At 36.5% G+C, this 72,089-nt stretch overlaps 1 protein-coding gene across 3 annotated transcripts; it reads right to left on the bottom strand.

Annotated features, from left to right (window-relative positions):
• Positions 1-12,308: 12,308 nt before the first annotated feature.
• Positions 12,309-62,568, bottom strand: LOC149847043 (phosphoglycerate/bisphosphoglycerate mutase family protein). Of its 3 annotated transcripts, none has more exons than XM_089996763.1 (9): positions 62,039-62,568; positions 59,117-59,222; positions 58,762-58,978; positions 58,545-58,663; positions 44,169-44,267; positions 34,502-34,549; positions 34,318-34,416; positions 13,152-13,253; positions 12,309-12,771 (listed from the first exon to the last, which is right to left on the bottom strand). In XM_089996763.1, exons 1-9 carry the CDS (start codon positions 62,470-62,472, stop codon positions 12,397-12,399), a joined length of 1,599 nt encoding a protein of 532 aa, XP_089852889.1. In that variant the 5' UTR covers positions 62,473-62,568; the 3' UTR covers positions 12,309-12,396. The 3 variants fall into 3 exon arrangements, with proteins under 3 accessions (XP_089852889.1, XP_089852890.1, XP_089852891.1); XM_089996764.1 differs by having other exon boundaries at positions 34,381-34,416; positions 62,039-62,558; XM_089996765.1 differs by lacking the exons at positions 12,309-12,771; positions 13,152-13,253 and adding an exon at positions 14,012-17,104 and having other exon boundaries at positions 62,039-62,566.
• Between the last annotated feature and the right edge of the window lie 9,521 nt (positions 62,569-72,089).

Raw genomic sequence — 72,089 nt, 5'->3', positions numbered from 1 at the left:
ACATATGCAAAAATGTTTCCAACTAAAATACTTACCATGTCGATAATGTTCTGACTTTGTTACATGCAAGCCTACCTAAGTTTCATAATATTTGGATGGAATTTATTCCAAGTTTTGGAAAAGAGATACCTAAGGTCCTGGAGGAGTATATGAGCTATAAACACCTATCTAAAAGGGTTGAGAGCAATTTCTCGAGTAGATACCTCAATGGTTGTTGACATACTCCGTTCTCCCTTTGCTCATTAGGTGTAACACCTAGAAAACAGTTTCTCAAAAATGAGTTGGTCAAATTTGAGGTGTCCATAAATGACTCTCTTTGTCATGATGGGAGATAGGCTCACAATGACAAAGTAATCACCTTAGCTTTTGTTTGGTATAGCATTCTTTCCATTTTTGGCATGCAAGACATGTTAGTAGCAAGGTTGTTAAATGCGATGAGGCGAAGCGAGGCGTTGAGCATGTTATGAAGCGAGGCATAAGCCTCGAGGCGTTGAAGCGTAAGCTTCATGATCAAAATAATAAAATATATAATATTAATAAAATAGCACTGGTAAATGGTTTTTTAATATACATATACATATATGAGTTTGTTACATACATATATGAGTTTGTTTGATGGTTGATTTAGTAAATATAAGGTTTATGAAGGACTTGAAAAATAAATAGCTCCCAATTTTTTAAAATTATAACCTTGAATTTGTTTCCATCAAAAACGGCCTAAACAAAAAAAAAATCTTAGTGATGCATATAAATATTTTTTTCTTGGACATATCAAATGCATACATGCAATAGAACTATCATGAAACTATAGTTTTTCAGCAATGCACTTTTGCGCACATCTCTTACTTATATACAGCCAGGTATATGTAAATTTAAGTTAGTTATACTAATGCAAGATTTTTAGTGGTTTACCACCACGCAATTAATCGGAAGCTATTAATGCTATTGAAACTTGCATCAAACATTTAGCTGAAATCATAGTGAGGGCAATCCAAACAGTGATATATTTGAAATTATTTTAGATAATTATGTATTCAAAGCAATTCCAGAACGCTTCAGGTACTGAGGGTACGCTTCAGGTACCAGTTCCTTGAGCGTGCGCCTCGCCTGTGAGGCGTACGCTTCAAGTACTGAGGCGTACGCCTCTCACAACACTGGTTAGTAGCATCGGCTAGGCAAGTACTAGAGAAACAACGCAAGATTTGGATCTCATTTTGTAGTACAGGTTTGGATTTGGAAACATGGGCCAAGGGACATGTTCTTAGTTCTTACTATAACAGATTGGGACAAGTGCACCATTGGATCCAGGCTCTGAACTGAACCAATTAAAAGGGGTTGATTGTCTTTAAAAAAAAAAGGTAGATTGGCCAAGGTAGGTCAGTCTTAGGGGAGCCCAAGAGATGTCTTGGCAGTTGTTCCCCCTAGGTGGACTAAGTGGACGTTTCCTTGCACTTTTCCAAAGTGAGAAGAAATCACATGAGATAAGAAATCTCTCGAGAGTCCAATCACATGATTTAAGTTCTTCATTTTCTCATGTTTGCAAAACTGGGATAAAAATAATCTCTATGCACTTTGTTTTTCTCTGCAAAAATAACAAGAGATGCTTTCCCTCACGTCAATAATTATTGGATTATACTTTCTCGCATCAATGATGATTTAAGGTGGACCCCTGCAGGGGGACTGCCTTGATTAATCTCCCTCTTACTTTTTAGATTTATTCCATCTCAAACAAGAGATCGTGCATGCCTTTCTTGGTCTGCAGATCTACAAAAATATGAATGAACCTCCATCCGATTTACTTAACCAGGTACATGATGTTGTTTGCTCTACCACTTCAAATATTGCTGGTAGCCTGGTGCTTTAAATGTTCTTGCTCAGGCGGTTTGGAAGGAGATCAGTCAAATATTTGGAACGTAAGGCACCTCACACTATTTTTGTAGCTCAACTTATTTGGTGGAATTCATTCATTGAATCACACTAGCCTTTTGATTAAAAAGTGCTAGGTTTATGCTTTATCATATAATCAAGAATATGGTCACTTGTTTTTTAAGGACCCTGGTGGGTTACCCTGATTTTCTATTAAAAAAGTGATAAGAAATTACAGATAGATCGACCATAGCGGGTTGTTAGGGAACGACACAAGCATGGAAAAAGCAAAAAGGAGAAAACAACCATACATGAGTTTAACAAAAACGGTCTGCATCCACGATAGCACTGAACTTCTTCTGTTATTGACTGGGATATGCAGGAGGATGCCTCTTTAAATAGGAGGAGTCTCTGAATTTTACATGGAGTCTACTAGTGTTGCTAGATACAATGAGTCTAGGATAAAATTATAGAACTATCCTCTAAAAAATTTACCTTGAGGCTAATGCCCCTGAACCCCCACCATACAAACAGAGAGGCCCATCCCTCTGCAACCCTTGACCAACTTACTACAAAGTTGGAACTGCAAAAATTTAGGATTTATATCAAGGTAGGAAACAAGCTCCACACTCCAACAATCTTCCACTTGGAGACTGATTCCCTTTTAGCAATCATACCTTATGACTTCTCTCCTCATGCAATCTAGGATCTTAGTAAAACCCCTCCAACTACTATCCATGAAGGCCAACTAAGGTTGTGCACAACCTCAGTTTCTCTCCAGTAATTGTCTTGGTCAACATGTATGTTGAATTTTTGATCCATAAATATTTTTGAGTGACAGTACCCCATCAACCAATAGATCACGAATAAAGTGATACTTCATTTGAATGTGCTTCATTCTAGCATGAAATGTTGAATTCTTTGCCAGATGAATCTCACTTTGATTATTACAGAAAATGATATTACTACTCTGCTTTTTGCCAAACTCTTCCAAAAAATTCTTCAACCAGATCATCTTTTGTTGACTTCAGTAACAATAACATATTCAACTTCAGTGGTGGAGAGAGCCACAATCTTTTGCAACTGAGAAACCCAGCTTATAGGAGTGTCACCTAAAGTGTAGATATAACTTGCGGTGATTTTACGATTGTCAACATCACTACTTAAATTTGCATCAACAATGCCTTTTAAAATCATGTCACCTTTGTCAAAATAAAGTACCATGTTTGTACCTCTCAAGTATTGAAAATCTACTTCACAGCTTACCAATGTCGTTTTTCTGGATATGCCATGTACCATATCACGATTTTCACTACTTGAGCTATGTATGGCCTGGTACAAACCATAGCAAACATGAAGATGCCAACTGCTGAAACATATGAAACTTTAGACATATACTTATAGTCCTGAGTAGGTTCGGATGCTCTAGACGATCTTCTCAGTTTCATCATAGGTGTGCTAGTTCTGAATGTGGCATAATATTTTCAGGACTTTCCTGAACTCTCCTTGCCACATCATGCTCAAAGATCTCCTCCAATTCAATCTGCTCACTCTTTCATGCATTGTCAGATTCTACAACAGATTTGTCTTTATACAAGGCACTTTTATTGAAGATAACATATATCCTTCTTATGATCTTTTTGTTATGATCATCCCAGAATCAATATCCAAATTCGTTATTACCATATCCAATAAAAAAATACTTCTTGGACTTTGGATCTAAATTATCCCTGCCATCAAAATCTATAGGAACATATGAAATACAACTGAAAACTTTCTAAGTATGATAGGTTTACCTCTTTGTTTGTCCACGCCTCCTCTGGTAGTTCAAAGTCCAAAGGAACAGAAAGCCCTTGGTTGATCAAGTAAATTGTTGTGCTCATTGTTTCAGCCCAAAATATTTTGTGTAATCTAGCATGTATCCTCATGCTTTTGGCTCATTCATTTAGGGTTATGTTTATGTGTTCAGCAACTACATTCTGTTATGGTGTTTTTGGAACTATCTTTTCTATATGAACCTCACTTACTGTACAAAACTCTTTGAATTCTTTGTTGTTATACTCGTCCCCATCATCAAACCTCAAACATTTTATTTTTATCCTAAACTCATTTTCAACTTAACTTTTTCACTTCTTAAAAGTAGAGAATACATTAGATTTATTTTTGAGCAAATAAATTCATACCTTTTGAGTAGAGTTATCAATGAAGGTAACGTAGCAGCGTGAGCCTCCAAGAGATGGTATAGAAGGACCCCCATACATCTGTATACATAAGCTCTAGTTTTTATGTCTTCGTTGTCCTACCAATCTTCAAAAAACTAACCCTTTTCTGTTTTCCAAAAATATAGTCATCACAAAAACCAACATCCACAGACTTCAAGCCAGATAGTTTCTATAATGCCCCAAAAGATTTAACTCAAAAAGTACAATTTTTTTTTATAAACACAGCGAAAGTAACTTATTAAGAATTCAGTTAAATATTCTGAGCGAGTTACAGGTAATTAAAAGCAACTTTCATTCTATAGAGCAAAATGTCTTAAACATCATTTTGATTAATACCTGCCAAGCAAAATCTTAAGCAGTGAATAAAATTATTTAAAATATAGTTTCACAGGACATAAGTAAAAATATATGGTTTCATGGCGCCACCTGCAGTGATGCCTGCATCTGCTTTATGTTGATCACTTTATATCTAAAAATTGTTAAATATAGGAGTCATACTACAACCAACTTAAGCAAGAAATATAGTAGCAATATGAGTGTCCAGAGTGTCAAGTGTATATAACATACGTGCAAAGCAAAACACTAGGGTATAACATTAAAAAAACATTCAAGTCATATAAAATTCACCCAATATAACATCTAGTTATACGACAAAAAAATGCATCATTTATAGCTATGCGTCATAGAATAGAACATAATCATGTTACAACAATCACAATATTAGGGCATGTATCTCAAAACATAAAAAGAAAATTGACCAATATTATTTTTAGGTTCTTCTTTTTTTACTTTTCCTATGGGTACACACAGGCTAAGACATCGTAGCAAACCAAGACCACACAAGAATTTATTATGCTTTATTCACACACATTATCTCACATCTATCATCCATGAATCATTCATTATTCATACATTCATCAGTTATATGCATTCATGCACACAAGCATTCAAACATACAAAGAAGAGTGATAAAAAAGCATAGCATAGCATATCATGGCAAAAATCATGTACATTCATCAAGTTCATCATGTATAGCATGGTATGTACAAGAAAGGAAATAAAACTATGGAGGAGATCGTCTCTGGGATCCCTGACTATCCTTGGCTCCTTCCTCAGATCTGTTGATATTATGTGGGTCCCTGCTCAATACCCTCTAAACCAATCTGCATTCAACCCTCATCAAAGGCTAGGTCTCATGCTTTTTTAGTCTCCTCCAAAGCAGCCCTCAGTGTTGTCACTTTCGACCTCAGCTTAACCACAATACACTAAATCTCTTCTAGTGCAGATTGGATCCCCTCTAAAAAAAGGTGGTCCGTTCAAACAAGGTGTCCTCCAAACTTCAGATTCATGCTTCATACATCTCTCTCTCCTTCTATAGGAAAGTCAAAAGAAAATCAACTCAGAATCCAGATTTCAAGTATTGAGATAAGAAGCATAAATAAGGGGTTGCAAAGGTAGTGCCTCAAACTCTCATCGAGAAGGCTGTGGATCCATAACCAAAGTAAACTGTTGGGGTCATCGCTTGTAATACTTGTAAATTTTTATGGTTATTTAATTAAATAAAGGCAATTTTTTGTCTCAGTTCAGATTTAATTTTAATTAAATAAAAACTAAAAGTGAATGAGAATCTGAAATATAAATTTGAATGAATTTAAAAGTCGTATTGAATTTAACTTGAAATTAAATTCTATGAGAAATTGGAATTTGAGTAGAATTTAGAATTTATTTAATAAGAATTCGATAGGTCCAAAATCCACTTGAGAATTCGATATGGGTACTGTATAATTCAAATTGAATTGTGTCCAATCCCTCTTACTATGATGAGACCTACCAAAAAAATTTCAATCCTATCTACTAAAAAACATTACCTAAACTAAAGATCACATTTCCAAAAAAAAATGAACCTAAGTCACTAAAGGTAAATCAAAGACCAAGAATGGGCAAGTGGAGGGTCGCCCCTCCCAAGTGGGCCCCTCCTACCTAAACGAGAGACAACCCTAGGTGGACTTGACTCTTTGGGAGTTATGAGAGAATGAGGAAGGGTGGATCGACTCCCCCTCCTCTCTAACGAAAAAAAAAACAGAGGCACTTACCTTGTGCAGGAGGAGGCACCAAGTTGGGAAGGATGGTGGGTCCCTCTCTCCCTTTCCATAGTTAATGAGGCCCTACTTAGTAAGGAGACATACACCTCTCTCTCTCTCTCTCTCTCTCTCTCTCTCTCTCTCTCTCTCTCTCTCTCTCTCTCCTTCCTCCACACGACTAGGGAGAAACCTCCATTAAAGGAGCTCGAAGCTGGCCAGTGGAGCGTGCACAACAAGGGGCCCGAGCACCATCACGAAGTAGATCGACCCACCCATGCTCAGATTTTTTGATTCTATCGATCTTTTCGAGCTTGGATCATTGACCCTCGTATGTGAGCAATGAGGCCTGCATACATGATCATATGCATATCAATCCATTGAAACGGTGAGACCGATAGCATATTGCACATGAGCCAGATCACGCTAATATGCGTGTAGAATAAGCAAATAAAAGAAGTAAATAAATAATAAAAATTAGTTTATTGTATAAGGGGCATGCTTATATTTAATTCCATGAATTAAATTGAATATGAGCATGCATTAGCTTGTTTTTTATTTCCTCCACTTAGATTCTGAAAATTTAAGTATGAATAATGTTAGATCTGAGTTAATTTCTGTCATGAATTAGAATCCATTTGAAGATGCTTTGTTCATACATTGAATCATGCGTGATTTGATTTGGTGTTCCTTCGTAATTAGACTCTGAAAAGAAAATTATATATTTAGTCTGATTCATGAAGTGTGTTTCTTTTGGTTTATGTTATGAGTATAATGAAAAAAATATATGTGTTCGTGCATTCGCAAATGGGAACGGGTAGGAGTTTGTCTTTATTTGGTTCCATTTGTTTTTCACCTTGTGGCAATGTAACAGGTTGGGGTCTGTCCGACCCTGGCCTATAATGTTTGCGGTTAAGTGCTGCCGTGACGCTGCAGGTTGGGGTCTGCTCGACCCCAGCCTGTCTACTTTTTCTGAACGAACAGCTAGTTCATGCATGACTAGCTGGACGGTTTCAGCAGGGGGTCTGCCTAACCCCAGTCTTGGCGCACTGCACTCTGCTGGGTGCAGCATGCAGGGGTTTGCCCGATCCCAGCCTACTATTCCTTTGGGGTGCACCACAGCGTGCTGCACCCTGTTGGGTGCGACAGTCAGCCCGACCTCAAGCTTTCCTCCTTTCCTTTTTTGGGTGACCAGCAGGCCATGCCACCCTTCTGGTGCACTGCAGGCCCAGACTAGTGGCAGGTTGCATGATTGATAAGGGTCTACTGCAGCCCAGCTTGCCTTTCAAAGAAAAAAATGCATGCAAATAAATAGGTTATGCATACTGCCATATATCGGAACCTTGCAAGTTTAAATCCCAATGGTATTGCAGTATGACTGGCAGTGGTCTGCTGGGCCAACCTATCTATCTATATATATAAAGTATGTTGCATCAAGGTTCCCATAAAATGATTAATGTTCATCACTTAGTATTGGGGTGTTGCATGTACAGATCCGTAAAGGTATCGTTCTATACTCATTTGGGACAGTCGTTCCATTTGGAAAACTGGTAAAATGAGGTTGGTTTGGTTTGTTTTATGTTCTACTCATCATGCCATTGGAATGAGAGCACATGAGCATGTTTTCGTAAATACATAATTTATTACATGCATATGAAAAAGTATATTATGTTGTCATTGATCTTTGCAAAAAAAATGATGAGATCGATAATGCTATTTGTTTTATGTATGATATTGTAATTGATATCTTGAATTTGCATGCGGATGTTATAACCATGTCTAGTATATGGACCGCCTTATGGTAAGTGCATGTTCTTGTTAATTTTGCATAATAATGGATATTGCAATGAAAAACTTTTTTAAAGCTCAAAATTGAGCTTGTGGTTCCACAGTCGTGGTGCTATATGAGCACTCAAGAGTTATAATTTGTGTGACATGTTATGAATGTGTTATGACACATTGGTATGATGCGTGCACATGTATTTTGGTAGGGCTAAGCATGTGCTTGAAAAAGACCAATAGAGCGCGACAAGTACACCCAAATTTATAAAAATTGAATATACATGCACATATAGCCTAAACTAATGCCCGATTGGTTTAAAGGTATCGAGATTTTCTTTTCAGTGCTCGACTGGTTTAAAGGCGCCATGAGCACACTGGATGGGTTATATGAATGAATTAAATTAAATTAATTGACTATCATATTTGCGTAGTCTATTGCTCATGTCATGGAGGCAGGCACGCTAAATACCCTAGAGGGGTACTTGGGCTCTCGGAGCCCTGGGTACTCAATGAAGCAGGTACAGGTGAGTTAATGCTTGAAAATGATGAAATAACATAAAAAGACTTAATAATTGATCCAATCTCGGGCTACTTTAGAGAGGGTAGATGGTACAAACTTTGTTGGTCTATTATTTTTATGCTATGAGCTATAATGGCTCAATTGGTCTCCCGCCTACAGAGTTAGGAGATCAGCTATCAATTTGTTGTAGGTGGTATGTCTTGTTTCTTTTATACAAGTCGAATGCATCCAATTTATCTCAGCCTTTAGGGGTTTTCTCTCGATCACTATATCGCCTCTTTTAAAATTCGATTCTGATAGTCATTCGGAGTATTAAAACACATAGTATAACAAACCCCCGAATCATTTTATCTATCTCGATGTAAGCGAACTGTGCATACCCACGGGGGGTTAAGCAAGTGAAACATAAATCTTTACCTATACAATTTTACTTTACTGGAATTATTACCGAAGCATATTGTAATCACGTTAACGCAATATTGTTAAACTGTATATGCTTTGAGTTATACCCTGTGTGAAATATCCAGATGTTTATGATTGCTCAAATAATGGTTTTGTAATATTTTATGAGTTCGTTTACACTTGCCTTGAATAAATATAATGTTATTTCCTGATGATATATGTTTATTTGTGTTGGCACTTTGTTTACCTGCTTTGAAACATGTTTTCTATGGAGACTTGTGAAGTCTAACCCACCTATACTACAAATTTTATAGGTCAAGAATGAGTAAGCTGGAGCAGTTGTAGGATGCTACGAATGGTGCCATGGTTTCCATATTTTTTGAGTGACTGGGACATTATTTAAACTGTTCTTAAGTTTAATATGATAAACTCAATGTAAACAATATCGTTGGATTTATGTGTGAGTGGTATTTAATTCAAATGATTGGATGCTTGTGCATGATGCAAACACCTATAAACTGCCCAAGATTTTAACCTAAGATCTAATATTTTCTGTGTTTATTTTACAAAAATAAAAAAAGTTGCTATATTTTTGGGGTAAAATTTTGGAGCGTTACACTCTCTCCTCTGCTGCCTGCTCTTGGCGATGTATTGGCGACTCAACTGCAAAATCCTAGTAAGAGAAGAAGTTAGCACTACCCTCTGCTCCCTGATCTCCCTCTATTTGAAAACCACTCTGTTGCAGCCTACTCAGGGACCTCCACTCCTGGTCCTACCCAAGCTCCCTCTGGAACTAGCCTATTGTGGAGTGGGCACAACTGCATTGAAGAGTACCATCTTAGATCCTTTGCATCATCCTCAGGCTACTCCCACAGTACCACTTGAAGCACTCGATTGGCTCGGGCCTTCCAAGCAAGTCCTGTTGATGCTATCTTTTTAGCTCCGTCTCAAACCAGGGAGTAGTGGACAGTCTCTATAACTCTGGTACAAAAGGAACATCTTGACGAAAGCTGAATTGCCTCATCACCTGATCAGGGTAGTAAGGCTCACTAATCCTGTCAAATAGGAGCATACTAGGGGCACGATCCAAAACAGTAGCAACCCCCAAAGACTGCTCCTCCTACCAAGTGTAGGGCCTCCAGACCACCCGAGAATGTTTATACCCCCAGAGTTGAAAGTGTCAAAAGAAAAAGCCAACATTCAAAGTCATATCAGCAGATCAATTATCAGAAAAGAAGTGCACTCGTACCTCCAAAAGTAGGGCACAACCCATTAGGGCATTTGTTGTCTTCATCAGCATGAACTCACTGAAGTAGCAGTAGGAATGAGCCAACACCCCGAAACACCAGTCAAAGTGGTTTGGCTCCTTCACGAAAGTAGTGTACCAAACGGACACATGGGTCTCGTGTCCTGAAGGAAAGAGGACCCATCAAGTACAACAAGTAGGTGGCTCATCGAACAAGAAAGTTATGATGAATGTTTGTCTCATCAGCAACAAACTCCTCGGACAACCGGCGCATCTGAACTTTCCCCTCGTCCGGGGGAGGTTGCTCGACGATCCTGCTAAAAAATTTAGTCGGATAATCGCCAGAAGTGATCATGGGCTCAGGACCCACTGGGAGGCCCAACAAATAGTGAACCTCTGATAGAATGATGGTCATCTCACCCCAAGTAAAATGGAAGGTGTTGGTCTCTCGCCATCACCAGCTTCCTGTTGGTCCTCGTAATGCTACATCGGACCAAAGGACCAAAGCCAATTTCATCTAAAGATGCCATCAACTCTGCATCCTCATAGATCCACCAAGTCCGCAGCAACTTCAAAGTGCTCTCGGACTCTCTTCTCTAGAATCTCCTGAAATTCATAACAGAAGCTAAGTTAGTGAAAATCAACAAAGACTGTTGAGCAGTAAAGGCATGAACCAATGACAAGCACGTACCTCGCCTGCAAGTGCCAGACCAGAAATGTGGTGACTCTGATCAGAAAGAAATTCTTGTACTGACACAGGAAGGAAAGAGATGTCTGAAGTAAACTTTTGCCTCTTATGTCGCCCTCGAGGTACAGAAATGGGAATTTCTGTCGAAAGTGCATTAGCACACAACTCCTGTATAATCCAACCTCCGCCCACTCTCTGGATTGTCCTACTAGGAAGAACCTCTGGATCCTCGGGCTCCCCATGACCCTCAAGCTCCTCAAATCTCTCAGGCTCTCCTGAATGTCTGTCTCCATCGTGTGTGCCTCTCGGAAGCTCATCGCCCCCTCTTGAAGGTCTACCAGATCCATCCTAAGAAGCAAAGAGTGCCCCAGGTAAGTATTTCTCACCAGGTGGTTGCAGTTGGGAACTTGTGCTGATTAGGATGTGATCATCATTGTGGATGCTGGCTAGAGATGCTTGTAACCTGCCTTTTATTGATGCTTAGGAATGCATTATTCTTTGTGCTTCTTGATTTTTGGATCAGTTTGATGCCATATAGAGAATTATGCAACTCCTGGCGTCAACAGTCCACACATATTCATCGTATTGTATCTTTAGATCTAATATACTAGTAGTGTCTGCCAAACCCCAGCGTTGCTGGTTAACAATGAAAAAATAGTAGCACATCGAGTAAATGCAAGAACTTGCCAACTTATGTCACACATGACATGAGCACTTAGCATGACTGTCCTGTGTCGCCGCCAAACACTTAATGGACATAATGTAACTTGTATCAAACACAGTCAACAGACTCAACACTGCCATTAGCTTCACCTACTTTTTATCATGTTGATTGTTTAGCTGGCACTTGCATGTTTTTTCTTTTAAAATGCCATTGATTATATTAAAATTCAATTTTCAACTTGAATTTATAATTTGACGTTTACAATCATAAGAATTTTGAATTGTTTTTAATGAATTTGCGCTTAAGATGGTAGTCATGTTTTGTTTCCTTCGATTTAAGATTTTTGAATCACACGCACACAAACAAAAATCATATATACATGTGTGCACGCACACACATGTATGTATGGCTCCATGTCATAATTTTACAAAGCTCATGTGCTGTACCAAATGTGTGCGCCGTGTCTCATACCTGTCTCTGTGTCTATATGACAATTCCCAGGACAGCCTATGACTTGAGTCAACCCATACATGTCCAAGTTTTGGTAGACTTGGTCAAGCTACTGGCTTGACCACATTGTCAATCCAGGCTAGCTCGAGCAAGTAACTGGATTGAACAATGGGGTCCATACATTGAAATCCTAGTTCTGCTGACAACTGCAGTAGTGTTGCATGGACAGTGTAGATCAATCATATATCTTGAACCAATAAGATGGGAAATAACACTACTTAAAGGAAAAATGTCAAGAATTTCGTTGAATTGAATCCCATAATATTTTTACTTTTTTTTTTCTTTCAAGGTCTGGTTATACTCTTATATGACTCGTAAAGAGCAGATATATGCTTGCCTTGGCGCAATTTCATCCAAAAGAGAATATTGGCATCTTATACACGTAATCGAAACAGAAAAGCAAAGAGGAAAAAGAAATTTAAAACTGCAACTCCTCTTCAATGGTTGATCTTGTCACAGGTATTGACCACCTCCCAAGATGGGAGGTATAGTTGATGCATCGGATTACGCCTTTGCCAGAAGGCCCTTCTGGGAAATCAATCACACTCACGCTACCTTCATCAAGATGAAAAAATCGCATCCCTTCTTTTCCGAGGTTAAGGCAGTGTGCAATGAGGGCGATATGCACATTTCGATTACTAACCACCACCAAGTTCATCTCTGGTCCTAACTCATTAGCAAGTTTCTCCAGCAGGGAAGACCATGCTCTCCCAGTTCTTTCCCATAATTCTGAGACTGCTTCATAAGAACCATCCCTATAGCTGCGGCGGACATCCTTTACTGCATTTCCAACCTGGAATTGGGAAAACAAAACCCACCAAATAAGCATCAGAATTCAGACTTCAACGATGTGTAGACTGTGCAATTGAACTATGAGCGGATGAAAAAATGTGTCCATAGGGCAACCGTAACAGGGGCTTCAACATGGCTTAAGTCTGCTCACCCCAAAAAACACTCATTTTGCTAGCGGAAAATTAGCACAAGGCACCGTTACCCAACTAACTGCCAACTCAGTCAATCCATTTTTTAGCATAAAAAGAAGGTTGACCAGGGAACAAGATCATATGATACAAGACTCTCATAAGCCAATTACTGGCTTTCAAATTATGGAAAATGGCCCAGCAATTTTTTTGTGTTATTCTTTAGATAAAAGAACAAATCCTTCTTCCTTACCTCTCCCGGTTGGCCAGGTGAATGCACAAGCTCCTGCATCTGCATTATCTCGACATCACGTGGTACACAGTCAACACCCAAGCAATCTGCAGCTTCTTGTACCTGCAATTAACCTTATCACTCGACATTCCAAGGATATTGAATATTGAGAAAAGCAAACGCCAGAGACAAAATAATACTCTCTTTCTCTCCATATATATATATATATATATATATATAGAGAGAGAGAGAGAGAGAGAGGTAGGTGCCTGATGCTTTTTTATGCCTACCGCGTGTCTACCGAGCTTTGAAAAGATTGTTTCTATTTTTTCTAAAATCTGATCATACAGATGTGATCTACATGCTTGATTTTGTGGGAATCGACTTTGGGATCGTCCGATTCCAACACCAAGTTAGGTTTTTATAAGATTAAAAAATCAACAGTCTACAATTTTAAAAAATATTCAATGCTTAAAAAATCATTTTTTTCTCAAAAAAACATGATCCAAGTGTGATTTCCTAGTAAATTGATCATGCAGAACACATCTGTAGGGTCAGATTTTTGAAAAACAACCTGAAAATCCGTATTCAAGCTCGGTAGGCACGCGGTAGTCACAAAAAGCATCAGGCACCTACCCTTCTCTCTCTCTCTCTCTCTCTCTCTCTCTCGCTCAATATATATATATATATATATATATATATATATATATATATATACTGAAAATCCGTATCCAAGCTCGGTAGGCTCACAAAAAGCATCAGGCACCTCTCTCTCAATATATATATATATATATATATATATATATATATATATATATATATATATATATATATATATATATATATATATATATATATATATATATACACACGGGCTAATATTTCCTACCCTGATTCGTTTGTAGAAATCAGGGGACCATGTTATTCCAACATGTAATATTTTGCAGGGGTTGAGAAATCAACAACCTACAATGTACTAAATTTTCAACCCTCGTAACATAATATTTTTACATCGACATTCAATAGTCGATTCCTACTATTTTGACCATGATGAACACATCCATGGGGTTAGATTTGGTAAAACCATGGTTGTCAGTCGAGAAAGCGGAAGTGGGAAGCGAGGCACTTTCAAAATTTTAGGAAGCGGGAAGCGTGGGACGACTTAGAAGCGAATCAAGAATCGTATCAGAAGCGACCTAGGAAGTGAACCGAAAGCGAGGAAACGTCGTGCTTCCGAAACACGCTTCAAGGAAGCGCGCTTCCCCACTAGGCTAGGCGCTTCCGATAACTCTGGGTAAAACCTCCCACTATGAGTTCCAACTAGGGGGTACCTTACCCATCAGAGTACCAAATACGTTACCTATATATATACTAAAAAACGTCCTGTCCTTACGAACAGGTCACCTACACAAAAAAATCGAACATAATGAGCAAACACGCATACACCGATGGAACATGATGAGTAGACCTTGGCATCAAATAATAATGCTAATTTTCAACTTTCAATTTGGCAATTTAAAAAATTATCTATAATTTAGACAACTTTTATAAATATTTAATATATTTTTAGGTAAGAGAGAGAGAGGGGTAATAAAATTTAACTTCATTAGGAGTGCAAATGGGTCAGGTGTAGCCATATTCAACTGACGTCATAAACTGATTATACCTTAATTGATCTGATTTTGATAGACCCATGGGTTTGGATCGGGTCTACAATTTGGAACCGTTTAGAAAGGAGGGCAATTCTGTGTATGTAAAATACAGATCCAACCCGAGTTTTTCCATTTATTTACCTATGCAAATGCATAACAAACAAAAAGCCCAAAGAACCAGTTGTCTGTCCTTTTATACCTGAACCAAAACAATTTTATGCTCGACCTATTTTTTATCATTATTATATTCAACCTAATTTACACCTGGTCAACTCTTACAAGTCTGCATCTTCGTAATATTTAGACCCTACCCTTTTGGAATCAATCTATTTTTTAATTAAACATCTTAACCCATTGTAAGGAAATGAGTTCCTCAGAAGATATTCACTAAATCACCAAAAGTGAACACTCAAAAGAGTTTCACCAAAATACCAAAATGAACACACAAAGAACCACAAATGGGTCTTGCTAGCAATATAGATGAAATTTTTGTTATCACAACACATTCGTGATGTTCCTGTACTTTGAACGCCCATGTCAACCAACAATCACTTTAGCCAAACCACCTTCATAGTGGTTGTAACCATGGCTTGATATTCTGCTTCGGTTGAGAGAAAAAGTTTTTGCGGCTTCTTGCACCTCCATGAAATCAACGAGTCACCTAAAAACACAAAAAAACTAGTGGTTAAGTATTAGCTATTTGGATCACTTCCCTAGTCAGCATCAATATAAGCAAGTAAATCTAAAGAGGCAGAAGCAAACAAGAAAAGTTCTAAAAAAATAGAAGTTTTAATATATTTAATAATGCAAAAAATTGTTCTCATATGAATAGTGGTGAGAGCATGCTGAAACTGGCTGGTTGTGTGAACTGCATGTGCAAGCTGAAACTGGCTGGTTGTGTGAACTGCATGTGCAAAGTCAGGCCTCATAATTGAGAGATATGACAGTGTCTCAATAAGTTGTTTGTAAGGTGTTGGGTTTTCGAGTGATTCTCCATCATCAATTTTCATTTTGACATTGAGAACTTCAGGAGTGTTAACCTTCTTATCATCTAAGATATCAGACATGACAACAATATCTAGAGCAAATTTAGATTGAGTTAACATATAACATATAGAAGAATAAGCAACTTCTATACCAAGAAAATATTTAAAAAACCCAAAATCAATCATTTCAAAAAGTATTTTGAATAGCCCTTTAATGTGTTTAACTCTTTGTTTATCACTTCCTTTGATGATCATATTGTCCACGTAGAAGAAAAGGATAATAATACCTGCATTAAAAATCTTAACAAACAAAGTTGTGTCAGTCAGAGAAGATTAAAATCCAACATCAAGCATAACTTGACTAAACATGTCATACCAAGCCTTTGGTGTTTTTTTAAGACTATACAGGGCCTTATCTAAACGTAGACTTTCTTTTAGGAATAATTATACCAGGCGGTGTTTCCATATACACTTCTTCAACTAAGTTTTCATTAAAAAATGCATTCTTAACATCAATTTGTTATACATGTCATTTCTTCACAGAGGCAACAGCTATTAAGGTCCTAACAGTAGTCATTCTGGTAACTGGTGCAAAGGTTATCTCATAATCTATACCATACTCTTGAGAGTATCCCTTTGTACCTTTCCAGAGTTTCATCACTCTTGGCTTTAATCTTATATACCCATCGACACCCTATAGGTTTCTTTCCTAAAAGAATATCTTGGACAATCCAAGTATTTGCTTTTTCTAATACATTTAATTCTACTTTCACAACGTCTACTCATTTAGGATATTCTTTTGCTTCAACATAGTTGGAGGGTTCTATATAAGAATGTATCAACGCAATGTAGGCTTGATACTTATGTGAAAAGGACTTATAAGACACAAATTTTTCAGGGGGGTTTGATACTCTAGACAATCTTCTAATTTGTGTTTCTACATATTTTTCATCATTGGTATATTTTTCAAGAGCACATGGATGTTCAGAATTACTACGCCTAAAATATTGGATACAACCTTGTACCTTATGAAATGGATCTTCACTCATTTCATGAGGTTCTTGTAACGACCCCAACTCATACCCGTGAAAAAGTAATTTTTTTTAAAACAATTGTGAAAACAATCCCAGAGACCCTAGAGTCTTACAGTCATAATACATCCACATCTAAACTAGAATTACTTTATTCATCAATCAATAAAGTTCAAGAACAATAAGTAAAGGAAAGACAAGTAAAACAAAATATAGAGTCCCTTGGTCCCAAAGTAGAATGTCAAGTAATCATGTGGTCCTCGTAGCTTTCACTAGCAGTTCGTCTCATCACTGGGCATCAGAGACTGTGAAAAACATAAAATATACGGTATCAAAATCATAAATTATACGTATGAATTCCTCTAATGAATCAAACAAGTAAGAAGAACATAAATCAAATTTATGCAACATTTAGATGAACTACAACAACAATTCCATGAATCAAATGACTATTTATGCATTAGCGAACACGGATTATACATCAATACTATATCACAGTCAAAAGAAACAGGTAAATATACATGAACTAATGCAGAACAGAAATATGCATGATATCAATGCATATGCATGAGTAACTTATTATATATTATCAGAGTTTTCTTTTGTATGCATATCCCTATTAAATGCACACAATTTTAGTTTCACTTTCATTAAAACCCACAGATATTCAAAACGGGCTCAACAATTCTCGAGTTCAAGTTAGGTTCTCAATTATAGCTTAACATACAATTTGTATTTTATTACTAGGTTCTACACTTGGCCCTCGACCGATATCAGGAATCAACACCATCTATCGGAATATTAGAAATCATCTAATGTCGAGGCACCAAGAAAATCAACATCCACTGATGTCACTTTCTTGGTATATCAATAACAGCTGTGTAATATTGCGTATTTTCGTACTTATAAGTCTGGGAGAAAAATTGTTTGAGGGTCGATTTTTAGACTGATGTCTTTGAGTCTGGGCTTGGCCCAGGTCCCATCGACAAGGTCGTAACGAGCCAATCAAACCGTGAGAAAGAATTTTATTTTCGACCTTAAATTTAAGCAAAATTTAGGTTATTTTTAGGCGAAATTCAGAATTTGATATTCGTGTAATATGTCGTTGGATGCGTCTCGACATGTCGAGCACAAGGGTATGTCACTTTTTCGAATTCAAGTTTCGGTTGGCCCAAAAATCGTATTTTTTTGAAAAAGGAGCGGTTTGTCGATTTGAATCCGGAGTTAGATCGGACCGGATCTGATGGATTTGATCCAAATTAATATGGATTTGGACTCTATCCAAGACCCATATTAATCTGGATTTGGTCCAGTCCAAAATTTATTTGGATTTTTGAAAATGAATTTGGATCCGGATCCAAATCTAAATCCATGCCCAACGTTTTTTCTAGCATTAAATTCAATAGCAAGCTTTAATTTGGGGTTAAATAAGGTTGAGAAGTCTCCTAAGTTAATTTGGCTATTTTTGGAAGCTTTTAGATAATTATTAATTAATTAATATTTAATAATTAATTAATTAATTTTTATTAATTCCGAATTTTTTATTGTTAGGGTTGTTTAGGACTTCCTAATGAAGTCCTTATACATACCTAAAGAGACCTAAGAGAGTCTAAGAAAGGACTTAAAAAAAATTGGAAACTTTAAAAAAAAGTCAAACTTAAGAGTTTTGGAAATTTTTAGAGAGAGAGAGAGAATCCTCCAAGGAGGAAACTCTCCTTCTCCATCCCATTTAGAGAAGGCTGGAAAAGGGGGAGGGTATCACCCCCCTCTTGTCTATATAAAGTCAAAAAAAAAAAAAAGGAAAGAGAAAAAGAAAGGAAGAAAGAGAGAAGGAAAGAAAGAGAGGAAAAGAGGGGAAGAAGAAGGAAGGAGAGGAGGAGGAGAGCTGCTTCAGCCCTCCACCCACGTTTTTCAACCTTTACCCTCATTTTTCTTCATTTTTTTTATTCAAGGTATGGGTTTTCTCTCTTGAATCAAGTGGGAAATTGATATAGATTGGATTTCCATGCAATAATTTGATGGAAATCCATGGAAAAAGTTTTTAAAACTACTTTTTTGTAAATATACATGGAGGAGGATGCATGGATCCTCCTCCATGGTAGAATTCTTGAAGATCTCTATTCTTTCAAAGAAATAAAATTCTCTACATGTAAAAACAGAAATTTTATTGGTGGTAAAAGTGTTTATTTAGAGGTTTTTTTTTATGGATATCGATTTTCATGGATGTGTTCTTAGTTCTTTTCATCTTTTCTTAAATAAAATTCTGTACTTGTCTATTTTATGCTAAAACAGAATTTATTTTATGATAACTATAGTTTGTTACATGCTTGTTGATGTTTCATAAATATCCTCTTGAAGAAGCATTTGGATGTTGGTTTATTGCTAGATTTAAATTCTGTTTATGCATGCATATCACTTGAAAAAAATAATCTGAATATTTTCTTCTAATGTATTAGCATGCTCATGCTTGCATAATAGTTCTTGAACATGCATAATACATATGCGAATGAATGCATTCATAGACTCTTAAATCTGAAATATGCATGCCTTCAAAAGCCCTGTAAAATTTCTGTTATTGTTGGCCATGCTTACCTCTTTTGATAGCCAATACTGGGCTCAAGGACAGCCCAGCCGAGTCATACTCTGCTGGCCTGTCATAGCATGGCAGACCTGCACAGGTGCAGCTTGTGCAGGGCTGCTGCCATGATGTTTTGTAAAAAGGAAAAAAAATTCAGTAGTCTACAGTCTGGCCAACTTGAGCCAGACTGAGATTCAAGATCGTGGTCTCTGCTGGACCTGCCAGACCTGGTGGGCAGTGGGTCATTCAAAAAAACAAACAAACCTGAATTAATGATAGGGTGAAATATTTTCTGAACTCAAAATTCCAAAGTGTTATATCCCTGATGTAGTTTACAAGTAAATCATACCCAACATAGAGGTGGAACCTGATGACTATGAGCTCGTTTATATGCAACCTTTATGTACCTGAACCTAATGACCAATACGAGTGTAACATGCATACCATAATGAAAGCTGAACGCGAGCATGATTAATCAGTTCAGAACTAGATTCAAATTTTGGATCTAATATAAAATGGGGACTGATGAAACCTAGCTGAACTACCCATTGGCGTAGAGGGACAACTCCACTTGATCTTAATAGGTTAAACATCCCTCCTTTGAAACTAGAGCTGATGTTCCTCCACGCTTCATCCACTATACCTGCAACTTTCTGGTGTTCGAGTGGGCAAATGCAATCTTAAATTGTGTCTGCATATGATGAGAAGACATCTTATGGAGTTTATTTTCTCTGAGACATCAACTCCATGATTTGGAGCAGGCCTTTGCCAGTTGAAGTTCTAATTCAGTGGAGATGAGAAAATCAAACTATGGAAACCTCATTTCTTATCATAAGATTTTTGTAGAAAGTGGATGTACTTGAAGAGAACATAAACTTCTATTTCTACCAATGCTCCATGCTGAGAGTGGAGACAGCTAGCAACCATTATTCCCAGATCATAGGGGTTAACATATGTCAGCAGTATGTGTGCATGCCAAGCCACTATTTGTGTGTGCAAGAGGGAGGAACATAAAAATACATAGAACTCTGTGCATATGAGTTTTATACATGTGAAGACTGGTTTACAAGCAACATGTGAACCCTTTTTCTTTTCTCATAGCTTGCAAACGTGTGCACTCACACACGTGTGTATATAATGAAATAGTCGTCCCTAGTGCTGTTGGAGAATCACCCTTGGCTGTGAATTATATCACCATCATCATCATCTCCTCTTATTGTCACTCATATGCAGAAGCGGAATAAGTATAACAATTCATATCAGTTGGTGCGTGCTTACCTAATCTTCCTCCATCTGTAGGTGGAGGACTCTTTAGCTATTCCAACATCACTATGTTGCTATTGTCTTAAGGAATTTGGCTAATGAAGTTTGTATATGGAAGAGTAAGGTTTTTTTCTTTCTAATTGTCCAAGTGATGTGTTCATTTCTTCACCTTCCTTTGCATATGGCATACCCATTACTGATAGCTTTTCTATGGAATTATGAAATACTGTTCAGTTTGAAGCATGGGGTAGTCTGGCCATGTATACATGTTAAAAATGAAAAACTTTCACATGTTTTTGACTTGTTGTGACATGCTTAAGTATTATGCATATATGAATTTGATGTGTGTTTCGCATGTACATAAATGCATGAATGTTCACTTGTCCAAATTGAGGTGATTCATAAATGAAAGCATGTTTGTGGAATGGTTACGTGAAAGCACATGCACATGAATAGTGAACATATGCATATGGATGTTTAATGCATGCACATTGTTATTCGACATATATGAGTGTGTATGTTAAGAGCATGTTGACATTATTGCATTTATAGCATGATTGTTACGATTTTTGCATATGATGTATCGATGATGAACAGATCATCGTGAGCTGGGTGAGCCCTGAGCTTGGATTGCTCCTTTACTTGTTTTTAGGCATCGTAAAAATCACATTTGACATTTTTCTCTATATTGCACTGTTCTGCATTTTTTTCACGGGCTGAAGTCCCATGATGAGCCTCACATTTAGAAATGCGAATTTTGTGATATTAATTTGGCATGTTGAATTAAAATTAATAAACAACTATTAATAATAAGATAAAGAAAAAAACAGTGTAATATATTTTCTGAGATGTCTCATCGGGAGTACGAGACTCTTGAAGTTACGGTTTTGGGGAAACCGAATGGATAAAAAAACTTTGTGTGCGATGTTGTTGCTCTTGAACCCGATATTGAGGTTCTTTCTCTTGATCATGGTTTTAGGAAGAGTCTGCTACTTTGCCTGGGGGTGGTGTGTAGATACAACTATTGTTTTGGTATACCAAGAAAAGTGACACTTGTGGATGGGCAGTCTCTGGTATCCCCGACATTAGATGAGTGGTCTAATGCTCCTAAAGTTGTTTCAGTCGAGGGCTAAGTTTGGAATCTAGTAATAAAATACAAATTGTGTGTTACGCTACCCTGAGAACCTAACTTAACCTCGGGTTTTTTACCCGTTTGGTGTATCCGCGGGCAACAATAATTAAAAAAAGAAACTTAAATTGTGTGTACTTAATAGAGATATACATATGAAAAGAAAATTCTAATAAGAGATAATAATTTACTCATGCATTGCATTGAAGCCATGCATATTTCTGTTATGCATTAGATCATGCATGTTTACCTGTTCCCTTAACTGAAAATGTTGGTGAGTGCATAATGTTGTTTCCCTAATGCATGTTAAATGATTGTATTGCTTAAATTGTGATCTCTATTACTTATTAAATGTTTTCTTATGCTTAATAATTGTTCTTTATTGTATGAATGCTTAATTAAATTATGTATTTGTCATAATTGCATTCCTCTAAGTTATTACATGAAGTCCTATATGTATTCTTTATGCTCATTTAATTCATTAGAGGAATTCGTACATAGAATTTTTCGGATCTCTGACACCCTATTTTTGTAGTTTTTCGCAGCTGCAGAAGATCAGTGAAGCGACTCGCTTCTGGTAGAGTTACGAGTGCTACACGTTTGCTAGACAGCTTCATAGAGGGATAACGTAACTCAGCTTTTCTTTACTTTTCCTTTATATTCAATTGTTTATGCACTCTGAATTTCCTTATGCAAGTGTCTCGAGACTATCTTTAATTATTCAATAAAAAATTGGTTTGGTTTGGTATGAATGATAAATGTAAGATCCTTTGTGGTTGATTGGGTTATCCAATGGTGAGTGGAACTGTAAAGGCCCCAGAACTCTGGGAATGTTTCTACAGTGATTTTAAAAAAAAAATCGCATCTTCAAGGGGTATGAGTTGGGGTCGTTATAAGTTGTGTATACACACCACCCCCAGGGCAAAGTGGCAGAATCTCTCTAAAACCATGGTCGGGAGGTGAAACACCTAGTTGAGTTCAGGGGAACAATTGCACATAGAGTTTTAGTATCCTCACGGTTCTCCAAAATCGCAGTCTAAGATTTTCATACTATAAAAAGGATATCCAGGAAAAAGCATTAATTACACTGTTTCTCTTTTTATATTTTTATTAAAAGAATTATTTATTTCACAATATTCATTTTGCAAATTAACATGCAAACCACAACATTCGTTTTGCAATTCAGCATGCAAAACACATCACGAGACCTCAACCCATTACAATACGAAACAATGAAAATTTATTTAGAAATTCAATAAACATCAATTTGATTTTTGTGATGCATATAACTAAATATAGAGCAACACTTGCTCACGGCCTACAGTGGTTCACTTTTGACATGCAAAAACCACAATGAACATGTGATTACACAATTATCCAAACATGTCCATTAATGCACATTTATTTAAGCATAATAAAAATGTACACTTTTCACATGCACATAAACACATGCTTGCAAAATACATCTTTATTTTTATGATTCATCTCATGCACAATATGCAAACATGCATGTGTAAAACCCGAAATTTTATAAAATAATTCAAATTGGGACTAGATCCATATTTCGGATCTAGGACCCATAAAGGGGGTAATTAGGATTAATTAATTTAAATCCCGATTTAATAATAATAATAAATAAATAAATAAAAATTTTAAGTTTTTAAAATTAATCCGAGGATCCACAGTTGGATCCATTCGGATCCAACTTGTGGATCCATATTGTTTTGGGGCTGGGTTATGGGTTCGGACCCGAGCCCCACCCCATGACAGCCCTTTTAAGAGAAAAGGGCAACCCGATAAGGGTTGCCCGATAATGCCGTAACAAAAAATCAAGAAAAAGGGGAAGGGGGGGGGGGGGTTACGCAGGGCGTAACCGACCCCCATCTCGGCAGGGAAGGGGGGGTCTTGGCCGATAAATGGAGGTGGAGAGGGAGCCCTCTCCGCTCGTCTCTCCCTCTCCACTCAGTCTTTCTCTCTTCCCCCATCTCTCCCTGTCTCTCTCGATCGCTCGGTGCGCGTGCGCCGGAGGGTAGAAGATCGCCGGAAAAAGCTGCGGCAACCCACAACCACCGCAGCTCCAGCGAGCACCCTTCTCCACGGCAGTGAAGAAGAGCGACACCCGCAGCCCCGTACTCACATCTGCAACCTCAAATCACCGGGAAATCATCAAAGAGGTACGGTGCTTCTTGGATTTCGGGTTAGGGATCGAACATGGGTTCGATTCCATGCGTGGGTTTGAAGGAAGGTCCCACGAAAAATCGGTAGTTGGGGATTTTTCGTGAATCCCACATGGGGAAAAACCCCAAATCAGTTGATTTGGGGGTTTCCAGTTTTTTTCAATTACTGGGGAGAATACCTTTGATTCTTGAAAAAAATATATAGATGCTACAAGGGTGTTCGAATTATAGAGAGGGGTTTTCAGTTTTCTGTTAAGGGCATATACCCTGATAACCGTGACCCCTCAATTCTATTTCCCTAATTGATTCCTGAATTAGTGTAAGTTCTGAAAAATTTATTACTTAGGATGTCTTAATGTGGTGATGTGTTTGATATCCTAGATTTTTGTTGTATTAGAAAATTGTTTGGAGCCAACTATATGAAAATTTAATGCCTCGGCTGTCCTATTAATTAAAGTGTGTCCATATGGTACTGTGCACTTTATTTGTTCTTTCAGGCATGAATCGCTTTAGCAATCATCATGAGTAAAATTGTACATAGTTGTAATCTTGAGTTGGATATTCTTTTTAGTCAATTAATGATTTCAGACTTTAGATGGTTGCTTGTTTACAAATTACTTTTTGTGATTCCTTATCCACATCAGCTTCATTTAGGGCTTACCTTTGCATAAAGTAAATTATCATCTGTGATATTAAGCTTGAATCTCGGATAGTGAGAGTAAAAGAACTAGGTAAGTTTTTTCCATTTGATCTTGATAAATCTGGCCAACACTCAAATGATGTTGGTAACAAAGTTTGGTAGAGAAGCACATTATCTAGTGTTTTTTTTTTGGCACCATGCTATAATGGCCTGTTAAAAATGCTGCCGGACCAATTCCTCTCTGTAAGAAATCCACATCAGTTTGGTCATATCTCCTTGAGTAAGAGTCATTGCATGGTTAACTTCGATAGACGAGCTACCCACCTAGTCTAATTTGATAAAGAAAAGATTCACTTTTCTGACCCTTGTATAATGTTCCATGGTAGAAAGAAGTTATCAATGTGTCTATTTCTTCTTTCAGCACCTTTCTAGTTTATCTTGGTTGGATGTTTCCATTCTGGTTTAGAATTCCATTTTTTTTCTGGGAACTTATTCTTAGGTTGTGGATTATAAGCAAAAGCAAAACTGGATGTGAATTTCTTAATGGAGAGAGACTTTCGTACTTTAAATACGTTTGTAAATATATATATATATATATATATATATGTGTGTGTGTGTGTGTGTGTGTGTGTTAGAATCGGTATTTGCATGTTGTATGTACTTGACCACATTATGCAGAAGATAGGCATGCACTTAATAAAATTTTGAGTTGACAATTAGGTGGAGCTTGATAGAAATTTATGTTGATGGGCAGATGACATTTCCAAACCGAGCCAGGGCCTTGACAGTTACACACATTTGAAAGAATATGTGCATTTGACGTTTATTTCAGTGAAAAACATGCAATTACAAGTACGTGTTCACATGATATAATAAAAATTAATCAAGGAATGACAACATACATTTTGGTATAAATATGTGAATCCTGGCACATGAATCTTTGAAAACATGCTTGTGAGTGTTGTTGTTTCATGTCCATGGTTATATTGGCATATATGGATGTGCATTTGGAAACACTTGTCGTGGGGGTTTATGCTTTCATTTAACTGTTATTGTTATGATTATGGTACACATGAATGTGAGCATGATCTAGATATTGATAACTTCTTCTTGGGTAAGAATACTTGAATTATGCACTCACACATTCAAAGAAGTTACTTTGATTTATATCTGTATGTGATGTAGGTGAGACACACGTAGAGGAAATGCATCTGCTTAATAAACGACATGCTTATAGTCGAATTATGATTGCATGAGTGCATATGCTTTTGGCACTATTAGCCTAGTGTTATGAATGAAACACTAATTTGGTTTTATTTTGTGATGCACCGATGGCCTAATTGGACCATCATCGGCCTGGAGAGTTGTGGGTTTGGTTTTCTTTTATTTATGTTTTTAAATACATCACTTAAACCACATAAGATGGTTTGGCACATTACTATACTGTTCTAGTGGTTTATACAGGCTGGAGTCCCGAATGGGTCCCTGCAAGGGAGGATGCAGGTTTTTACTTCACTTTTGCATATGGTGTTGCAAACTTAAAGAAATGAACTTTAATAAAAATATAATGAATAAGAACAGTGTAATATACATTCTGGGATATCTCATCTAGAGTATGAGAATTTTGGATATCCGGTCTATGGGAAACTGTGAGGATACAAAAACTCTGTGTGCGTGAATCTGGTCCCCAGAACCCGATATTGAGGTTCTTTCTCCTGGCCACGGTTTTAGGGAGAGTCCGCCACTTTACCCGAGAGTGGTGTGTTTGACACAGCTGTTGTTTATGGTACCAAGAAAGTGGCACTTGTGGGCGTGGGGTGTCCCTTGTGTCCCCGACATTAGATGTGGAGGTCTAATGTTCCGATAGATTGTGTTGTTTCCTGATATCGGTCGAGGACTAAGTTGGAACCCAGTAATAAAATACAAATTGTGTGTTAAGCTACCCTGGGAACCTACTTGACCTAGGGTTTGTACCCGTTTGGTGTATCCGCGGGCAACTGTAATTAAAAAGAGGAACTTAAGGATGTGTGCATCTAATAGGGCATGCATATGGAAAGATGGAACTTAAATGAAAGATAACAGAAGAAATCATGCATTGCACATAATCATGCATTTTTTTGTCATGCATTAGATCATGCATATTTGAATCATTATCTATATCATGATATGAGTTGGTGGTAGCATATGATTTACTTATTGAAATCATGCTGCAAGATTTGGAAATTTAGTTCTTGATATATGGTACTCATTTACTGTTTTTGATTGGTGAGCATATGTAATTGTTGGTAGATATGGATATTTGAATGTTGTAAATTTTATATCTGCACTCACTCAAATCATTGCATGAAATCTTATCCATGTTCTTTCTCTCACCTGGTTTCTTTAGAAGTAGCTGTGCTCAGAATTTCGGTTCTGACACCCTACTTTGTTGGTTTTTCATAGGAAATGGTGAACAGTGAAGTTGGACATGCATCTAGGGATGGATAAGAGTCATACTTGAGTTTGACGGCTTCAGCAGAGGACAGAGTGGCTCTATTTTTGCTTTTTTTACTTCTTTTAATTTCTGCAATTGTTACTTTACTTTCAGTTGAAGAAAACCTTGTCTTTGAAATTTTCTTACTCATTAATAAAAGATTTTTAGTTGGTTGATATGGATGATGATTGTAACTTCGTTTGTGGTGGTTGGGCTATCCAATGGAAAGTGGAATTGTGAGGACCCCAGATCTCTGGGAATGGTTTCCGCAACTCTTAGAAAAAAAAATATTCCGCATTTTTAAAAGGTGTGGATTGGGGTCGTTACAGCATGTGATTATACTAGTGCAACAACAACATAAATTTCAAGATTTGCATGTGTTCTCTACATGCATATGTATGTAACAACACATTAAATGGTATAGGCATGCATAACCAACAATTCTTTTTGCCATCTCAGGCAATCTCGAGGTACAACACATAACCAAAGTCCAAACCATGTAGCTCGCACGCGGGACAGCATTGGTAGACACACGAGTACATTCCAGTACTCATATGCAAACATGCATATCAGTCCATTATAAACATATAAAATTCTGAACATGTACAGACATACAAATCTACATATTACACATGCATAAGTCTATACCTTCAATATGTGTAAAGTCTAAGTTTTCAACATATGTAAATCTAGAATTAAACATAAACATTTCAAATATGTGAATCCCGACATAACTATGAGCATTTACATATGTAATTCTGAACATCTTGCATGCATATTCATGAGCATAAAATCTGACATGCATGTAAACATGAAATTCTGAACATTCGTCTAAGTCCGATCATATTTGTAATTCTGCACCTATGTATAAACCTGCACATATGCGTAAATCTGCACATACATATGAATCTGGTCATATATGTAAATCTGGACATATATGAACCTATAAATCTGGGCATACGTAAACCTGTCAATCTGGCCATGATCATGAACATCTAACATAGGTAAATTCTGGGCATACGTATGCATATTCATTATTTTTCTCTTTGAAAACTGATTCTGCCCATAATTGTCTTTGATCCTGCCCAGCCAAACCACAGGTTGGCTGAGTTCAGCAGGGCATGAAGACTGCCCAGCTTAGTCTTTTAATTCTGCCCAGTTTCATTCTTTATTTTTCTCCATCGGTTTCTGTTTCTGTGTGATTCTTGAACCTGCCCAGAAATTTCTTTTCCTGTGTTTAAATCTACCCAGATTCGTTTTCATTTGAAACTGTTTCTTTTATATATGATTCTGCCCAGCCGACAGTTGGCTGGGCCCACTGTTTCTTTTGTTTAATCGTGGACCAGTCCAGAAAATTATTGCCCAGCCGAACTGCATATCGGCTGGGGGTGTATCAACAATTGACAGTGCCCAGCCGACCTGGCTTAACTGTGTCTAATCTGCCCAGCCGACACAGGTTGGCTGGGGCTTAAACAGGGCATAAATCTGCACAGTCGACCTACATCGGTTGGGCTTAACAGGTTTAATTTCTGTCCAGCCAAACCACAGGTTGGCTGGGTCTGATCGGTAAGTAAATCTGCCCAGAGTTATATATATTTTTTTCTGAGAATCTGCCCCGTACTTTCAAATCTGCCCAACCGACAATCGGCTGGGCTTCAACAGCATCCCACAATGCCCAGCTGACCTGCAGTCAGCTGGGATTTAAATTCAAAATTTACTGCCCAACCGAACTGCAGGTCAGCTGGGACAAAACTCTGTTTTTTTTTTTCTGCTATAACATTTTTTTTGTTGACAAACAAGGGAACTGCCCAGCCGACAGTCGGGCTGGGCTTGCTCCGTCCGATAACTGCCCAGCCAACCCATATATTTTTTTCTTTTATATGACTGTGACTCGGCCCAGCTGACATAGTCGCTGGGACTGAGTAACAGATAGATCTGCCCAACTGACTGTGTCAGCTGGGACTTAACCATATCAAATCAGTCCATATATTTTTATTTATTTTTATGCAAACCAAAACTACAAAATATGCATGACTAATACATGGAACCACAGATTCAAAAACAGAATTTTTAAAGGATCTAAACTAACCAAAACACATATTTACAACACTATATATATATATATATATATATATATATATATATATATATATATATCCCTTGCATCGATTACCTCATCAGATCCGTCCAGATCTGTCCACCTTTGCAGTGTCCAGATCAGACAGCATGTGTGATCGGACAGGTCTGTCCATCATTACAATGGTCAGATCCAGAGTTACCGGAAACGCCTAGGCAAAAGGAGAAGCGCGCTTCGGAAGCGCGAAACGTCGCGCTTCCGAAGCGTGAGGGGAAGCGTCCCCCTTTTTTGAGAAGCATGTTTCCCTTTTATGGGAAGCGTGCTTCCCCCACGCTTCCCCCACGTTTCCCCCACGCTTCCCCATTTTTTCCATTTTTTCGCTTCCCCCTCGCTTCCGGTTCGCTTCCTAGGTCGCTTCCGAGACGGTTCAGAATTTTCTTCTAAGTGGTCCCACGCTTCCCCGCTTCCTAAATTTTTGAAAGTGCCTCGCTTCCCGCTCCCGCTTCCCATATCGCTTCCCGCTCCCGCTTCCTCGACTGGTAACTCTGGTCAAATATGTCGAGATCTGGCCGTACACCATAACTATGAATATATATTGTTTTTCCCTAATTGAAACATGGGAAAACGAATCAGATTCATGATGTCCTACGAAAATATTGCCTAAACCCGATTTAGGTTTTTTCCCTTATTCGAATCAAACGAGGGAATCTGTACCTTGATTTGAGTTCAAAAAGAAACCGGAAAAACTTCTCCCTCTCTCTCTCCCTCTTTTCTTTTCTTTCTTTCTTTCTTCCTTAGTTTTTTTTTCATAGGTTTATATAAGGTCTAGGAGGCGATGCCCCCCCTCTTCTAGCCTTTTCTAATTGGGGCTGGAGATAGAACTTCCCATATGGGAGTCCATCTCTAACACCCTTTCCTTGTTTCTAAAAATCCTTTCCTAATTCCATAAAAGTTCTATTTTGACTTTTTCAAACCTTACCTTTTTTTGTTAACTTTTGGCAACTTCTATTCTTTCTAAAGTTACTAATTGGCGCTTCTAGAAACCCTATTTAGTTAGCTACCTCTTCTAGTAAATTTCGGAATATATTAATTTTTATATTAAAATAATTAATTAATAATTATTTATTAATTAATAATTTTTCAAAAAATTCCAGAGGGTACCTTATCCCTCTGGGAGTCTTTTAAACCTTATATTTCTTTAATTTAACCCTTTATTTTAAATTTAAAGCTTTATTTTTATTGGATCTGGATTTTGAATCTGAATCCAGATCCAAGATCCATTTGGATTCTAAGCTAGATTGAATCCTAATTAATATGGGTCTTGGATTGAGTCCAGATCCATATTAATTTGGATCATCAGGATCGGATCCGGTCCAATCCAATCTAGACCCGGTCTTATCGAAACGGACTTTTTTGAAAAAATGCGATTTTCGGGTCAACCGTAGCCCGAATTCAGAAAAATAATATACCGTTGAACTGATAATTCCGAGGTGCATAAATGGTATATAATTGAAATTTTGCCTCCCAAATTTGCCTGAATTTAACCCGAATTTTGCTTGAATTTAAAGGTCAAAATAAAACTTTTTATCACCTTCCGCTTGGCTCGTTTAGGTCTTGTCAACGAGACCTGGGCCAAGCCCAAACTCAATTATCACACCCTAACTTTGAAGGTTACACCTATATTTCTACAACACTTAGTTAAATTTAGAAAACACACAATATTACAGAACGCCCCCTCCTCTTTTTAACGTCCATTCTTTCTCTCTCTTTTATTAACATGTATGTATGTATTCATGTTCCTATACTTAGATAATTTATTTCAATGCTTTAAAATTTATGTTATGTATGTAATAATTTTATAAGATCCACATTAAATCTTATATCTAGTATTACTTCTATTTTAATTTATCTCATTAAAGTTTGGATCCATGTTGGATCCGGTCCTAATGTACATTGATCCATACATATACCGTAATCAATTTGGATTTCGGATCTTGGGGTCCATATCCAATTTGGATCCTTTCGTGATCCAGACCCAATTACCAAAATTCGTCCCATATATATATATATATATATATATATATATATATATATATATATATATATATATATATACCTTTTTTTCTATATCTTTTATTCAAACCTCGATTTTACCTATGAACTAGATTCCGGTATTGGATCCGTTTTCCATAAATAGTGGATTTCGGATATTTTTGGTATTGGACCAAGATCCAAATCCCAATAGTTTTGAATCCACGAAATTAAATTTTTTATTTCCTTATAAATTTTTAGTTTATATTAACCTTTCAATATTATTTTCAAAATGCTTAAAAATTTGCTCAGAAATTTGTAGGTCTTACACCAAGGAAACAGAAAAGGCATCTTACCGAGGCCTAGGGTGACATCCCATCATTTATATTAATAACTATCATGGCAAATTACAATATTACCCTTTGATACAAGAAGAAAATACAAATGAATCATGCATGGTAGATCGGTTTTGGATCTGGATCCAACACGATTCACGTGTTATAGTCTTAACAATTTTCTACTAAATAATGCTTATAGATCATATCTATAGGGTCTGATCAAGAAAAAAAGTTCAAAATTTTTCAAAAATCTAAAGCTTCTATTAGGTGGGAGTAGGTGCTCCAGGATCTCTCTCTCTCTCTCTCTCTCTCTCTCTCTCTCTCTCTCTCTCTCTCTCTCTATATATATATATATATATATATATATATGTATATATATATATGTATATATATATATATGAATGATTGATTCCTCCTAATGGTAGGTGGATAAGGACAGTCCTATTTTTGAGTCTTAATTCTTTTTTTGGAATCTAGAAAACTTATAGATATCATCTATATGGATTGTTTAGTAGGAACAGTCTTTTAGATCATCAAATTATCACATGTAAGCAGATTTTTATAAAGCTTCAAAAATCAACGACCTAGAATTGTCATAAATATAAAAACTCAAAAACTCATATTTTTTCATCAAGAAAACACAATCCAATACTTGATTCCCAGCAAATGTATCATGCTAAACACATCTGTGGGGTCAGATCTATGAAACATGGCTTAAAACATAAAAAATCAGCACTGTCCACACCATATGGATAGTTAGGATATATATATATATATATATAGAGAGAGAGAGAGAGATTTTCATGCAAATGTTATATGTGTGAGATAGCAAGTTCATGTTTCAGTTTCACATAAATAATCAAGTGCAATGAGACAACCAAATTTACAAGGAAGCATGATTGACATTTTGAAGAAATAATTCTTGCAAGTTAGACCATGGTTGTTTGGATTGCTGGAAAAAACAGAGATAGTTAAGTGTAGTGGGACAACCAAATTTACATGGGGGCACAAACCAGACGTGCTTTACAATTGATATTTTGAAAAACTAATTCTTGCAAGTTAGACCCATAGTTACTTAAGTCCCTTAGGCTCTGTTTGGGAACAGGAGATGGGAGGAGATGAGAGTGGAGATGGTATTTAATGAGGGTGTAATTAATACCACCTACCTTCACACATGTTTGAGAACACTGTTTTAAGAGATGAGAACGGTGTTGGGAGTGGAGAAGGGACATTTTCAACTACATCCTCACAAGGATGTTGTTGACAACTTCTGCCTCATCTCCACTCCCATCACCCCTCTCATCTCTCCAACACCAGCTCCCAAACAGAGCCTTAGAGTAGGAAGGAATCCTGATTTCTTAGTCATGAGAATCCTGATCCAAAGTCATGACTCATGACACTATTTGAATGTTAAATTTTTTTGTAAAATTATAGAGATATAAGTATGATACTATTTGGATGTCATTTTCTTTTCAAATTTGAAATAATATGAATATATGTTACTGCTTCATTAGTTTGTCTTTTAGATAAAAAGAATGAATAACAATTCTACTTTAGATTGACATCATATATTGTTTGACAGGTATGCATATAATAAAAACCTTCTACTATTAGCATATTTATTTATTGTTTAAAAGTGTCACATATTAGCTAAAGTATGTTGTCAGGCTTAGTTGAAGTTTTATAGATTTGTAATAATGTGATAAAATATTACATAAATTATTGCAAAAACACTTTATTATTTCAATGTATAGTATCCAAAGCATAGTCACCTATAACATTCAAGGTAATTTCTGGGCGACAGTTTTTCTCTGAGAGATTTTCAAAAACTGTTTTTTCTCGGAAAAATCTCAAGAAAATCACAGGAGTTTTAAAGTTTTAAAAATATAAAAACCAATAAGATAAGAAAATAATAGGTTTGTATTAATTTTTCATGCAAAAAATATAAGTTTGGAAAGCATTTAAGATACAAAAGAAACAAAAAACTGCAAAAGTTGTCTTAAAATAAGGAAAAAATTCAAAAATATGGCAAAAATATTGTGACAAATCGCGATATTTTCATCTTTGGCGATATTTTGAAAATATCACAATATTTTGCCGATATTATTAGGTCAACTGATTTTGGCGATATTATCATGATATGTTCAAAATATCGCTGATATCGGTTACACTGATCCAAAGTAAACTTATTAAGATGTTACCTTTTGAAATTTTTTACTTTTGTTGAATGTATATTTGTGTGCTATTATCTTAACTAAGTGATAATAGAGGTTTTCTTATAAAATGATATAGTTCTTGACAGAGAGCTTCATTTTTCAAAGTTTTCTTGTTATCTCCATCAATTTATTAGTATTTCATATGATTTCACATATTGCTTCCTAAATGATTTTTCATACCTCTTTCTACTCGCTTCCCGCTTCCCAAATCCTCAAACAATTTGAAATGACTGCTTTCTCATTCTACTTCCCGTTTTCGATTCCTGCTCTGGCAGCTATGGTTAGACCATAGTTGTTTGGATTGCTGGAAAAACCCGCCCTAGACTGTGTAAAATTATGGAGCAGCCGCCGGCCATGGGATGTAGGCCAGGGCCCAAGTACATAGGTACATCTATGCATTTGTGCATGCTTATGAGGTTTTGTCATATTGTTGCGTTGAAAAATTAGATTCCTGCAACACACAGACATAAAAGGAGTGCAGATACATGCAAAATCAGGCTGTCCATTAGAGGCTGCCAGACATTCAAGTGAATCTAGTATCTTTAAGTTAGAACTTGGAGCCATTTGATTTCATAACGCCCAGTATAGTAGGATACCTTGCTAATAGTTGTGGCCATGTCAGCAGCAGCAATCTGCGGGCTGCAAACCACAGAACTCACCTTCAAGTCTAGAAGTAGCTCCGCAGTTTTTTGTGACTGTATCATTTGGGACAGTAAAAGTTGCATTAAAGCCTTCATATAGCATCCTCAAAGAACCAATAAGCTGCTGGAAACAAAGTACCTGTATAACTCCAAGCATGTTCATAGGTTGATTCCAAGAAAAACTACCCTGCATGATTACATGCATTCATGTATTACTGATCAAGAGAAGTATAATGTAGCTAGAATCAACAGCTAAACAATGTTTACATTGTTTACTGAGCAAAAAATTGGTTATAAACAGTTAAAAGATAAGTAGTGCCATCAGTGTCCTTCCAAAAGAAAATATGGAATTTGAATTCTTTGAAAAGGCCCAGCATAAGACATACAAGGGTATTTTTGTCATTTTACATGTTTAGGAGCGGTTTCAGAATTCTACACATATGCAGGAGTAGACGTATGATTTGTATGATTTTTCACTCACATATATCATATATATGCCATTTGGATTGCAATATAATTCATATATGATGTATTATTATTTATTTATTATTTTGAGTCCCTAGGAACATTGTTGTAATTTTGGCCTATGAAACCTTATTATAAAAGGAGTTCAATACCTTAGAGACATCCTAACTCATCTAGGAATCGGTCCTCTTTGGCTGCAGCAGTTGTTATCCCTCTCCAAGTGACTTTTCATGATTTTAAGATATGGCACCATCCCTAAATGCAAAATCAGCATGAGTCCCTTTCAGTCTCAAATGGCCGGCATTTTGATTCAGGGGCTGCTCATGACATCACTGAGGATGCAAGATATCTAATAGTTTATCATATTGGATTAAATAAACTATAGTTACTAGCTATGGTGCACATCACTCCATCATTCATGTAGGATGTGCTATTCTTCCCACTCTTCATGGTTCTTTTATGTTTATCTAATACCTTTTTAGTTCCTAATATTTGTTGTAACCGCTTTTTTGTGTCTCAACTTATTGAGCAAACTAACTATTGCATCTTCTTTTCCCCTTTGCTGAACAAAGGAGATGTACGTCCTTGGAGATGCTTACCCTATGCCATTCAGTCCTAATAAACTTGCTCTTGATCATTTGGCTTCTTATCCATGTTCATCTTCATGTCTGAGTTTGTCTTATTCATCATTGGTATTGAATTTGGAAATAAAAAAACTACAAGATCTTGGACTGTGACATCAACATTTTGGTCATTGAAATTTGAAGTTACCTAATAAAGAAAGACTTTTACCTTTTGTTCTTAGTTCTCACAATAAGTCTTTGCTTTATCCAAGCTGTCAGGTTGTTAGCTTGCGTGTAGAAGACCACCACCACCCTTAGGATGCAAGGCCACCTTTAGTCGATCACCTCAGGACCAAGCAGAGGAGAGGTAATCAGAAACTGTCATCCCCATTGCACGCAGAACGAGGACGGGAACTAATCACAATTCCACTTGAGAAAAAAATCCAGTTTGAAGAGGGGAATTGCAGGTAAAAAAAGGGACCTAGTCGAACCAGTCGGGTCCCTAAGGAACCCTCGAATGGGCTGTTGTCCAATCGGTACACGAAAGTGATGAAGTTGCGATGAAGAGTCGTCACTCTATGCTCGTAGGCCTTCCCATTGACATCCTTTCAATGCATTTCACTTTTTGTTCAAGCTCCACTCGCTGCCTACTCGTCAATCACCACAAAACGACGAAGCGGATGGAGGAGTAGGAGGGATTTAAACTCTCAACCTCAGCCTTGGCAAGGTTATGCTCTACCATTAAGCTATAAGGACCTCTAGAATCCATGTGATCATCCCTAGGATTCCCCCACATGGGTCCCACCATTGTCCAGGGAAAGAAACAAGGAGAAAGACAGAGCTTTCACCGCAGGTTTTGTGCTCAAGATGATACTCCTCATCTAACTCAATAGATGGTCCCATAAGTCACTCCTATTAGTATTAGGCACATGGTCTTCATAGAACCTGTAGTAGGACAGAGGACTTATCGTGATGCCTGCAGACTGATTTACGATGTCTCTGTTGGTGACATTCGTCAAGCAAGATTCTAAGCAATATCAATCCTTGGCAGGATATGGACAAGATTCATTAGTACAGATGTCACACATACTGATTCACAAATCTCGACATCAACCACATAAAAAAAAACCATTGCCTGATGTGAACAATTCAAAGGCGCTTTTTTGCCTTTTGGATGAAAGGAAAGAGGAAGCTTGCTTTCCGTGAATTTGAATGTGTAGCGTTAGCAGAGCATTCTATTACCACTTGAATGAAAAAGTATTTTTTTGCCTGACCAATGCTCTCCCATCTCACGATTTTCAATGTGACCTTATGGAACCACTTCGTTTGTTGGGCCTTAAGTTTAATGTTTTTATTTAGTGGTCGTGGTTATTCCGTTTCAAACACATTTGTATCATAACCGAATGAAGTAAGCACCGGAACAGTGCATCCCCACTCCATGGCACCTTTCGCTCATCCATTTCGCCCGCCCATCCAGATGTGGTTTGTAAGTCATTAAGTCTCTTTTTGATAGTAGTAATAAAAAATCCTCTTTTTCATTCGAGCTTGTGCATATTGATGTTGGGGGTTTTCCCCTATCCTTGTACAAAATCTTAATATCATATCACACTTCCATCACCAATTACAATAAATATACTTGGATTTACTTTCTCAAAAGTAGACATATCACCCAAACTGCCCCTACCATGATGCATGTGGCTGGGTTGTGCACTGACTTGTGGATGGAAGCATTCGACATGGCTCTTTATTTGATTAATAGACTTCTTTGAAGGCCTTGGAAGGACAGATACCATATTATGTTTTATATAATACGCATGCAAACTATGTTCATCTTAAGACTTTTGGTTGTGCATGCTTTGTGCACGTCCCTAAGTCTATGAAATAAGCTTGAGGTCATTCAAGATTTTTGGGTTATGCTAATGGCAGTAAAGGTTATAGGTGTTTCCATCTTGAGACTAAAAAACAATTCATATCAAGGCATGTTGTACCATCACAAGAAAAATTGGAATAATATGCATGCAGGCAAAAAGTGATGTATGCATTTATCAATGGCCTCTCAGAGCTCACTTGGCTCCTTATCTATTGAAGGTGCATTTCATGAAAAAATTGTGCAGCAAATCTATATTGAGAACACAATCTTATGGATCACAGCCTTGATTCTACCATATTCTTATCCAAGCAGCCAATTTTCTTCATGTATATGATCCAACATAGAGTCTCATATGCAGTCATTAAATGTTCCAGCATATATGAGGTCCCTTGATTTTTTTTGGCTTAGCAATAGGCTAGAAAATGTCCCAACCTATGCAACTAGCAGACTAGCAGTGCCTCGTGTGTTTCTTGTGAGACTTTAGATCAGCCCCATGGCTTACAGGTCACTGATGTGGATTTGTTATTTGACCAGCATGCAGATTAATCAGTCAGCCAAATAGCTCTGCCTCATGGTTTCAATTTTCTCCTCCTACATATGAAAGAGGATCTAAATCTACTCAAGCTACTTCCAGCACAAGTGCATCAGCCAACTCTAGGCATGTGCTAATGACTGGATGTGAGACTTCTGAATCAATCAATGTGGAAGAACCTTGTAGATCTTGTCAAGTACTGCATCATCCACCAACCAAGCTATGCACCTTTTAGATTTCAGATATCCATGCACTTGCTTTCTATCTTGTGTTTGCATCATCCAGTACTCAAGTGATTGGATGACATACAATCTAATGTGCTGCATAAGAACAAAAAACTCCAGCATTTGAAGGAAGCATTTACTAATCGTCATCCGAAGGATGCTATGAATGAGAAAATGAAAGCACTTTATTGGTTATTATACATGGGACCTAGTTGATAGGAAGGGATGTCAACAGTGCAGGTTTGGGTCGGATATCCGACTGACCCGAATCCATTTCATCGGGTTTGGTAAAATATTTTCCATCCGAATATGATTCGGGTTGGATTTTGGAATTTCAGGTTCGAATTCAGTGTCGAGTACGGTTTTATAGAAGGATCCGATAAGACGCTTTCTATACTTGTTTAAAGAGAAACGGTCAGTATTCCAATATATAAAAGTTGTTTTGGAAGAGAATATGAAGCGTTGGCAAATGTGCAGTGCAATAAATGCACTACAGAGTTTTCAGCCATGTCTTTAGTTTTATGGGTTTTACAAAACCTATGATAAATGCAATGCAAAGACTACATGTCCCCCGTAATAAATGTTTCTGCAGGATTTAAGTAATAAAAGGACCTGCTCATGGGATTAAATGAATATAGTTATGCAACCGGATGTCAAACGGATCTGGGTTTTATATTATTAACGGATGTGGATTCAGTTTGAATGTTTTTGCATCTGCCTCCGACTCTAAATCCAACTCCAGTTAATGAAAATCCCAATAATTGGATGGTTAAGGGATACACGCAAGAACATGTCCTCAATGTTAGTGAATCTTTTTGGTCCAGTAGTCAAAATGGGCACAATCAAAATTGTTTTATTATCCTCAACAGTTTACTATGGTGCAGCACTTACATCAACTAGATGTCAAAAAATGTGTTTTTACGTAGTGATCTTATGAAGAAAGTATATATAGAGCCGTCTCTGGTGTTCCTTAAAGGTAATCTAGTAACTCAAGTACTTTGATTGAAGAAAGTCTCATATGTGTGGTTTGATACCTTTAGTTACGCAGTTAAGTCCTTTGAATTTTGCAGAAGCCCAGCAGATTATTCTCTCTTTCCGTATGTAGATTTTTATGGGATTAAAATTGTACTATCATATGTTGATGACATTGTTATCACTGGCAGAAATGGCTGACTCAAGTGGGCTGCCCACAATTATTGAATACTTGGATGCAATTGGGCGGAGGCTCTACTATGTTAAGATGAATGTATTCTTTTGTGTGTGTGTGTATATATATATATAATGTATGTATGTATATATTAATATAATATATATCTTCATACATATTATATAATATATATATATATATATATATATATATCTTAATATATATATATATATATTGTAGTCAACCTAGGTTGATTAAGTATAACTCGTGGGTGTGTGCATGAGTGAGGTTTGAGAGAGTGATGGGTAGTTTTAGGGTTGAGTGTGTTTGAGTGTGTTTGAGTGTTTTTGTAGTGAGGCTCTTTGTAATTTTATATTTTTTCTTTGTATTATTTGAATTTCATATTTAATGAAATTGTTTATTTTTAATTGTTGTGTTCTATTTTTACTTCTATAGTGAGTGTGTATTCAAATACATAGTATTGGTATTCATTCCGGAGTGCATCGAAATCTGTGTCATTTTCATGACATGGTATCCGAGCAAGTCATCATAGTCTAGGAAAAGATTTGTATGGTATGTATTCAAGGTCTTCGCATTCCGGTATGTATCTTTGGCCCTTTTAGCTTCATATGTATGGTAGGTATCTTTAAAAGATTATATTAAAGTGTCTTTTTTTGAAATTAGAATTTGTTGTCTTTTGATATATGAAGTATATATTTTAGATTATGGATATATACGTTGAAAAACTATATTTTACAAAAGTATGTGATTTCTTGTATCCTTATATGTGTCTCATGTTTTTCAAAAATACTAAATTTTTATGTTGTATTTCTCCCTTGAATGTCTCTTAATGCATGTGTATGCTTGTTCTTATGCTCATATATGTGTATACATGGCTTATGCTTGAGATTTTGTGTATCATGATGTTTCCTTAATAATTTTAATTATGTGATCAAGCATGGTTTTTTTGTGAACTTAAGATTATGAATCTTAGAAATTTTTCGCATAATATTGTCTTCAGTGATAACATGGATATCTTCCATGAGTTTATAGGGTCCTTCTATCATTATGTGAATGTATTATTCCACGTATGTTTTAGTGATATTGCTTCTTTTTTTTTGAAAAATATCTTATTAAGTAAAAATTATTCTCAAGTTGGTGGCTTGTGTATAATGTTGATTTAAGGAATTCTTGCATTATATTCCTAGGTATATGCCAAGTATAGTCTACATAATTAGTATAGATGGGATAATTATGGTTTGTCATCATGTATCCAAATGCATGTTTTAATAATTTTGAACATATTATCTATAGACGAGATGTTTATTCACACTTTTTTGTGTTTATTTTGCCATAAATGACATTGAGATTATACTCTTGTTCTAGTTGTTGATACACTTGTTTTAAGTATCATTTTATATAAACAAGAGATATTGTTCTTTAATGTGGTGAGCTATGTGCACCCGTTACGTCCATTGGTTATACTCTTGATCTAGTCGCTGATACACTTGCTTTAAGTGTTATTTTATGTAGACAAGAGATGTCGGTTATTCATACTTTTTGTGTGTGTTTTTAGCCCTTTAGTGGCATTATGATTATGCTCTTATTCTAGTCACCAATACACTTGATTTTTTAGGGTTAGAGGTATAGTGAAGTAATTGCCTGTGGTGGTCAAACTAGTGTTAAGATTTGTTAAATATCATTCATTGTGTTATATAGGATTTTTAAATCTTTTCGTAATTGTTCTAAACTCATTTGCGCTTATGAGAAATGGTTATTGAAATATGTTTCATGCATTTTGCATTAAATATGCTTTAGTTGCATGATCAAGGAATTTTTAAATATGTTCCATGATTGATTGTCTTGCGTGTTTTGCATAAGTTTAATTAATGCCTTTTAAGCATTTGTTAATGAAGAATATATTATTTTTACCTTGTGAGTTGGTGTGTATTTTCATTGTGTGTTTTCCCTTGGTCCATAAGTGACCACAATCATATTAATATCTTATCGTAGCCTTTGTAGCATTTCTTTGAGATATTGTTTGTTTCAATAATTACTTTTCTAAGCATGTGTTCTTGAAAGATTTTCATTGTTATTTCTTTAAAATTGGTCCATAAGTGACATTTTTTAATTGTATGGCTAACGTTGCTTCTAAAATGAAATTGATCTGTGTATTTGACTTTTCCTAAATCTTTATTAAGTGATTGAAATCATTTCTTATCCTTTTTTGTGTAAAAATGATTTATTATTTATACTCCTTTGGGAGTTATTTCTTCGTGGTATTGATAATGTTGAAAATCCATGTGTGTTATGCATTAATGTGCCTTTCATAATAGATATATGTGTAAATGATTTTCATGAATGATTAAAGTAATTAATGATTATCATATTTGAAATTAATGATTTTTCAAAATCAATTCTTACTTTAAATGATTTTGAAAAATGTTAGATTGACTTATTAAATATTTTTTATATACTATATGTTTGTGTGCCTGGCCATCCTCTCTCCGTAATATATAACTAATATAGTTATCCTTTGAAATCTTCTTATGATATATAAGTGTATAGTTGGGATGTTTTGTTAGCTCTATTTACAGGTTTTCAAGAATTGATGATATCGAAGATCCTCTGTATAATGGAGCATATGATTGAGCACCCTTTAAAGAAGCACCAAATGGAAGAACTTGATGAAGTCTATGAAGACATCTTATGTAATAGGTTTCTTTTGTAATTTCAAACTTACAGTGAATCACGGTAAGTTTGGGGGGGCTCTTAAGATGAATGTATTCTTTTGTGTATATATATGTATGTATATATTAATATAATACATATTTTCATATATATTATATATAATATATATATATATTAGTCAACCTAGGTTGACTAAGTATAACCGTTGGACTCCCTCCAATTGCTAGAAGGGGTTCCCTTTCTCTCTTCTTTCCTCTATAAATAAGTGGGTGTGTGCATGAGTGAGGTTTGAGAGAGTGATGGGTAGTTTTAGGGTTGAGTTTGTTTAAGCGTTTTTGTAGTGAGGTTCTTTGTAATTTTATATTTCTTCTTTGTATTATTTGAATTTCATACTTAATGAAATTGTTTATTTTTAATTCTTGTGTTTCATTTTTACTTCAATGGTGAGTGTGTATTCAAATACATTGTATCGATTCATAACGGAGTGCATCGGGATCCATGCATTTTCATAACATACTAGTTATAGGCTATGTCACACGGACTCTTCTAACAGGGCATCGCACCCACGTCGCACCCGCACCCAGGCAGGTGCGACACTTGGACACAGCTTCCTTTGTGTTAGGTGAAGTCCACCCCACTGAGGTCCATTTCTATCCAAAAGTAGACTCAGTTAACCCTAATCAAGTCCATTTTTATCTATATTATATATATAAATACATAAATGCACACACATACATGTAGTGTTAACTTAAAACTGTTAAAAATTATATATATATAGCCTCCCCGCACCCCCGCACCCCCGCACCCAAGTTTTTCTAAAGTGCCGCATCGCCGCAGCCGCAGCCGCAGCCGCACCCGTAGCCGTAGCCGCACCCGCACCTATGTGACATAGGTCATAGGTTAATTACAGGTTAATGGGTATTTTGGGGGCAAAATATTGAATCTAGGTGTAGTTGAAAGCAACAGATGATATCTTGCTCTATACGGAAGTAGAATATCCAGCTATGGCCACAATCACTACAAATGTCTCATTAATTCATAATGTTCTAATAATAACGCATCAGCTCATTACACATTCTTTACTATATTGTGATAACTGTACTGCTACTGCAATTGCTATGAATCCTATATCATGGGAAGGCCAAGCATAAGTAGATTAACATTTCAATCATGAGAAGGTTGAAGATTATGAAATTCAACCCCAATTCATTAGTAGAGATTAATAAGTTCTTGATATTTTTGTTAAGGGCTTAATTTCTAGTGGACAATGGATGTTGAAGAACAAATTGTCCATGGTTTCAACGTATGTATAATTTGCAGGGATTGTTAGTCATACAAGGTCATTTTCATTATTTTGCACATGCAGCGGCAGTTTCATCATTTTGCACATATGAAAGAGTAGACATGTGATTTGTATCAGTTTTGACTCATATGTGTTGTTTGCATTGTAATATAATCCATGCTATGATATATTGCTATTATTGAGTCCCTAGAGACATCTATGATTTTGCCTAAAAAGCCTCATGATTGAAGGAGTTCAACACATTAGAGACGCCCTAACTCATATAGGTTTGTCCTCTTTAGCTGTAGTTGTTCCCCATATCCAAGTGACTTTTCGTGATTTTGTGATACCCAATTCAAATGCCTACTTTTGATTCAAAGAGTCTTAGAGACTTGATTTATGCAGTGTTGTGCACCCAGTCAAGTGGCCTACAATTTTATAGTTATCTTTCAAGTTAAACAATGTTGAAATGAGAAGTATTAATACAAGTAAAAGAGAAAAATGACATGATGGATTTGCAAAAACACTGAAGCAGCTGGACAATGAGTTATTATGAAAGAAGGCACTTCGATATCTTCAATTAGAACCATAGCTTTTCTGATGGGTACTCACTGCCACTGCGCTATGCACTATGCATACAAGTGACAGTGGTTAAACATATGTATTGAATAGATTTATGGATGGGTACATTTTTGTATCTGCAAGAACTAGTGCAAAAAATCCATGTCAGATTATCAAATTTACTTTATTCCTGCCTTTTCAGAGTTGATGCTCCCTTGCACCACACACACACACACGCGCGCGCGCGCGCACGCGCGAGTGCATGGAATACATGCAGACAAGTGAATGAGGCCATAATCCAACATACACAACAGGTGATCTTTACTGCAACACATCATTTGAATCCTATAGTTTCACTTAAATGAATTATTGGTTTAGCCACCACATATAGATGAAAACTTAAACAGTATGACACCCATATTAATGTTTTCTTCCTTAATTGATTGGAACAGAGATTCACTTTCTCCATACCTCATCATTTCCTTGAGTTGTCCCATGGCATACCAATATGATTCGATTGCTGCTTTTCCTACCCCCAGAACTTCCAGTTGCTACAGGTGAATTTGGAGTCTGCAAACAAATTATTTGCTCTCTAAATCAGTTGTCAACAAAATTTTGCAAGGATAAATGAACATGCACCAAAAAGACATTCTGATGATGAAAATCATATCAGCCAGACAACATCCACATTAAAAAATCTAAATAACATGACCAAACACTCAAAACTTAATCAGCAATTGCAAAAGAAATCAAAGATAAAAACAAGGATTGTTTAGAATTAAGAGGTGAATACATGTAGCACCAGGGACAACATCATCTTTTCACATATCAGCCAATGTGTTATAGCATATGGTCCCACATTTCATTGTTCTATGTGACGCAGTTTATTCCTTGCATTGGCCATGTAGTTTTACTATAGTGTGTTTTTTATGCTAAGGTTACTTATTAGGCATTGTTGTATCCATATAGTGTTGACTTTGTTGCATCGCGCTAATAGGGCTTCTCTTATTCATTGTTACCAACCCAAGTGGTATCTCAAAACTAGCCAAGTGAAATGAAGAATGAACGGAGAGAAGGTAGGGAAATCAGCTAACTAAAGATAGGAGATAGAAGTTTGGAATGGGGACGTCCAAGATGGAGAGAGAGAGAGAGAGAGAGGAATGGGGAGTTGGAGAGTGGTTTGGAGGTTGGGAAATCTCTAATCAATTAGTTAGAGCCTCTCTAGCCAAGCTGGACTAGAGCCATCTATTCTCAAGTTGAGAATCCAAGTTGTTACAAGTCAAAGAGATATGAGATACAAGTGAGACCCTTAGCCTTATATAGGCTCCTAGCTACTCAAATGACCAGACTACCCTTGTAACAATGCAGCCCATTACATTCCCAAAATATCCTTGCCCAATTACATTTAATACCCATACATCCATCACCAATATCAAACCCATCCATTGGACTCAATTAGACCCTACCTGATGCACAAAAGAGACCCAATAGCACTAGGCTTGCATCAACTCCCCCCATCTTCAAAATTTGCCTTGTCCTCAAGGCAATTGAGTTTGTATGTAGTTTGTCCTCAATTCCTCATGTAGCATTTTCTTCTATTAGAGTGGGTCTTTTTTGGACTTTTCCAACTCTTCCTCTTGCGAATCAATTACAAGGTAGTCAATCCTATCCAAAGCCCACCTTAACAAATCAAAAATTACATTTCATTTGTTTTTCTCTATGCTAATACCTGCCGCATTCTCAAAATTGAAAGGGTACTAGCCCATTCCATGAGTCACCTTGCCCCATGGTGAATACCGACGAAAGGTATATAAGTATTGCCTTGGTTCCAAGGTGAGAATCCATGATAAGTGTAGGGGGATGCTTCTGAAAAGATGTCACGACTGGGCCTGGATCTCAGGATCCAGACCCCATCTGTCTTAGTTTTATTTAAACACATGCTCATTAATGGCATGTTGTAATTTCCACACTTTATGTAAAGGGTATTTTTGTACCCTAATTACACTATACCTGTATATAGATTAATGAAGCAAAACCGCAGACCCTAATTTGGATTTTCTGCAGCCACCGACGCCTCTCTCCCTCTTTACTCCTCTTCCTCTTGTGATTGACAGTGGAATACTATTTCCTAACATGGTATCAAAGCATGAGATCCTTCCTTGAAGATCGTTCTCTTGTGAGCATTCAGTCCAGTCTCTTTGTCATCTTCTAAGGTATTTTTCTCTCGGTTCATATTGTTTCTTCTTCTCCTTCACAATCCAAAATATTTGATTTCTTCTTCTCTTGTTTGTTTCTTCTCTCACTATTATTTCTTTCATACTGCTGCATCTGATTTCACCCATATAATAATCTTACCTAACCACACAATATCAGAATTCATGTTTGCGTGATTTCAAAGATTGAAATCACGTCAAACTTGTTCTTCCCTTTCTTCATGTTGACGTCAGAACTGAATCTGACCTGAACACGATCTCTGTTGTGCCTTGATTGATTAATATCACTTTATCTACCTCTCCACTTTGGAATTTTTCCTTTTAGAAAGAAAACATTTTCATATTAACGTGTTTTCTTACTCATTGATACTTATTTTTCTTTAGAGAAGTTTTTCTTTACTACATATTTTGTTTTTCTGCCTCGGGTCTACAGGTTATTATTAAAAAAAAAAAGGCAACCGAGTTCTCTGAAATTCAATTATTTGTTCTAAGTTTTTATTTTGTTTGCTCTAAAGTGACTTCTCTTTTCGGTCTCTTAATCCTTCTCGTTTTTCGCTTCCTATTGACTATGGATTCATTTTCTTCTTCGCAATCTGGCCTTTCTTCTAATTTTCTTATGAGAAACTGAACAATTCCAACTTTTTAACCTGAAAGAAACAAATCATCCCATTCATAAGAAGTTAGGATCTTTCTGGACATCTGGATGGCTCTGTTCCTGTTCCTCCAGAGTTCATATCACAAGAAGGCAAGAATGGGGAGGGTGACACTTCAATTACTTTTGTTAGAAATCCAGAGTATGTATCCTGGATGAAGCGAGATCAGACTTTTGTTGCCTACATTACTTTCACTCTGTCACAGGAGGTGCTTGTGGCAATCCCAGATAACTGTTCAGCTATGCAGTTATGGCATCGTCATGTTCAGACATATTCTCAAGTTTCTCAGGCAAGAATTTTATTTTTAAAGAAAGAGTTTTAAATGTTGAGGAAGGACTCCATGACGGCCATGGAGTATTTAAAAAAAATGAAGACTATCACAGATCAGTTGGCCATCGTGGATGGTCAATGACAAAGATATAATACAACAGACTTTGAGCGGGCTAGGACCCGATTATCACATTATGGTTACTTCTTTGCTGTGTTTGCCAGACTTACCTACTTTTGAAGACCTTCGTGATAAGCTCTTACAGTATGAGATGACCTTGAAGGGATTCTCCGAAGGTACTCATAACCCCATTGGAGCACACGATGTTCTTGCCACAGGAGTTACTTATGGTCGAGGACGTGGCAGGTATGAATCTCGGGAAAGGGGAGGTCAAGAGAAGAATAGACAAGGAGCCCGTGGAATATTACCTACTCCCAGTATGCCTCCTAATCTGCAAAGGCAAAGGACAATACATACATGCTTTCTCTGCAACAAAAGGGAGCACATCAAAGCAAATTGCTGGTATAACCTGCAAAATAGAGGAAAACAATTGGAAACAAGAAAGGGAACAGATGCATTGAAAAATACTGGAGAAGTCAAAGAGTTGTTATTATATGTCTTGGCTGAATTGAACATCAAACAGAATGATCAAGGTACTTGGTATGTTGATTCTGGTGCAACCACTCATGTGACTGGTGATGCTGGTAAGCTCCTAAATCTTGTTCCTTATATTGGTAGAAATAGTATTGTCACTGGAGATGGGTCTCATCACCATATTTCGCACATTGAAAATTTTGTAATTCCTATGTCCAACTCTTCCCTTGCTCTTTCAAATGTCATTCATGCTCCTAATATCAAGAAAAATATTATTTTAGACTCTAAACTTGTCGATGACATTAATGCTTCAGTTGAGTTTACTCATTTTTTTGTTCATATTAAGGACCTTCACACGAGGAAAACGTTTGCTGAAGGAAAACGACAAGGGAATATGTATGTGTTCCAAGCTATGTCACAGGGATTCGGCTAGCAGGGTGTCGCACCCACGTCGACACGACTTGACACGGGTGCGGGTGCGGCACCGGGTGTGGTCAACCTGATCCTGGGTGCATTGACCGCACCCAGGGTCATTTCGGTCCATTTTTATTTGGATTTTTTTTTTTTTAAAAAAAAAATTGCCCTACGAAATGGGCTCTAGAATTTAAAAAAAAAAATTTGCTGACAGTTGCTTGCTGCTGCTCTTGTTTTATAAAGGGGCACTTGTGTCCATAACATCTGACGAGCTTTGTTGGCATCCCATGCTATTCCTGCCTCCAAACAATTAATTCACAGCGTTGGAAAACATACTGTTAACTTGGAAATGATGATCCATCTTCCTCAAAAATTAAAACCAAAATTCAAGAGCCTTTTGAAGTCTTTATGCTTCAACCAACCAGATCCTTTTTCGTCAAAGATTTTCTCTCTCCATAATAAATGATAATGGTGGTGGTAGAGCCTTGGTGGCTATTAGTATTCACTTTTCTCCTGACGAGATGGGTGCTCTAGTCGTAGCCTTGTGTAGACTTCTCTTTTCCACATGTCAAATCCAATAAATTTCTTTTAGCTGTCATCTGTGTGCAACTGTATATAAAATGAAATTTGAAGAACCCTAGGCAGTGGCGTGGCCGTGGCGCCGTAGGCCTCGTGAAGACTCTCTCTCTCCAACAAACCACGTCAAACCTTTCTCTTATATTTTTTTTTGTGAAGACCAGGGAGTTTCAGACATGATTGAATCATGACAGTCAGCAGAACGCAAGAGGCTGGGTCGATCAGATTGTCAATCCTTTCGGTTCATCAATTTTGTCCCATTGAGCTAAAGTACACAAGCAGAACGTGGGTAACAAGTCTTCAAACAAACACACCAGCAAAAAAAATTGAACCCTGACCCGCGCCGGGGGAACCCCCAACCCCCTTCTCTCTCTCTCTCTCTCTCTCTCTCTCTCTCTCTCTCTCTCTCTCTCTCTCTCTCTCTCTATATATATATATATATATATATATATATATATATACATTTTTGCCCCTGCCGCACCCCCGCACTCGAGTTTTTTGAAAGTGCCGAATCCCCGCACCCGCACCCATGTGACATAGGTTCCAAGAGAATCCTTCCTCTCGTGTTTAACCTGTTGATTCCATCTTGAAGCTCACATCATCATCTTCAGCTCCTCCTGAGAGTGTCCTTAATATTTCTGAATGTATTGAGCTGAATCTTTGACATGGTCGTCTGGGTCATTGTAGTAGTCGTTTTATTGATAAGCTTGTTTCAAGCAGTCTTATTCCCAAGTCAAGTCTGAATTTAAGCGTCGATAATAAAAAATGTTCTAGTTGTCTTCAGTGTAAGAGTCATGTTCTTCCATTTCATTCCATTAATAAAAGAGCTTCAAGACCATTTGATAGCAGTCCACAAAATAACATGTAAATCAAATATGAAAACAGTCAACAAAATGACTTGAAATCAAATCTAATAACAGTCTACAAAATAACTTAAAATCAAATTTGATAATAGCCAATAAGATAACATGTAACATAGCATAAGATCATATTTGATAAGTCATTCAGAAACACATATAATCAACTCCAATAACAGTCACAAATACAGGGTATTGTGAAATCTGATGACAGTCATCAAATTAGCATGTTGTTAAATCTGATAACAGTCATCAAATACAACATATAATCAAGTTAACATATAGTCGAATCCATTGGCAAACAACATAAACAACCATATAGTTAAATCAGATCCAAAAAAAAATAAACTCAAGCAAATCGGTAGGTCTGATCAGACTGCCCACACATAACCATCGGCAGGTTTAATGAGGTTGTTGAAACACCGCATAATAGCAAATCTAATCGAGTTTGCGCATATGTTGGAATTGGCCAATCAGATCAAAACTAATCCAAACAATGTATATCTATTTTCTTTTGCACATGAACAAAAAAAAATAGCATCTACCAAAATCGACACGGCCAAATATATATATATATATATATATATATATATATATATATATATATATATATATATATATATATATATATATATATATATCATAAAAGGGCTATATAAAGAAATCGACAACATGTATTTCTTACGATACCCAAAAAATCAATAAAAGTTAAACACATGCTTAAACATGAAAAATTGATGGCATGCTCATATCAATCAAAGAAAATCGACATAAACATGATTATTTCAAGGTTTAATACACTAGAAAAAACAAAATCACAAGAAATACATGAAAACATCATTTAATGCATGTACACATACATATTTTTAATTCAAATTTCCCTTTTCCATCTAAACTTACACATGAACCTGATTCAAACATGTTTCTTCTCGTAAAAACCTAGAGAAAAACTCGTACCTTAATCAAACGTAGGAAAAAGATCAGAAAAACAACAGATGTAGGGTAAGAAACTGATTTTCTTCCTCTTCTTTTTCTTTTATTTTCCTCCCTTTCTTTCTTTTCTCTCTCTCTCTCTAGAAAACAAGTTCTAGAGAGAGAGGAGTTAGACCCCTTATATAAATTTTTTTTTAGGTCTTCGAAAGAGGGGGTGATGTCCCCTCTAGAGGCCTCTCATATGGGTAGAACTCTACCTTCTACCTTCTCTATCCATCTAGATTTTATCACTTTTATTTTATTTTATTTTATTTTTTAAATTAATATTCTCAAGAAATATTCCAAGGGGATTCTGGAAAACCATATGGAGAGGTAGAACTCTACCTCATCCTTATTCTATTTTAAAGTTGTTTTTAAACTTTAAATTTAAAGTAGTTTTAAAATTGCCATGGATAGATTTCAGATCCAGATTTGAATCCAAGATCCAAATCCATATGGATCCAACCTGAACCAGATCCTAATTGATATGGATCTTGGACAGGGTCCAGATCTATATTAACTTGGATCAAATAGAGCGGGTCATTTTTTAAAAAGGCAAAAATAGAAGCGGGTCATTTTTTAAAAACGTGATTTTGGGGTCAACCATAACCTGATTTCAGAGAAACAGGGCACCAACGTGTCAGAATCGCGAGATGCATCTAACAGTATACATATTTGATTTTTGCCTCCGAATTTCACCTGAATTGACTTGAATTTCGCTCGAATTTAAAGGTTAAAAACAAAAAATTTCACAAACTTTAATTGGCTCATTTAGGTCTTGTCAGTGGGCTCTGGGCCACGCCTAGACCCAGCTGACATCACCTATATTTAAAGATATTTTCCCACAATTTTATTATTTTCATTAAATACCTATGTCACATGGGTGCGGGTGCGGGTGCGGGTTCGGGCGCGGGTGCGGGTGCGGGGATTCGGCACTTCCAAAACACCCGGGTGCGGGGGTGCGGCAGGGGCAAAAATGTAATATATATATATATATATATATATATATATATATATATATATATATATATATAAAGGGGGTCGGGGGAACAGGCAGGTTTTTTTTTCAAATTTTGCAGCAGCTGACAGAACAGTTGTTGTCAGCAACTGACAGACAGCTGCTGTCAGCATAATTTAAAAAAAAAAAAAATTCGAAGCCCATTTGGGCAAATTTTTTTAAAAAAAAAAATCCCAAAAAAAAATGGACCTTAAGGTGCGGTCACCGCACCCAGGATCGGGTTGACCGCACCCTGTGCCGCACCCGCACCCCCGTCGAGTCGCGTCGATGCGAGTGCGGCACCCTGCCAGCCGAATCCCTGTAACAGTTAAATACTTAGTAAAAAATCAAAATTTTTGAATTTAAAAATCATAGAAAAATACACAATATTACATATCAGCTTCTTGATGCCATCTGTTTTGGCATCTTTATTGCCATTGTTTCCTTTGCTATTATTGCTAGTTTTTCTCTCCATCTCATTAAATCTTTGTTTCAACTTCCTACTATGATTTTCCCGAATTTCTTTCACATCTCATTCTCCTTTTGTAATGGATGGCAAAAATCCCCAAACTCCTTCCATGAATCCAATTGGCTCAAATTCAACTAATGTATCATAAAACACTAATTCCAAAACTACTCCTAATTCTAACCTCATGGGCGTGCCGAATGCAATCCTAGCCTCCCTTATACTAATTTTCCCCAAATTTTCTTTCCCCAAACTTTAGATTAAGTTGAATGATAGCAACTATTTCACTTGGAAGGGTGTTATCGCACCACATATCAAATTTCTTAGATTTTTTAGGGCACACTAATGGAAGTGGAAACATTTCTCCTCCTATTATAGCCCATAAAGATGTCAAGGAAGATGACTCCAAGGTTCTTATGGTTTTGATGTAATTAGAGCACTAAAGTATACGGCTTTACAAAAACAAAGTACACAAGCACATACATAAGTCCAACAAAGGGACAACACAAGAGTACTAAGGCACTACAGAAGCACAAAGTGCATATAATGACTATAAAGAGTCAAATAGGAACACAAGCACATAAAAAATATCTCTTATTGAGAAGAATGCTTAGAGAAAAGCATAAAACAAATGGGGACCAAAGGTCCCTAATTATAGAGTACAAGATGAGAGGAGGGGCTCTCAATAGAGCCGTTGGGAGCCCTCCAACAGTCATATTTATGACCATCTATGTCACAGGGATTCGGCTAGCAGGGTGCCGCACCCGCGTCGACGCGACTCGACGCGGGTGCGGGTTCGGGTGCGGCACCGGGTGCGGTCAACCCGATCCTGGGTGCGTTGACCGCACCCAGGATCATTTAGGTCCATTTGTTTTTTGGATTTTTTAAAAAAAAAAAAAATTGCCCTGTGAAATGGGCTGCGAATTTGAATTTTTTTTAAAAAAAAATCTGTTGTCAGGGCCCTGACAGACAGCAGCCCTGACAGACAGCTGTTGTCTGTCAGGGCTGACAGGCAGCTGCTGTCTGTCTTTAAAAAAAATCTGCATGTCAGGGCTGACAGACAGCAGTTGTCTGTCAGGGCTGACAGACAGCTGCTGACAGCAGAAAAACCCCGATCCCCTTTTACATTTTTGCCCCTGCCGCACCCCCGCACCCGGGTTTTTTGGAAGTGCCGAATCCCCGCACCCGCACCCACACCCATGTGACATAGATGACCATCGAAGCCCCCAACGACTCTAATGTCATTTTGACCATAGAGAGAAGATTGTTGCATGTTCAAGTACAAAAGCAGAATATCGAGCTATGGCAGCAGTTAAGCAAAAGTTGCATCGATTAAACACATTATTCAGCCTGTATCAACATATATGATATATCCAGTTCGTTGTTGTATTGTGATAACCGGAGTGCAGTGGCCATCTCCACAAATTCAGTTCAGCATGGCAAGATGAAACATGTAGAGATAGACCAACACTTTGTCAAAGAAAAGGTAGAGGTCAAAGAGATCTAACCAGTGTTTATTACAGGAGAGGACCAGGTGGCTGATCTATTTACTAAAGTGCTTACTGTGCATCATCATTGGCACTTAAAATTCAAAATGTACATGGTTCTTAACCATGCTCAGTTTGAGGGGTTGTGTTAAAACCAGTATCATACTGTATTGTACGATACGTATCGTTACTTTGAGGGGAAATGATATGATACGATAAAACTAGTATCTTGATACGAGTGTGTATCGTACATGTATCGGGTGTGTAGTATGATACATCTTTTGTATTGTACGATACATATCATTTTTTTTTAATTGTATTTCATAAACTTGGTTATTTTGTTTTTGTTTATATAATATGAAAGTATGAGTCTTGTGACATTGTTCTTGTGAGATATGAATGCAATATTATCTATGATTCTATATTAGTTGATGTTTAATGATGTCTTATATAGCTCATAGAGACATAAATGTGATTTTACGATTGACTTTTGTGCAATTCATCATTTTTCATGTGTTATGATTTTTTTAGAATTTTTGTTAAATTTTCTGATTTTTTATTTTATTTTTTTGGATTTTTTGAATTTTTTTTATTAAAAATTTACGATACGTTTAAGATATGATATGGTGTTACTTTGGGCCTGGTCGATACAGGTAACGATTTGATACTTATAACTGGTTAACACTATACTAAGTTTGATCCAGATCCAAATCCAAATTTATCATGTATGTACACTTGTATTTATTTTTGTACTAAAAGGGAAATGTTGTAATCAGTCATGACCCTCTTTAATATAAAAAAAAGGATGTCACCCTATGTTGGGTTTGAGATGTTTATTCAGCTTTCAAGGTTGCTTCTCTTCTTCTTTTTCTCTCATGTCTATTTGTTGTGCAGGATACGACTTCCAAGGGTCTGCTTCATAAGGCTATGCCAAAAAACAAAAAGGATATAGGTGTTATAATATTGAAAATGACAAACTTTATGTTTCAAGAAATGCGACTTTTTCTTGAAAAGGAAAATGGTTGTGAAAGAATTGAGTCTAAGAAACCTTGTCAGTACTCTTTTTTGTTTGATTTAGTTAAAGTGCATGAGGATAATATTGTTGAGCATGATAATAATATTGTTGATGATAATGTGAATGATAATAATGATATTCAAGATGTGCATGAGAGTGACAATGATGACACGCATGATGCACATGAGAATAATATTCCTATTGATATAATTGAGCCTCACAATGAAATACAAATCTATTCTCGACGTACTCAAGGCCAACCCTCATGTGCATTATAGAGGTATTCCCAAAGTCAAGACAGATCAATCTAGTGTTAGAAGATCTACGAGAATATCTAAAGCACCTAATAGGTTTGTATCCTATGAATCATTTGAACCCAACTGTAGAACTTGTCTTATGACTATTCACTCATATATAGAACCATTATCCTATAATGAGGCTAAAAATCATCAAGAATGTATTGAAGCTATAAATAATGAACTAGAAGCTTTAGAAAAGGCCAAAACTTGAGAGATTCAAATCTTACCTATGGGAAAGAAAACTATAGGGTGTATATAAAATCAAAATTAAAAGTGATGAAATACTAGATAGGTACAAAGCTAGGCTATTGGCTAAAGGGTTTACTCAAAAATATGGAATAGACTATGACAAACCTTTGACTCGGTAGCTAGGATTACCACGGTTAGGACCCTCATCAATGTAGCATCTATTAGAAAATGGTTTATCTTTCAAATGAATGTTAAAAATGTATTTTTTAATGAAAACCTTAATGAAGAAGTCGATATGAATCCTCCCCTTGGGTAAAGGTTGGCACATGAAAAAGTTTTTCATTTGTGAAAGGCTTTGTATAGTCTAAACCAAGCTACTAAGGTTTGGTACGGTCGCTTTAGCAATGTGATGGTTCAACTAGGTTTTAAATCTTATTACACTGATACTGCATTGTTTGTTAAGTCTTTTGATGTAGGTATAGTCATTTTACTCCTTTATGTGGACGATATGATTATCACCGAAGGTGATAAACAGGGAGTTAGTCATATCAAAGATATTCTCAAAGCCAACTTCGATAATGACTAATCTTGGTTTCCTTTGATATTTTCTTGTAATTAAAGTAGCTTATTTACCCCGTGGATATTCTTTGTCTTAGACGAAATATACAGCCGAGATAGTAGAAAGATCAGGCCTTACTGATGCGAGTTGATACGCTAGAAGTCATCAATGCAAAAATGAAGAAAAATGATGGAGAACCTCTGAAAGATCCAACTAAATACCACCAAATGATTGGGGCATTAACTTACCTTTCTATTACTCGTTCAGATATTGCACATGCTATCCATATTGTTATAAAGAGGATTCCAGTATTCTCCCACTACAGTACATATGAGTGATGTAACGAGGATTGTTAGGTATGTTAAAAATACAATTAATCATGGTTTATTTTTATCATATTCATCCCCATTAGATGTCTGACTCTGATTGGAGAGAATACGACAATGATCGTCGCTTAACCACTGTTTTTGTATTTTTGTAGATGATTCATTGATATTATAGAAATGCAAAAAGCAGCATATGGTGTCCCTATCCTCTACAGAAGTCGAATATCGTGTCATGGTTACTACGTTTTCTGAATTAGTGTGGTTGAGACAGTTACTAGAAGACTTGAGAGTTTACATAATTGAACCTTCAAGATTATGTTGTGACAAAAAGAGCGTTGTCTATATTGCAAGCAATCATACATTCTATGAGTGTACAAACTACAAAGCATATTGAAATGGATTGCCACTATGTCTGAAAAGAATTCTTGAAGAAAATCATCACTTTACCTTATGTACTATCTGAGTACCAACTAGCAAACTTCTTCACTAAGGTGCTTTTGTCTCCAAGATTCCACTTCCTTCTAGGCAAACTCTAGGTCGTCACCCCATAAGTTTGAGGGGGCGTGCTAGAATATTGGTGTCCTCCTTTATATATATATATATATATATATATATATATATATATATATATATATATATATATATATATATATATATATATATATATATATATATATATATATATATATATATATATATATATATATATATATATTGCAAGCAATCATACATTCTATGAGTGTACAAACTACAAAGCATATTGAAATGGATTACCACTATGTTCGAGAAGAATTCTTGAAGAAGATCATCACTTTACCTTATGTACCATCTGAGTACCAACTAGCAGATTTCTTCACTAAGGCGCTTTTGTCTCCAAGATTCTACTTCCTTCTAGGCAAACTCTAGGTCGTCACCCCATGAGTTTGAGGGGGGGTGTTAGAATATTGGTGTCCTCTTATTTATATATATATATATATAGAGAGAGAGAGAGAGAGAGAGTGGTAGTTCTGCAACCCTTAGGTGTGCAGCTACTAACGGGATTTGTGTGGCTGCCAATCACAGGGCGTGATGGCCGGCCACAGTTGAAAAAATGCAAATTTACGCATTTTTTCCCATTTAGCGATAGTTTTCAACCACCACTAAAGGTCCTTGTTCTGTTGGAACCTTTAGTGACAGTCGAAACCGCCACTAAACACAATTTTAGTAATGACCCTCGCATCCTTACGCAGGCGTTTAGCAACGGTCAGAAACCGCCGCTAAAGGGTAAAAATGCGCAAATTTCCATTTTTGTTCTTTTTACTGTTTTTTGGGTGTTGGTCGTCTATCACACTACTATAGCTCACACCTAAGGGTTGCGCAGCTACCACTTTTAATATATATATATTTCATATTTGTAATAGGAATACCCTATAAAGGTATTTTTGTAATTTCCTTTTGTAATATAAGAATCTGTCCACTAGGGACCGATCTGACTTTTATGTATTTTTATTTTTTATACATTAGTGTTTTTGTTTTTTGGCCGAGGGCATTTTTGTCCTTGGCTTTGTAGCCGTTGGGAACTCCCCAATGGCTACAAGAGCTCTCTCTCTCTCTTTTGTACTCTAAAAAAGGGGTCACTTGCCCCTTGTTCTTTTATGCATTTTGTGTGCATTTGCTTCCCAATAAAGATTATAATTTTTTATGTTTTGAGTGTTCTTCATAAGCCCTTAGTGGTTTTTGTACTTTGAACCACTTGTAGGTGTGTTTTGTGCCTCTTGTTTGAGGCGTGTGAAGACTTCTTGATTTCATTACAGGTATCACCATGTTGCAGCAGGTAGGTCACAAGAATGAGACAAAACTTAGGAATAGCACTACCATCCCATCTCTCCATTAACTTGACCAAATATCACTAGTTTTCCTTAGTTCTAACCAAATCTAAATCAATATGTCTATTAGAAACTCGCTGTTAGGGGGAGAAAAAACCTTGGTTTCGAAACAAGTTTCCAATACTTGAATTATTTGTTAATATAAAACTCCTTTTCCATAGGTTTAGCATCCCACTTACAGATCAAGGGGTACATAAGGTGTCCCTTCCAATCCTCGTAGAGCCTCTTAGAAATATTGATGATTTCCCCCTATTCATCCTCAAGAGCAAGGAGGTCTTCATTCGGTGCAGGGATCTTCCGGCAACTCACAAGCTGGGACCAAGAACTTGATATGTTCTTGAGATCACGGTCATCAGCATGCTGCACAGCATCTTCACCATCCGCTTCTTGACCAGCACTAGTAGAAGACATGGGTGAGAAAGAAGATCGACTGGCCAAAGGCCAGTGATCTCTCAGGGAGGGTTGGCTAGGGGCCGCTCCCTGACAACCATTGCTTGCCTGAGTCCAGCCTATTCCAATAAAAGAATCTTAAATATGGTCTTACAAAAGTTCTTATGATTGGACTAATCTAAAAGCACAAAACAGCAAGAATGTGTTCTAAAACTAAAAGTTTAGACCCATTCATAAGCTGGGATTTATGCTAAAATGTCTTTTTACAGCAAAGGTTGGGAGTTTTTTACTGATGAGGATGAGCATAAAGCTCCAATCATGGATTGAAGTTTTCTATGCTGTTATAGAATGGCATCTAGAGCAGCAAGCTGGTTTAGCTTTCGTGTTTGTTACATTAAAAGAATATGAATAAATAACCAGATAAAATAAAAAATTTCTAATCTCACTTGTTTTTTTACTTTTCCTTTTCTTCCCATCAGAAAAACTTCAAGTAAAATATAAAACAGGTTGAAAACCAGAATTCAGAGTTCTTTTCAATGTACATTTTGGTAAATCCCAAATCAAATATTAACAATATTGAATTTACTAGACGCCATTCCAACTAAACAATATGCAAAAAAAGAATTCTGGAATATTTAACAAAAAAGTAAAGCTTCATAACTAGGCAGAGATGATCAAGTCAATAGTTTGTCATGTTTTCAATCTACCTGATTCAAACGGTTAATGCAGATATGAGGGGATCTCCCTTCTGGTGATGGGGTGAAATCCAAAACACTCACCCCACAATTGCTTTGAAGTAGGATCCTAAAATACTCAGTTCCCAGACCTGATCAACAGATCATAAGTTTAGAACAATTTCCACAAGCTGCTTTGGCACAATTTGGTGTTCTTTCACATACTGCAAAAAAAAATAGAAAATGGTACCAATTGCAGTGGCCACAAGAGCTTGATTAACAGCATTATGAGCAACCACCAGCACTGAATGTCCATCATGCCTAAGGATTTTACTCCAGCAGTTTCTAGCACGTACCCATAATTCTCTTACTGGATAATGTTCATCTATGTTAAAATTTGCCGCATCTATCTGCCATTGCCTATAAGCATCACCATACTTTGCTTTCCCCTCATGTTTAAGAAGACCCTAAACTTCCAGCAATTCACTTTATCAGTATCTAATAAACTTTGATTGAAAATTCATATTCAAAATATATAGTTGCAAAATATTTGGTTGTTATAATTTACATTTTCCAGTTCTAAAAGGATCAGGATTGTGTCTAACTTGAAAGGAATAAAGGTCAATTTCCCTCAAATCACATTCAGAAATCATCTGTTCCTTCCGATCGCCCCATATGATCTCCGCAGTTCTCCTCGATCTAATCAGGGGGCTGAAATCAAATAAAAGTAAGCTTTGCAAATTACAATTATTCCAAGAAAACTATGACAACAAAATCAAAGAAAATGATGAAAACTGAAGATTGCAATACAGAGTTATTAACTTGATTTGAGACCATCTTCAATGCTTGATCAAAATCAATGACAATTTCAAGGTTTACAACACCATCAAATACCTTCATGTAGTCAAATAAAAGCAGCCTTTAAAGCAATCAAATAATCCAACAGGAAAAAGGTGAAGAAATACATATGCTCAAATAATTAAAAGAATTCCAATAAAGAAAATGAGAAAGGAAAATAAAATTCAGCCTTTCAACTTCTCCAAGACATCACATTCTGTCACAGGGATTCTCCAACTAGGTGTCGCACCCGCACCCGATGCGGTCAACCTGACCCTGGGTGCAGTCAACGCACCCAGGGTCATTTATGTCCAACTTTTGGACTTTATATATATATATATATATATATATAAATTTTTATATTTTTGCCGCCCACCCGCACCCGGGTTTTTTGTAAGTGCCGCATCCCCGCACCCATGTGACATAGATTAAAAGTAAATGTTTGCTTCATATGAGTGGTTTGCAACCTATTGGGGTTAAGATAGTATATATAGTCTTCTCTATAGAGTTTTGGAAGGGGTGTAGTATGGTTTGAGGATGACAGTGCCACTTGTGAAAGTGTTGAGGATAGTGGACAGTAACGAGGCTCGAGCTATAGCCTACTTATATGAAGATATGGACAGGGCAAAAGAATATATTAGAAAAAATATCAGCAAAAAGAAAAATTAAATATGCCAATTTGGAATGTGATTGATAAGAGATGGACTCACCAGCTCCATCATGACATTCATGTTGTTGCCTCTTACTTCAATCCTGCCATCAAATTCTCCCCCACATTCGTATATGATAAGTACAAACAGTCATTTTGAACACCATTCAAAACTTAATAGAGATCATAGTCTCCAGAGACAAACTAATTTGGAGTTAACCAAGTCTAGGGGGACTTTAGACGAAGGAATGCAATCCAATTGCATAGCTCATTACGACCATGTATGCATTTGAAATTCAATGTTATTAGTTTAATTATGTATTTTTGTGTTGCAAGGAATTTCTCTCATGATATATTTTTCTTTTGTTGGTTTAGATCAATGGTGGAATAAGTTTGGTAGAGATGATCTTTCATGATCTAGGCTTGCATATCATTATCTAGGTTTGCATAGCGTATATTGAGTCAGGGTTGCAATGCAAGTGGATGCGAGAGAAATTGGATTTTTTTAGCGCATCCACACAAAGAAAAGGAATAGATTGGATCACTTTCAATTAAATGATCTTGTATTTGTCTCCTACAACATGAGATTGAAGCAAAGGTAACATTAAGATATATGTTAGTGGATCCACTTTAATACAACTTGTATTCTAATTAATATCTGAATATTGCAGACAAATATAAAAACAACTGAAAAAGACGCCAGAGCAACTATGATCCCATCAATATTGACAACCTCGATATATTAGATGAGTGGGTAGAAGAAGTGCTTGGTGTCTTGGATGATGATGAGAATTGGAGGCAACTGGAGGTTGAGACGAAGGCTCAGGTGGATGATGACAATGATTATGCTGGCCCAAAGATGAATGTGGATGATGGAGGAGAAGAAGACAACTCAGAAGAAGATCCATCATTTGAATATCGTTTTCGGCGTGATTGATAGCTTATGATGCTTCTTCTTTTGTTTTGTAATGCAATATATAACTTGGATATCAAACATTCATGATTGTGACTTGTGACTTTTGTTAAATACTTATTAGGAGTGTTATCATTATCGTATCCAATATTTTACTAGTACATATTTATGTTTAGTTACTTGTAATACATATATTCATGTTCTTTTTTTCTATTGTATTTATAATTTTTTTTGAGTTTTTTTTTAGATTTTTCTCTATTTTTGTATGGTTTTTAATTTAAGCTTTTTCATGTATCGAACCATACGATACTATATGGTACAATATACTCATATATGATGCTCATGCTATATGGGTTCCGATACGCTATTTACAGAATTGGCAAGGATGGACATAGGGTGTATGATCCTGGTGGAAGGTGGGGTTATGTGCATGGTTGTGTCGCAATAACCATGTGGCTTGTTGAAGACTTCCTAGGCAACGCCCCAAAGGTGTTCGATGAATTGATTGCACAGAGCATAAGAGTGTTTAGTCTTTCTTTTAAGTATGTTTGCCTTTTGTTTTAAGTTGTTTGGGATGAGGGAATCCATTGTAATTTGGTAGGCTAGGTCTATAAATATGTAAGACCCAGCCCATTACAGATTAATGAAGGCTTGACTATTCTCCCTCATTCTTGGCCTCTGTGAGGAATTGGCCAAGGGCAAGAGAGACGTCTCTCTCCAACCCTAGGAGAACGATACCCATCTCTCTCTCTCTCTCTCTCTCTCTCTCTCTCTCTCTCTCTCTCTCTCTCTCTCTCTCTCTCTCTCTCTCTCTCTCTCTCTCTCTCTTAACCAGAGAAAAAAGTAAACCTAGTCCTCTACAATCTTGTATTTCAGGAGACTAGTGTGTGTATCCAATTGCATCAAAAGTCTTACTAGTGTATCCAAGAAATTGTAAGAAGAAAAATACCGGTTCCATATCTACCACGCACAAGAAAAAAAAACACACCTAACGAAAGTTGCAAAAAAAAAAACGAACCTCTGAAGAAATGTGCACGAATCAGCGTATAGAACCATATTTTACAAAAATCATCCAAAATCAAACTTTTCCGCCTAATAAAATGCGGATGGGTTCTCCCCGTTGCCTACCTATGAAAGCAAACGTCGAAGGTATCAGAGAAAAGCATCTGCCGCGAGGTCTCGGCTTGGGCTTCCCCCTTGTGAGTGAGTACCGAGAAATCGGAGCTTCCCTGGATACGTCCTTCCTCATTCCAAGTGCTCTGGCCGTGCCGAACAAGGACCACCCTCTTAGCGGCCGTGATGGGAGGGAATGAAGAAGAAGAAGACGATGGTTGAGTGGCTGCGTCCCCATTTTGAGGGTAAGAATGGTCGGGCGTGGAGATTTGGGCGGAATTCTGCAGGTTCGCGGAGCACACATTCAGAGAAGAAGAAGAAGGCTTGTGCTTGTGGAGCAGGCCTGAATCTGCGAAGGGGATTCGGAGTCCATGGTTCTTGTGAGCAAGGGAGAGGGAGGGAAGTAGAATTCTGGGGGGAGCTCCCCATGGAGCGAGGGAGCACACCATTCTATCTCTCGGTCTCTTCCCTTGAGAATGAGGAGGATGTTATTTGACCATAGCTTGCGTCCTTCCATTTTCTCTCTCTCTCTCTCTCTCTCTCAAGTAAGCAAACACTGAGCTACTGCCACGTGGTTACGTAGGTGACTAATAAAAATGTCCTTTCAGATTTGTGGGGCCCAACGCAGTTTTAGCCTTTCAGGCAAGGACTTATCAGGACAGGTCCGAAGTGGCATGAATGGCATACTACGTGGTTTGACGTGCAAACGGGATACACGAGACCGAAATGGGTCTCGTCCCTAACAGCATACCTTTGTCACGCCCACTCTTGTATCTCATTGTTGAGAGCCCTTTAGTGACCTACATGGACCATTTAATAAAGATCAGCATTTGAATCACCCAAATCCCACCTGTTCATGGGATTTTGCGGCAATTCAAAATCCAACGGTTGTAAAAACATCAGTTTTTACATTGATATTTAGGCTCCATTTAGGATTTGGAAGCTTTGAATTGGAGGTGTGTTGCTCTCTGCTGTTTGGGAGCAATAGTGTTGTCAGAATACTGAATTAAGATTAGAGTTGACAGCCTCAACACTATTCAGATGATGCTTTTGGCAACTCCATCATCAACACTAGGAGTGGTAGTGGACCATAGCGGCCCGGTCCATTTCAAAATAGTGACCTTCATCCCCGGTCCATATATGTGATAAGAGAGACTTTGAACCTCCACCCCATCTCAAATTTACCGTCACCGTCTTGATCCCTACCCCCATCCCCGCCCCCGTGCTTATACCCTCATCTCACCAAATTTACTGTCATCGTTTCTTACTGTTGTGTTCGTTAGAAGGAGAGGCCGAGCCATCACGCAAAGCGATGTAGGGAGCCTTGAGAGGAGGCCAAAAGGGTCGACCGCAACAATTGAAAGAATGAAAGGAAGGAGAACTGAAGAAGTAGAAATGGTTGTTTTAGGCTTTAGGTTTAGAAATTTAGTATTAAAAATATGTAGGAGTTATATATAATTTTATTAAATAACTAATGGTATTTTAGTCATTTAATTAACAAAAATTGAGGACCAGTGAGGTGGGGCGGGGCGGGAGAAGTGTAAGTCCCCACACGGATTTTTATTTTCACCTCCATCCCCAATCCATTTTCCATTTTATGTCCTCCATCCCCGCCTCAAGCGGTATGAGTTCGGATGGATCCCTGCTTTCCCCCGGTCCACTGTCATCCTTAATCAACACCACATTTTCGCGAAACTATATTTTTAGTAACACATGGAAACTCTGTTTTCATATCAATGCAAGGCTCCCATTCAGAGCTTTAGAGCTTTGTAGTTTATGTGTGAAGAAGAAATTAACTTGGCATATTTACATTCAAGAAATTCATGAGAATCAAATTGAAAGAAGCATATAACATTCAGCAAGCTTTAAACTAACAAAAGTATGCACAAACTGCAATCTTATAAAAGTATGCACATGAATTGCAATTATTGAACAATTAGCTATCCCAATTCGAGTAAACAAGCATGGTACTTGCTATATTCATTTAAATGTGCCCATTGGCAAAGACTAGACTGCTAGTAAACAAGGATGGTGCTGATGGACTTATGGGGCAAAATCTACCTCCAATACATGAAATGTCACAAAAAAAGAACTGAAAAAATTTACATTGTGGAATTGGGCATTTAGAAAAGCTTAATCGAGGGCAAACTATTGCAGCTAACAAAGATACGAAATTGGCATCCTGAAAATACAAATTTTAGTAATCATTATAACACCAAGACAACAAGAGATAATATGGCCGGCTGTAAAAACAAATGCTTTGATCGAAAGTGGAAGACTGTAAAAACTCAAAAGAATATATCGTCCACGGACTTTTGTGCATTTTTTGTAATTATAAGTAGTTTACCATTAGAGTTTAGCAAACAATATGGAGGATACCTTTGTCACACTATAAAGGATAGCTATTTAGTGTTGTATGGTCAATCAGTTGAATAAGATCCGAGATGAGTTTTCTCTTGCACGATGTGATGACAAGGATAGCCACGGTAATAGATATGTCATACCACATTGATCACTTGGATCATTAGAGGATAGGACTGAAGCCGTGGGTGACACCAACATATGTTTAAGTAATGGATTGTTGGTATATGTACCTCTAAAAAACGAACCCATCTGTCAGATTTTCCAAAAAAAAATGCATCCTAAAAAAGAAATAAGAATCTACCTTTGAAAATCTCGCAATCGCACTTTACCCAAAATAGACAAACCCTATAAATACATAGTAGATAGGTACACAAACACACACGTTGTTGTTTTGGCTCAAAATTCAGTATGTTAGCCAAAAAAACACTTCTTTTTGCCTATGTTTCTTAGAATAATTTTTTGAGGGAAAAGTTTACTTTATGAAAATGTTTAATCAACATTGACTATTTTTTAGAAATCTAAACTGCTTTAAATGTGTTGAGTTGGATTTAAGAGCAAGGCCCTTAGTTAATTGCAGTGTTGTGAGAGGCGTACGCCTCAGTACCTGAAGCGTACGCCTCAGAGGTGAGGCGCACGCTCAAGGTACTGAGGCGTGCTGTGATGCGCAAATTGCCCCTCATCAACCTCCAGAACCCCCTCCTTCATCCCCAAGTCTTCCTCCTCCGCCCGATTCGTCGGTTGTGCTAACCCCAAGCGTCGGTGGATCCACCGCCACGTGCCGGCCAACTGCTCCTCCGCCGCTCCCTGCCTCCCCTCCCACCGCTTCACTTCCATACCAGTTGTGAGAGGCGTACGCCTCAGTACCTGAGGCGTACGCCTCAGAGGCGAAGCGCAGGCTCAACGCCTCGCTTCGCCTCATCGCATTTAACAACCTTGGTTAATTGGACTTTGAATTTGGGCTTTGGACTTCGATTTTGATTCGCCCTGGCTTGGCTCGGTTCAGTCTCGGTCTTGGTTTGACTTTGACCATTCTTTTTATTATTCTTTTTAGATCATTTTGAACCTCATTAACAAAATTATTTTTGGTGTTTGACCAAGATAGTCAAAGGTCTTATCTGGCCTTTGTGGAGGGTGTGCCACCTATCCTAATGGCTAGTCTCAATGTTCTTAGTGTAACGACCCCAACTAATCCTCATAAAAATTATGGATTTTTTTTTAAAATAATTGTAGAGACAAAGCTAAGGATCCGATGTCTCACAGATTTAATATATATCAAACCACAACAAATAATACATTGAATTAACGAAGAAATAATCACTTTATTAATCAATTTAACAAATATCATATAAACTGAAATAATAGAATCGTCTATCATAAGGAGCCATTCTGTCAAGAACCCAGAACATGTCACGCAAGCTCGCAGTTGCCATTTAGCTAGTCATCCCATCACTGTGTACCTGTAACGCCCTAAAATTATATCAACATTTTTTGAGATTTTTTTAAACACCAGTAACACAGCGGAATAAAATATGTTGAAATCTGATGCAATTTTGGGTGGGTTACAATAACTCAACTCCTTATACACTAAAACTAAGCATTATCTTTCAAATTTAATCTCATTCCATGCTTAAATAATTCAGAGTTTACATTTCAATAATAAAAAGATAAAGCAATCCAAAATTGATGTTGATTCTCCGAAAAAGAAGAGCGTGATCATATGCCTGACGCCGACTAGCAATCCTCCGTCACCCTAGCCTAAGTGCTACCTATAACATATTAAAGTAGGGGCATCAGACCACGGCCCTAGTAGGTTGCATCAACCACATAAACACAAATATTTCTCAAAGCAAGAAATAGGCATTGGCACAATTGCAGATAATCAAATGAATCATGCAACACGACATATTAAGATAAGCATAAATACATTAGCACAATCAATCATGCTTGCAGTCAATTTTAGAACAATTATGCTACAATGCACAAATCCAAAGTAAACCAATAAATTCATGCACATACTATATCAAAACCAGTAATTCTACACTTAATGATTTGTTTCTCTTTTCTATCCCTGAAGGTACATTCTCAGGTTTCTAAGTCTGATTCAATCAATCCAACAAGGTGTCTGTTATGCCATGTATCTTATTAGCCTCATTGATTAGAAGAATCTGTGAACTCCCTTTGAAGTTTTCACTAGAGTGGTTCATAACTGAGAGAATCTTGCACTGGTCCATACGAAATCGATTTCTACTCTGCAAAGATTCGGGACATACCACCTAAGCCACACGATAATCCGGCCTCCTACAACTGGAGACTTGGGACCAATGGAGACGCCTAACTCTCCAAAGCGAGAACGGTCAACCGGTCGTGTGTACCACCATTCTCTCCAAAGTAGCCTCAAGTTTGAATGTGCTATATGTGTTATTTAATTATTAAGCTCATAAATTCATTTTAAGTGCTCTTATCACACGGGCAATTATGTGATTATATGCATGGTTGTCCAGTTTTTTAAATTTTCTTGGTGCTTCGCAGGCACTTATGGGTTCCATCGAACCCAGGCTCACTCATGAGCCATGTTCATGCTTATACCACATGTTCTTTAATATCAAATATACATCATATCATATGCTCGCATGCCTATACAAAGGTTGCATTCACCATTCTATCATGATCATACCCCAATTAAACAAACATCATGTGCATCCATTTGTTTTCCACTGTTCATGCCTTATGATGCATAGTGCTTACTAACGTATGTAACATATACATGGTTATCAATCATGATTGAATCATGGAATGCATTCAGTGAACATGCTTATCAGCCCATAATCAAGATTAAGCATCCATAAACATATTGCAAGAATATATAAAGCAACTAGATACTAACACATGGTAATCATGTAATTCGGGTCATTGTTAACTTAATTTTGAAAACTCCACCGAGACTCACAGGGATCTGATTTAACTCTCAAACTTTAACTGGTGTTTTCCCAACATGTTAGGGATACAACCCAAAAAACAGAATATTAAAATCAGTTTTAATAGAATTAGGAATGTTTTTAGACTGAACCCTATTCAGAAAATTTTATAAACCAATTTCTATATTATGCAGAAAATCCTCTATTGACGCAACTTTTTTGGCATACCAATAACTACAACTGAGTGAACAACACCACCTCCAGGCAAGTAGTTGAATTTTTCTAAAACTGTGGCCGGAAAGTGAATCATCATATTGGGTTCAGGGGCACAATCGCACACAGAGTTTAGTATCCTCACGGTTTTTCTAAAATCTTCATCCAAGATTCCCACACTGTGAAAGAGACATCAAGGAAGAGATTAATTACATTGTTTGGTCTCTTGTACCTTTTTAAATAAATTTAGGTTATTTACACAAGAACCATTTTGCAAATCAACATGCAAAACCAATTTCAGGACCTGGCCCGCAAAATATAACAATGCAATTAATTTAAGAAAATCAATAAATTTTGCAATGCATAAATGGAATAAACAACATTGAAGCAACACATGCTCTTGGCCTACACAGACCATAGTAGTTTACATCTGACTACAAAAGCATTTCAAAGTGATTTATGCATCTTTTGTAAAATTTTAGTGAACATGCAACACACACCTTATTTTTAAAATATGTTCACAATGTGCATTCAAACATATGGAATGAATGCATATAAATTCAATTGCATACACATGCGAACAGATGCTTGCAACATACATTATCATGATCCATTTCATGCATAGACACTTAAACATGCACATGAACATAATTATGCAAACATCAAAATAATTTTCAGATTTATGCATATGATATGCACATTTGCAATATGGTATTCAATTGCATAAGCATACATATATAATCGAATACATAATCCTGCAACCAACACAAATATGAGCCTAAATACGAGAAAACTGTTCAGAATGCACATACACGACACAATAGCAAATCTAGTCAAATTGAAAGCACATAACACATCTGCCAATTTGATCGAATTGCTCATACTCAGCATATTGGTAGTCTGATCAGATTGCATAAGTACAAAATATTAGCAAATCTGATTAGAATGCACATGTACACATATTGCTAAATCTGATCAGATTGTACAACTGCAAAACCTTGGCAAATTTGATCAAAGTACACATGCACACACATCGGCCAAATCTGATTAGATTACACAACAATACACGGTGGTAGATTTGATCAGACTGTGCAACATATGGACAAAATTTTGGTTCATATGTGTAAACTTGATCACACCACCTTTATAAAATCTGATATACGCATATGAACTTGTGCATAGCAAAACATGCAGTCTGGTTCACATATATTTTTCAAAAATCATGTAATCTGATTCACGTCAAATTTTGTGCATATCGTGTTTTATGAAAATCTAATTTATGAACCAACTTATGCACAATCAATATTTGATTCATATGCAAAATTGTGTATATTAAAATCAAATTCATGTGCAAAATAGTACACATTAAAATCAGATTTATGTGCAAATTAGTGCATATCAAAATCATATTCATGTGTAAAATTATGCACATTAAAATCAAATTCATGTGAAAAATGGCGCATATTAAAATCAGATTCATGTGCAAAACCATGCATATTAAAATCAGATTCATATGCAAAACTGTGCACATTAAAATCAGATTCATATGCAAAATATTGCACATTAAAATCAGATTTATGTGCAAATCAATGCACATTAAAATCAAATTCATGTGCAAAATTATACACATTAAAATCAGATTCATATGAAAAACAATGCACATCAAAATTCGATTCATGTGCAAAACTGTGCACATTAAAATTAGATTTATGTGCAAATAAGTGCACATCAAAATTTGATTTATGTGCAAAACTGTGCATATTAAAATCAGATTCATTTGCAAAATAGTGCATATTAAAAGCAAATTTATGTGTAAATCAGTGCACATCAAAATCCGATTCATGTGTAAAATTGTGTACATTAAAACCAGATTTATGTGCAAGTCTGTACACAACTTGTTTTATAGACATCAAGTTTAGGTATAAGCCTGTGCACAACAAAACATGATTCATGCGTGAATCTGATTCACGTATGAACCTGTGAACAACAAAACAGTTCAAGCGTGAATCTAATTCACATATGAATTAATACACAACACAGCCTGATTTATAGGTGAGTCTGATTTGCATATGAATCTGTACACAATCTACTATATAAAATCTGGATTAAGCATAAACCTGTGCACAACAAAAGTCTGTGCACAGTTAGCATTATATAAAAAAAAATTATTTTGCCCATAAACTCGTGCACAACAAATATTTATAGTTGAAAAGTTTGTAAAATCCAATGTAGATAAAACATATACACAGTTAGATTCATGGTTGAATCTGATTCACATATGAAGTTGTTCACAATTTATGGTATACAATTCTGTGCACAGTGAAATGTAATTCATGGGTGAATCTGATTCACTCATGAATCTATACATAGTATAAAACACGTACAAATCATGTGAGCAAGCCTATGCACAACATGTTTACAAGTCTGATCCACATATCGGTCTGTGTACAACAAAATCACACAAATCTAAAAAAAAGAAAAATTGACTGAAGTTAAACACATGCATAAACATGAAATCAACATATTCAAAACTATAAATATGCATGAGCATGGAAATCAATCAAACTTAAATATATACATATATAATATATATATAATATATATATATATAATTTTCAGATGCATGAACAAGGCAAATTGACAACCCTGAATATATATATATATATATATATATATATATATATATATATATATTAATGAAATCGGCAATAAACATATATGTATGTATATCTTTAAATCCAGATTTTCCTTCTTTCCCTCTAAACCTATGCTCAAATTAGTTTATATGATCCCCTTTCCCATGCAGATTGAGAGAGAAACCATACCTTAGTTTGGATGTGTACAAAGATCGAAAAAATATCAGATGTTCTATGAGAAGGCTAGATTTTCTCCTCTCCTTCCTCTTTTTCTTTTTCTTCTTTCTTTTCTTTATTTTTTCTCTCTTTCGTTCTTTTTCCTTTTTCCTTCTCTCTCTCTCCCCCCCCCCCTTCTCTCTAAAAAACGTGATCTACTGACCCTATTTAAATTTCTAATTTTTTTACTGAACTTACCCACATGTTCCCCTTTTCAAATAAGCTAAACTTCATGATAAAATTTGCTATCAAAATTCTTCTGAATCCTGGGACCAGACCTGGTTTTTGGAATTGCAGAGAATCGATTTTTGTAAAACCTTGCACATTGCCTAGACTTCCTATAAGTTTTGGGATTAACGGGTAAAGATCCAACCTCATGGATTTTTTTCATGTGTTTTGCTATATGTCAGCTAACACACTTAAAAATCTTGACTGCAGGCCATAGGTGTTTAAATTTTTAAAATTTTCACAAGATGACTGGTTTGCATATCTCTGCAGCGGAGTAGAATTTCTGACCTGATTTGCAGTGAGCATGTCTCTCAAACCGTAATATCTTTGAAGCTATTTTTTGGTCTAGTACCACTTCTATAGGTATAGAAGTTTCTCCCAAACTTTTAGTGTCAACTGTCTCACAGTGTGGGAGATCCAAATTTTTATTCCATGTTGGTTGAGTAAAAAATGTGAAACAACATGCAGAAAAATTTGAGAATCATTTAAAATCGTAATCACTTTGCACAAGTAGCCATTAAATATAATAATTATTATTTGTTTCACATGTATACATATTAATAATCACCAGTTAAACAAAATACACAACCCTAAGAATGCTGTAAATAATCAGATCCAACTTTTAGCTTGCTTACAAGGTAAAAATTCAGTGTTATCCAAGAAAACTAACATGAAACTCATCAATCCATTTTTCAAGCATGATTAATCATTAAAACACATGCATATTATATAATCCATCAGTAAATATGTTGAGGTCATTATATTCTACAATCTACATGCATAAACAATATCATCCAAAATAAAATAAAATCTCAAAGCCACACTATTTTGCCCAAAACAGTTAGAGTTCTAGTAATGTGAGAAAAACTCTTTTTTTTTTGTAAACACATGGGCGTATGAGCCTATTCACAGCCGTGGAGAAGGATATGTAGCTTCCTAAACATACATGGTTGTATGTAAGAGAAAATAACGATGATCATGTAACCAATCCAAAACCACTTTAGATACAGAAATACAACATTAAGTGCGTGAGTAGAAAATGATCAACATTTCATCCCTGTCAACAGACATCTTAACCAAAAGAAAATTTAAAAAAAGATCTAGGTTTATATATATATATATATATATATATATATATATATATATATATATATATATATCATTGAATAACTAGTCAAGGATCTATTTATGGTACGCTAATGTCCCAAATCAATCTTGAATTCATAAACTGATCAAATTCAGATCATCGTGCATATAATTCCGATCAGTCATAACACAATCCCTATGATTTTGCTATACCATCTTTTTTTTTTAAATGATGTACAGGACATGCATTGAACCGTAGATCCCTTCCTATATCATTTTTTCAAGGAGCATCAACGGTTGGTATAATATATATATATATATATATATATATATATATATATATATATATATATATATATATATATATTTTAAACATGCCCTTCCAAATAACATTTAAGGACTTGTTCA

The sequence above is a fragment of the Nuphar pumila genome, chromosome 2 (genome assembly GCF_984573655.1).
Source record: "Nuphar pumila chromosome 2, dmNupPumi1.hap1.1, whole genome shotgun sequence".
NCBI classification, from domain to species: Eukaryota; Viridiplantae; Streptophyta; class Magnoliopsida; order Nymphaeales; family Nymphaeaceae; genus Nuphar; species Nuphar pumila.
This window is presented reverse-complemented; position numbering and strand designations above follow the sequence as displayed.

Excerpts from the sequence above, each read along its gene's own strand:
- LOC149847043 (XM_089996763.1), bottom strand. The coding sequence starts at position 62,472 with ATGGTGTGCTCCCTCGCTCCATGGGGAGCTCCCCCCAGAATTCTACTT. Across the intron at positions 59,223-62,038 it reads TTCGACGTTTGCTTTCATAG|CCCCCTGATTAGATCGAGGA; the intron begins GTAGGCAACGGG and ends ATTTGATTTCAG. Across the intron at positions 44,268-58,544 it reads GCATTAACCGTTTGAATCAG|ACTCCAAATTCACCTGTAGC; the intron begins GTAGATTGAAAA and ends ATTTGTTTGCAG.